Below are 72,089 nucleotides of genomic sequence, written 5' to 3'. Positions count from 1 at the left end.
CTATCGGACTGACCAACACAGCAGGGTAGACGATATTACTGACCTTCAAAGCAGATAGACTATAGGACTAACCTATGCAGCCGATAGACTATCTGTCTAACCTACACAGCAGATAAACTATAGGACTAACCTACACAGCAGATAAACTATAGGACGAACCTACACAGCAGATAGACTATAGGACCAACCTACACAGCAGATACACTATAGGACTAACCTACACAGCAGATAGACTATAGGACTAACCTACACAGCAGATACACTATAGGACTAACCTACACAGCAGATAGACTATAGGACTAACCTACACAGCAGAGAGACTATAGGACTAACCTACGCAGCAGATAGACTATAGGACCAACCTACACAGCAGATAGACTATAGGATCAACTTACACAGCAGAGAGACTATAGGACTATAGGACTAACCTACACAGCAAATAGACTATAGGACCAACCTACACAGCAGATAGACTATAGGACTAACCTACATAGCAGATAAACTATAGGACTTTAGGACTAACCGATACAGCAGATAGACTATAGGACCAACCTACACAGCAGATAGACTATAGGACCAACCTACACAGCAGATGGACTAAAGGACTAACCTACACAGCAGAAAGAATATAGGACTTTAGGACTAACCTACACAGCAGATAGACTATAGGACCAACCTACACAGCAGATAGACTATATCACCACCCTACACAGCAGATAGACTATAGGACTAACCTACACAGCAGATAGTATATAGGACTGACCAACACAGAAGATAGACTATAGGACTAACCTACACAGCAGATAGACTATAGGACTAACCTACACAGCAGATAGAATATAGGACTAACCTACACAGCAGAAGGACTATAGGACTAACCTAAACAGCAGACATGCTATCGGACTGACCTACACAGCAGGGTAGACGATATTACTGACCATCAAAGCAGATACACTCTAGGACTAACCTATGCAGCAGATAGACTGTAGGACCTACCTACACAGCAGAAAAACTATCAGACTGACCTACACAATAGATAGACTATAGTACTAACCTAAACAGCAGACATACTATCGGACTGACCTACACAGCAGGGTAGACTATAGGACTAACCTACACAGCAGATGGACTATAGGACTAACCTACACAGCAGATAGACTATAGGACTATATGACTAACCCACACAGCAGATAGACTATAGGACTAACTTACACAGCAGATAGACTATAGGATCAACCTACACAGCAGATAGACTATAGGACGAACCTACACAGCAGATAGACTATAGGACCAACCTACACAGCAGATACACTATAGGACTAACCTACAAAGCAGATAGACTATAGGACTAACCTACACAGCAGAGAGACTATAGGACTAACCTACACAGCAGATAGACTATAGGACCAACCTACACAGCAGATAGACTATAGGATCAACTTACACAGCAGAGAGACTATAGGACTATAGGACTAACCTACACAGCAAATAGACTATAGGACCAACCTACACAGCAGATAGAATCTAGGACTAACCCACACAGCAGATAGACGATAGGACCAACATACACAGCATATAGACTATAGGACTAATCTACACTGCAGATAGACTATAGGACTAACATACACAGCAGATATACTATAGGACTAACCTACACAGCAGATGGACGATAGGACCAATATACACAGCAGATAGACTATAGGACTAACCTACACAGCAGATAAACTATAGGACTTTAGGACTAACCGATACAGCAGATAGACTATAGGACCAACCTCCACAGCAGATAGACTATAGGATCAACCTACACAGCAGATAGACTATAGGACCAACCTCCACAGGAGATAGACTATAGGATCAACCTACACAGCAGATAGACTGTAGGACTAACCTACACAGCAGATAGACTATAGGACTAACCTACACAGCAGATGGACTAAAGGACTAAACTACAGAGCAGAGAGACTATATGACCAACCTACACAGCAGATAGACTATAGGACTAACCTACATAGCAGATAAACTATAGGACTTTAGGACTAACCGATACAGCAGATAGACTATAGGACCAACCTACACAGCAGATAGACTATAGGATCAACCTACACAGTAGATAGACTATAGGACTAACCTACACAGCAGACAGACTATAGGACCAACCTACACAGCAGATGGACTAAAGGACTAACCTACACAGCAGAAAGAATATAGGACTTTAGGACTAACCTACACAGCAGATAGACTATAGGACCAACCTACACAGCAGATAGACTATAGGACCACCCTACACAGCAGATAGACTATAGGACTAACCTACACAGCAGATAGTATATAGGACTGACCAACACAGAAGATAGAATATAGGACTAACCTACAAAGCAGATTGACTCGGACTAACATACAGAGCAGAAAGACTATAGGACAAACCTACACAGCAGATAGACTATTGGACTGACCTACACAGCAGATAGACTATAGGAAAACCTACACAGCAGATAGACTATAGGACTAACCCACACAGCAGATAGACTATAGGACCAACCGACACAGCTGATAGACTATAGGACTAACCTATACAGCAGATAGAATATAGGACTAACCTACACAGCAGATAGACTATAGGACTAACCTAAACAGCAGACATGCTATCGGACTGACCAACACAGCAGGGTAGACGATATTACTGACCTTCAAAGCAGATAGACTATAGGACTAACCTATGCAGCCGATAGACTATCTGTCTAACCTACACAGCAGATAAACTATAGGACTAACCTACACAGCAGATAAACTATAGGACGAACCTACACAGCAGATAGACTATAGGACCAACCTACACAGCAGATACACTATAGGACTAACCTACACAGCAGATAGACTATAGGACTAACCTACACAGCAGATACACTATAGGACTAACCTACACAGCAGATAGACTATAGGACTAACCTACACAGCAGAGAGACTATAGGTCTAACCTACACAGCAGATAGACTATAGGACTAACCTACACAGCAGAGAGACTATAGGACTAACCTACGCAGCAGATAGACTATAGGACCAACCTACACAGCAGATAGACTATAGGATCAACTTACACAGCAGAGAGACTATAGGACTATAGGACTAACCTACACAGCAAATAGACTATAGGACCAACCTACACAGCAGATAGACTATAGGACTAACCTACATAGCAGATAAACTATAGGACTTTAGGACTAACCGATACAGCAGATAGACTATAGGACCAACCTACACAGCAGATAGACTATAGGACCAACCTACACAGCAGATGGACTAAAGGACTAACCTACACAGCAGAAAGAATATAGGACTTTAGGACTAACCTACACAGCAGATAGACTATAGGACCAACCTACACAGCAGATAGACTATATCACCACCCTACACAGCAGATAGACTATAGGACTAACCTACACAGCAGATAGTATATAGGACTGACCAACACAGAAGATAGACTATAGGACTAACCTACACAGCAGATAGACTATAGGACTAACCTACACAGCAGATAGAATATAGGACTAACCTACACAGCAGAAGGACTATAGGACTAACCTAAACAGCAGACATGCTATCGGACTGACCTACACAGCAGGGTAGACGATATTACTGACCATCAAAGCAGATACACTCTAGGACTAACCTATGCAGCAGATAGACTGTAGGACCTACCTACACAGCAGAAAAACTATCAGACTGACCTACACAATAGATAGACTATAGTACTAACCTAAACAGCAGACATACTATCGGACTGACCTACACAGCAGGGTAGACTATAGGACTAACCTACACAGCAGATGGACTATAGGACTAACCTACACAGCAGATAGACTATAGGACTATATGACTAACCCACACAGCAGATAGACTATAGGACTAACTTACACAGCAGATAGACTATAGGACCAACCTACACAGCAGATAGACTATAGGACTAACCCACACAGCAGATAGACTATAGGACCAACCGACACAGCAGAGAGACTATAGGACTATAGGACTAACCTACACAGCAGATAGACTGTAGGACCAACCTATACAGCAGATAGACTATAGGACTATAGGACTAACCCACACAGCAGATAGAATATAGGACTAACCTACAAAGCAGATTTACTCGGACTATCATACAGATCAGAAAGACTATTGGACAAACCTACAAAGCAGATAGACTATAGGACTGACCTACACAACAGATAGACTATAGGACTAACCTACTCAGCAGATAGACTACAGGACTAACCTACATAGCAGATAGACTATAGGACCAACCTACACAGCAGATAGACTTTAGGACTAACCAACACAGCAGATAGACTATAGGACCAACCGACACAGCTGATAGACTATAGGACTAACCTACACAGCAGATAGAATATAGGACTAACCTACACAGCAGATAGACTATAGGACGAACCGACATAGCAGATAGACTATAGGACCAACCCACACAGCAGATAGACTATAGGACCAACCGACACAGCTGATAGACTATAGGACTAACCTACACAGCAGATAGACTATAGGACTAACCTACACAGCAGATGGACTAAAGGACTAAACTACAGAGCAGAGAGACTATATGACCAACCTACACAGCAGATAGACTATAGGACTAACCTACATAGCAGATAAACTATAGGACTTTAGGACTAACCGATACAGCAGATAGACTATAGGACCAACCTACACAGCAGATAGACTATAGGATCAACCTACACAGTAGATAGACTATAGGACTAACCTACACAGCAGATAGACTATAGGACCAACCTACACAGCAGATGGACTAAAGGACTAACCTACACAGCAGAAAGAATATAGGACTTTAGGACTAACCTACACAGCAGATAGACTATAGGACCAACCTACACAGCAGATAGACTATAGGACCACCCTACACAGCAGATAGACTATAGGACTAACCTACACAGCAGATAGTATATAGGACTGACCAACACAGAAGATAGAATATAGGACTAACCTACAAAGCAGATTGACTCGGACTAACATACAGAGCAGAAAGACTATAGGACAAACCTACACAGCAGATAGACTATTGGACTGACCTACACAGCAGATAGACTATAGGACTAACCTACTCAGCAGATAGACTACAGGACTAACCTACATAGCAGATAGTGTTATGAACTTGAGTGAAGACCCAAACGCGGTTTTAACAGAAAACAGAGTTCTTTAATAAAAAACAGGAATGGCATAAATCCTCCTCCAACGTAGTTAATGGAACAAAAGAACGTAGTATAATGCAGGTTGCACCTGCCATGCAGACACCGACAGGACAGGACAAGGTTGAAGCAAACGAGACGACAGCTTGCTTCTGGCATCAAAAAACACAAACAAGAATCAGACACTGAAAGTAGCAGGAACAGAGAAAGAAATAGAGACCTAATCAGAGGGGGAAGAGAGAACAGGTGGGGAAAGAGAGAATGAGCTAGTTAGGAGAAATGTAGAACAGCTGAGGGATGAGAGACAGAGAAGGTAACCTAAAAAGACCAGCAGAGAGAGAGAATGAAGAGAAAGGACAGGAACAGACATAACAAGACATGACAGTACCCCCCCACTCACCGAGCGCCTCCTGGCGCACTCGAGGAGGAAACCTGGCGGCAACGGAGGAAATCATCGATCAGCGAACGGTCCAGCACGTCCCGAGAGGGAACCCAACTCCTCTCCTCAGGACCGTCCCCCTCCCTGATGCGCACGAGATGGTAGGCGTTACGAAGGTCCAATTTGGTGAAAAACCTGGCTCCCTGCAGGATCTCGAAGGCTGAAGACATAAGAGGAAGCGGATAACGATTCTTAACTGTTATGTCATTCAGCCCTCGATAATCCACGCATGGGCGCAGGGACCCGTCCTTCTTCTGAACAAAAAGAACCCCGCGCCGGCGGGGAGGAGGAGGAGACTATGGTACCGGCGTCGAGCGAAACCGACAAATAATCCTCGAGAGCCTTACGTTCGGGAGCCGACAGAGAGTATAATCTACCCCGGGGGGGAGTAGTTCCCGGAAGGAGATCAATACTACAGTCATACGACCGGTGTGGAGGGAGAGAAGTGGCCTTGGAACGACTGAACACCGTGCGCAGATCGTGATACTCCTCCGGCACCCCTGTCAAATCCCAGGCTCCTCCTGTGAAGAAGAGACAGAGGAAACAGGAGGGATAGCAGACATTAAACAGGTTACATGACAAGAAACATTCCAGGATAGGATAGTATTACTAGACCAATTAATAGAAGGGTTATGGCGCACTAGCCAGGGATGACCCAAAACAACAGGTGTAAAAGGTGAACGAAAAATTAAAAAAGAAATGGTTTCGCTATGATTACCAGAGACAGTGAGGGTTAAAGGCAGCGTCTCACGCTGAATCTTGGGGAGAGAACTACCATCTAAAGCGAACAAGGCCCTGGGCTCCCCTAACTGTCTGAGAGGAATGTCATGTTCCCGAGCCCAGGTCTCGTCCATAAAACAGCCCTCCGCCCCAGAGTCTATCAAGGCACTGCAGGAAGCAGATGAACCGGGCCAGCGGAGATGGACCGGAAAGGTAGTGCGTGATCCAGAAGGAGAGGCCTGAGTAGTTGCGCTCACCAGTAGCCCTCCTCTTACTGATGAGCTCTGGCCCTTTACTGGACATGAGGTGACAAAATGACCAGCGGAGCCGCAGTAGAGACAGAGGCGATTGGTGATTCTCCGTTCCCCTCTCCTTGGCCGAGATGCGAATACCCCCCCGCTGCATAGGCTCAGCATCCGAGCCGGCGGGGGAGGGTGGCAGTGATGCGGCAGGTGGCAGTGATGTGGAGAGGGAAGCAACGGAGAACGTGAGCTCCTTTCCACGAGCTCGGCGACGAAGATCACACCGTCGGCTCTATGCGAATAGCGAGAGCTATTAAGGAGTCCAGACTGGAAGGAACCTCCCGGGAGAGGATCTCATCCTTAACCTCGACGTGGAGACCCTCCAGAAAACGAGCGAGCAAAGCCGGCTCGTTCCAGTCACTAGAGGCAGCGAGAGTGCGAAACTCAATAGAATAATCCGTTATGGATCTATTCCCCTGACATAGGGAAGACAGGGCCCTGGAAGCCTCCTCGCCAAAAACAGAACGGTCAAAAACCCGTATCATCTCCTCCTTAAAGTCCTGATACTGGTTAATACACTCAGCCCTCGCCTCCCAGACTGCCGTGCCCCACTCACGCGCCCGTCCGGCAAGGAGAGAAATGACGTAGGCGATGCGGGCTGCGCTCCTGGAGTAAGTGTTGGGCTGGAGAGAGAACACCACATCACACTGAGTGAGGAATGAGCGGCACTCAGTGGGCTCCCCAGAGTAACACGGCGGGTTGTTGATCCTGGGCTCCGGAGACTCGGAAACCCTGGAAGTGGGCGGTGGATCGAGGTGGAGTTGGTGAACCCGTCTTGTGAGGTCGGAGACTTGGACGGCCAGGGTCTCAACGGCATGTTGAGCAGCAGACAATTCCTCCTCGTGTCTGCCTAGCATCGCTCCCTGGATCTTGACGGCGGAGTGAAAAGGGTCCGGAGCCGCTGGGTCCATTCTTGGTCTGATTCTTCTGTTATGAACTTGAGTGAAGACCCAAACGCGGTTTTAACAGAAAACAGAGTTCTTTAATAAAAACAGGAATGGCATAAATCCTCCTCCAACGTAGTTAATGGAACAAAAGAACGTAGTATAATGCAGGTTGCACCTGCCATGCAGACACCGACAGGACAGGACAAGGTTGAAGCAAACGAGACGACAGCTTGCTTCTGGCATCAAAAAACACAAACAAGAATCAGACACTGAAAGTAGCAGGAACAGAGAAAGAAATAGAGACCTAATCAGAGGGGGAAGAGAGAACAGGTGGGGAAAGAGAGAATGAGCTAGTTAGGAGAAATGTAGAACAGCTGAGGGATGAGAGACAGAGAAGGTAACCTAAAAAGACCAGCAGAGAGAGAGAATGAAGAGAAAGGACAGGAACAGACATAACAAGACATGACAGATAGACTATAGGACCAACCTTCACAGCAGATAGACTATAGGACTAACCCACACAGCAGATAGACTATAGGACCAACCGACACAGCTGATAGACTATAGGACTAACCTATACAGCAGATAGAATATAGGACTAACCTACACAGCAGATAGACTATAGGACTAACCTAAACAGCAGACATGCTATCGGACTGACCAACACAGCAGGGTAGACGATATTACTGACCTTCAAAGCAGATAGACTATAGGACTAACCTATGCAGCCGATAGACTATCTGTCTAACCTACACAGCAGATAAACTATAGGACTAACCTACACAGCAGATCAACTATAGGACGAACCTACACAGCAGATAGACTATAGGACCAACCTACACAGCAGATACACTATAGGACTAACCTACACAGCAGATAGACTATAGGACTAACCTACACAGCAGATACACTATAGGACTAACCTACACAGCAGATAGACTATAGGACTAACCTACACAGCAGAGAGACTATAGGTCTAACCTACACAGCAGATAGACTATAGGACTAACCTACACAGCAGAGAGACTATAGGACTAACCTACGCAGCAGATAGACTATAGGACCAACCTACACAGCAGATAGACTATAGGATCAACTTACACAGCAGAGAGACTATAGGACTATAGGACTAACCTACACAGCAAATAGACTATAGGACCAACCTACACAGCAGATAGACTATAGGACTAACCTACATAGCAGATAAACTATAGGACTTTAGGACTAACCGATACAGCAGATAGACTATAGGACCAACCTACACAGCAGATAGACTATAGGACCAACCTACACAGCAGATGGACTAAAGGACTAACCTACACAGCAGAAAGAATATAGGACTTTAGGACTAACCTACACAGCAGATAGACTATAGGACCAACCTACACAGCAGATAGACTATAGGACCACCTACACAGCAGATAGACTATAGGACTAACCTACACAGCAGATAGTATATAGGACTGACCAACACAGAAGATAGAATATAGGACTAACCTACAAAGCAGATTGACTCGGACTAACATACAGAGCAGAAAGACTATAGGACAAACCTACACAGCAGATAGACTATTGGACTGACCTACACAGCAGATAGACTATAGGACTAACCTACTCAGCAGATAGACTACAGGACTAACCTACATAGCAGATAGACTATAGGACCAACCTTCACAGCAGATAGACTATAGGACTAACCCACACAGCAGATAGACTATAGGACCAACCGACACAGCTGATAGACTATAGGACTAACCTATACAGCAGATAGAATATAGGACTAACCTACACAGCAGATAGACTATAGGACTAACCTAAACAGCAGACATGCTATCGGACTGACCAACACAGCAGGGTAGACGATATTACTGACCTTCAAAGCAGATAGACTATAGGACTAACCTATGCAGCCGATAGACTATCTGTCTAACCTACACAGCAGATAAACTATAGGACTAACCTACACAGCAGATAAACTATAGGACGAACCTACACAGCAGATAGACTATAGGACCAACCTACACAGCAGATACACTATAGGACTAACCTACACAGCAGATAGACTATAGGACTAACCTACACAGCAGATACACTATAGGACTAACCTACACAGCAGATAGACTATAGGACTAACCTACACAGCAGAGAGACTATAGGTCTAACCTACACAGCAGATAGACTATAGGACTAACCTACACAGCAGAGAGACTATAGGACTAACCTACGCAGCAGATAGACTATAGGACCAACCTACACAGCAGATAGACTATAGGATCAACTTACACAGCAGAGAGACTATAGGACTATAGGACTAACCTACACAGCAAATAGACTATAGGACCAACCTACACAGCAGATAGACTATAGGACTAACCTACATAGCAGATAAACTATAGGACTTTAGGACTAACCGATACAGCAGATAGACTATAGGACCAACCTACACAGCAGATAGACTATAGGACCAACCTACACAGCAGATGGACTAAAGGACTAACCTACACAGCAGAAAGAATATAGGACTTTAGGACTAACCTACACAGCAGATAGACTATAGGACCAACCTACACAGCAGATAGACTATATCACCACCCTACACAGCAGATAGACTATAGGACTAACCTACACAGCAGATAGTATATAGGACTGACCAACACAGAAGATAGACTATAGGACTAACCTACACAGCAGATAGACTATAGGACTAACCTACACAGCAGATAGAATATAGGACTAACCTACACAGCAGAAGGACTATAGGACTAACCTAAACAGCAGACATGCTATCGGACTGACCTACACAGCAGGGTAGACGATATTACTGACCATCAAAGCAGATAGACTCTAGGACTAACCTATGCAGCAGATAGACTGTAGGACCTACCTACACAGCAGAAAAACTATCAGACTGACCTACACAATAGATAGACTATAGTACTAACCTAAACAGCAGACATACTATCGGACTGACCTACACAGCAGGGTAGACTATAGGACTAACCTACACAGCAGATGGACTATAGGACTATCGGACTAACCCACACAGCAGATAGACTATAGGACTAACCTACACAGCAGATAGACTATAGGACCAACCTACACAGCAGATAGACTATAGGACTAACCCACACAGCAGATAGACTATAGGACCAACCGACACAGCAGAGAGACTATAGGACTATAGGACTAACCTACACAGCAGATAGACTGTAGGACCAACCTATACAGCAGATAGACTATAGGACTATAGGACTAACCCACACAGCAGATAGAATATAGGACTAACCTACAAAGCAGATTTACTCGGACTATCATACAGATCAGAAAGACTATTGGACAAACCTACAAAGCAGATAGACTATAGGACTGACCTACACAACAGATAGAATATAGGACTAACCTACACAGCAGATAGACTATAGGACTAACCGACATAGCAGATAGACTATAGGACCAACCCACACAGCAGATACACTATAGGACCTACCTACACAGCAGATAGACTATAGGACTAACCTACACAGCAGATAGACTACAAGACCAACCTACACAGCAGATAGACTATATGACTAACCTACACAGCAGATAGTATATAGGACTGACCTTCACAGACGATAGACTATAGGACCAACCTACACAGCAGATAGACTATAGGATCAACGTACACAGAAGAGAGACTATAGGACTGTAGGACTATCCTACACAGCAGATAGACTATAGGACCAACCTACACAGCAGATAGAATCTAGGACTAACCCACACAGCAGATAGACGATAGGACCAACATACACAGCATATAGACTATAGGACTAATCTACACCGCAGATAGACTATAGGACTAAAATACACAGCAGATAGACTATAGGACTAACCTACACAGCAGATAAACTATAGGACTAACCTACACAGCAGATAGACTATAGGACCACCCTACACAGCAAATAGACTATAGGACCACCCTACACAGCAGATAGACTATATGACTAACCTACACAGCAGATAGACTATAGGACCAACCTACACAGCAGATAGACTATAGGACCAACCTACACAGCAGATGGACTAAAGGACTAACCTACACAGCAGAAAGAATATAGGACTTTAGGACTAACCTACACAGCAGATAGACTATAGGACCAACCTACACAGCAGATAGACTATATCACCACCCTACACAGCAGATAGACTATAGGACTAACCTACACAGCAGATAGTATATAGGACTGACCAACACAGAAGATAGACTATAGGACTAACCTACACAGCAGATAGACTATAGGACTAACCTACACAGCAGATAGAATATAGGACTAACCTACACAGCAGAAGGACTATAGGACTAACCTAAACAGCAGACATGCTATCGGACTGACCTACACAGCAGGGTAGACGATATTACTGACCATCAAAGCAGATAGACTCTAGGACTAACCTATGCAGCAGATAGACTGTAGGACCTACCTACACAGCAGAAAAACTATCAGACTGACCTACACAATAGATAGACTATAGTACTAACCTAAACAGCAGACATACTATCGGACTGACCTACACAGCAGGGTAGACTATAGGACTAATCTACACAGCAGATCGACTGTAGGACTATCGGACTAACCCACACAGCAGATAGACTATAGGACTAACCTACACAGCAGATAGACTATAGGACTATATGACTAACCCACACAGCAGATAGACTATAGGACTAACTTACACAGCAGATAGACTATAGGACCAACCTACACAGCAGATAGACTATAGGACTAACCCACACAGCAGATAGACTATAGGACCAACCGACACAGCAGAGAGACTATAGGACTATAGGACTAACCTACACAGCAGATAGACTGTAGGACCAACCTATACAGCAGATAGACTATAGGACTATAGGACTAACCCACACAGCAGATAGAATATAGGACTAACCTACAAAGCAGATTTACTCGGACTATCATACAGATCAGAAAGACTATTGGACAAACCTACAAAGCAGATAGACTATAGGACTAACCTACACAGCAGATAGACTACAAGACCAACCTACACAGCAGATAGACTATATGACTAACCTACACAGCAGATAGTATATAGGACTGACCTTCACAGACGATAGACTATAGGACCAACCTACACAGCAGATAGACTATAGGATCAACGTACACAGAAGAGAGACTATAGGACTGTAGGACTATCCTACACAGCAGATAGACTATAGGACCAACCTACACAGCAGATAGAATCTAGGACTAACCCACACAGCAGATAGACGATAGGACCAACATACACAGCATATAGACTATAGGACTAATCTACACCGCAGATAGACTATAGGACTAAAATACACAGCAGATAGACTATAGGACTAACCTACACAGCAGATAAACTATAGGACTAACCTACACAGCAGATAGACTATAGGACCACCCTACACAGCAAATAGACTATAGGACCACCCTACACAGCAGATAGACTATATGACTAACCTACACAGCAGATAGACTATAGGACCAACCTACACAGCAGATAGACTATAGGACCAACCTACACAGCAGATGGACTAAAGGACTAACCTACACAGCAGAAAGAATATAGGACTTTAGGACTAACCTACACAGCAGATAGACTATAGGACCAACCTACACAGCAGATAGACTATATCACCACCCTACACAGCAGATAGACTATAGGACTAACCTACACAGCAGATAGTATATAGGACTGACCAACACAGAAGATAGACTATAGGACTAACCTACACAGCAGATAGACTATAGGACTAACCTACACAGCAGATAGAATATAGGACTAACCTACACAGCAGAAGGACTATAGGACTAACCTAAACAGCAGACATGCTATCGGACTGACCTACACAGCAGGGTAGACGATATTACTGACCATCAAAGCAGATAGACTCTAGGACTAACCTATGCAGCAGATAGACTGTAGGACCTACCTACACAGCAGAAAAACTATCAGACTGACCTACACAATAGATAGACTATAGTACTAACCTAAACAGCAGACATACTATCGGACTGACCTACACAGCAGGGTAGACTATAGGACTAATCTACACAGCAGATCGACTGTAGGACTATCGGACTAACCCACACAGCAGATAGACTATAGGACTAACCTACACAGCAGATAGACTATAGGACTATATGACTAACCCACACAGCAGATAGACTATAGGACTAACTTACACAGCAGATAGACTATAGGACCAACCTACACAGCAGATAGACTATAGGACTAACCCACACAGCAGATAGACTATAGGACCAACCTACACAGCAGAGAGACTATAGGACTATAGGACTAACCTACACAGCAGATAGACTGTAGGACCAACCTATACAGCAGATAGACTATAGGACTATAGGACTAACCCACACAGCAGATAGAATATAGGACTAACCTACAAAGCAGATTTACTCGGACTATCATACAGATCAGAAAGACTATTGGACAAACCTACAAAGCAGATAGACTATAGGACTGACCTACACAACAGATAGACTATAGGACTAACCTACTCAGCAGATAGACTACAGGACTAACCTACATAGCAGATAGACTATAGGACCAACCTACACAGCAGATAGACTTTAGGACTAACCAACACAGCAGATAGACTATAGGACCAACCGACACAGCTGATAGACTATAGGACTAACCTACACAGCAGATAGAATATAGGACTAACCTACACAGCAGATAGACTATAGGACGAACCGACATAGCAGATAGACTATAGGACCAACCCACACAGCAGATACACTATAGGACCTACCTACACAGCAGATAGACTATAGGACTAACCTACACAGCAGATAGACTACAAGACCAACCTACACAGCAGATAGACTATATGACTAACCTACACAGCAGATAGTATATAGGACTGACCTTCACAGACGATAGACTATAGGACCAACCTACACAGCAGATAGACTATAGGATCAACGTACACAGCAGAGAGACTATAGGACTGTAGGACTATCCTACACAGCAGATAGACTATAGGACCAACCTACACAGCAGATAGAATCTAGGACTAACCCACACAGCAGATAGACGATAGGACCAACATACACAGCATATAGACTATAGGACTAATCTTCACCGCAGATAGACTATAGGACTAAAATACACAGCAGATAGACTATAGGACTAACCTACACAGCAGATAAACTATAGGACTAACCTACACAGCAGATAGACTATAGGACCACCCTACACAGCAAATAGACTATAGGACCACCCTACACAGCAGATAGACTATATGACTAACCTACACAGCAGATAGTATATAGGGCTGACCTACACAGAAGATAGACTATAGGACCAACCTACACAGCAGATAGACTTTAGGACCAACCTAAACAGCAGATAGAATCTAGGACTAACCCACAGCGCAGATAGACGATAGGAACAACCTACACAGCAGATAGACTTTCGGAATGAAATACACAGCAGATAGACTATAGGACTGACCTACACAGCAGATAGACTATAGGACTATCCTCCACAGCAGATAGACTATAGGACTGACCTACACAGCAGAGAGACTATAGGACTATCCTACACAGCAGATAGACTGTAGGACTAACCTATGCAGCAGATAGACTATCGGACTGACCTACACAGCAGATAGACTCTAGGACTAACCTAAACAGCAGACATGCTATCGGACTGACCTACACAGCAGGGTAGACTATATTACTGACCTTCAAAGCAGATAGACTATAGGACTAACCTATGCAGCCGATAGACTGTAGGACCTACCTACACAGCAGAAAAACTATCAGACTGACCTACAAAATAGATACACTATAGGACTAACCCACACAGCAGATAGACTATAGGACCAACCGACACAGTAGATAGACTATAGGACTAACCTACACAGCAGATAGACTATAGGACGAACCTACACAGCAGAGAGACTGTAGGACTAACCTACACAGCAGATAGACTCTAGGACTAACCTAAACAGCAGACATACTATCGGACTGACCTACACAGCAGGGTAGACAATAGGACTAACCTACACAGCAGATGGCCTATAGGACTATCGGACTAACCCACACAGCAGATAGACTATAGGACTAACCCACACAGCAGATAGACTATAGGACTGACCTACACAGCAGATAGACTATAGGACTAACCTGAACAGCAGATAGACTATAGGACTAACATACACAGCAGATAGACTATAGGACCAAACAACACAGCAGATAGACTATAGGACTATAGGACCAACCTACACAGCAGATAGACTATAGGACTAACCCACACAGCAGATAGACTATAGGACCAATCTACACAGCAGATAGACTATAGGACGAACCTACACAGCAGATAGACTATAGGACCAACCTACACAGTAGATAGACTATAGGACTAACCTACACAGCAGATAGACTATAGGACGAACCTACACAGCAGAGAGACTGTAGGACTAACCTACACAGCAGATGACGAACCTACACAGCAGATAGACTATAGGACCAACCTACACAGTAGATAGACTATAGGACTAACCTACACAGCAGATAGACTATAGGACGAACCTACACAGCAGAGAGACTGTAGGACTAACCTACACAGCAGATAGTATATAGGACTGACCTTCACAGAAGATAGACTATAGGATCAACGTACACAGCAGAGAGACTATAGGACTATAGGACTAACCTACACAGCAGATAGACTATAGGACCAACCTACACAGCAGATAGAATCTAGGACTAACCCACACAGCAGATAGACTATAGGATCAACCTACACAGCAGATAGACTATAGGACTAACCTACACAGCAGATAGACTATAGAACCAACCTACACAGCAGATAGACTATAGGACTAACCTACACAGCAGATAGACTACAGGACTAACCGACACAGCAGATAGACCATAGGACTATAGGACTAACCGACACAGCAGATAGACCATAGGACTATTGGACTAACTGACACAGCAGAGACTACAGGACTATCCTACACAGCAGAGATACAGAAATACAGAGATACAGAAATACAGAGATACAGACAGAGAGACAGACAGACAGACAGACAGACAGACAGACAGACAGACAGACAGACAGACAGATAGACAGACAGACAGACAGACAGACAGATAGATAGATAGATAGATAGATAGATAGATAGATAGATAGATAGATAGATAGATAGATAGATAGATCTGTAATTTTTATCATAGGTACACTTCACCTGTGAGAGACGGAATTTAAAACAAAAATCCAGAAAATCACATTGTGTCACGTTCTGACCTTAGTTCATTTATTATGTCTTTGTTTTAGTATGGTCAGGTAGCGTGAGTTGGGTGGGTTGTCTATGTTCCTTTTTTATAATTTGGAATTTTCTGTGTTAGCCTGGTTGGTTCTCAATCAGAGGCAGTTGTCAATCGTTGTCCCTGATTGAGAATCATACTTAGGTAGCCTGGTTGTCTCTGATTGAGAATCATACTTAGGTAGCCTGGTTGTCCCTGATTGAGAATCATACTTAGGTAGCCTGGTTGTCCCTGATTGAGAATCATACTTAGGTAGCCTGGTTGTCCCTGATTGAGAATCATACTTAGGTAGCCTGGTTGTCCCTGATTGAGAATCATACTTAGGAAGCCTGGTTGTCCCTGATTGAGAATCATACTTAGGTAGCCTGGTTGTCCCTGATTGAGAATCATACTTAGGAAGCCTGGTTGTCCCTGATTGAGAATCATACTTAGGAAGCCTGGTTGTCCCTGATTGAGAATCATACTTAGGTAGCCTGGTTGTCCCTGATTGAGAATCATACTTAGGTAGTCTGGTTTCACCCTTTGAGTTGTGGGTGTTTATTTTCCGTGTTAGTGTTGGTGCCACACAGGACTGTTTCGGTTTGATTTACTTCACGTTTATTGCTTTGTTCAGTGTTCATTACTTTATTAAAAACCATGAACACTTCACACGCTGTGCTTTGGTCCTCACCTTCTTCCACCACTGACGACAGCTGTTACACTTTGTATGATTTTTAAGTAATTAATTTGCATTTTATTGCATGACATAAGTATTTGATCACCTACCAACCAGTAAGAATTCCAGCTCTCACAGACCTGTTAGTTTTTCTTTAAGAAGCCCTCCTGTTCTCCACTCATTACCTGTATTAACTGCACCTGTTTGAACTCTTTACCTGTATAAAAGACACCTTTCCATACACTCAATCAAACAAACAGACTCCAACCTCTCCACAATGGCCAAGACTAGAGAGCTGTGTAAGGACATCAGGGATAAAATTGTAGACCTGCACAAGGCTGGGATGGGCTACAGGACAATAGGCAAGCAGCTTGGTGTGAAGGCAACAACTGTTGGAGCAATTATTAGAAAATGGAAGAAGTTCAAGATGACAGTCAATCACCCTCGGTCTGGGGCTCCATGCAAGATCTCACTTCGTGGGGCATCAATGATCATGAGGAAGGTGAGGGATCTGCCCAGAACTACACGGCAGGACCTGGTCAATGACCTGAAGTGAGCTGGGACCACAGTCTCAAAGAAAATCATTAGTAACACACTACGCCATCATGGATTAAAATCCTGCAGCGCACACAAGTTCCCTCTGCTCAAGCCAGCACATGTCCGGGCCCGTCTGAAGTTTGCCAATGACGATCTGGATGATCCAGAGGAAGAATGGGAGAAGGTCATGTGGTCTGATGAGACAAAAATTGAGCTTTTTGGTCTAAACTCCACTCGCCGTGTTTGGAGGAAGAAGAAGGATGAGTACAACCCCAAGAACACTATCCCAACCGTGAAGCATGGAGGTGGAAACATCATTCTTTGGGCATGCTTTTCTGCAAAGGGGACAGGACGACTGCACCGTATTGAGGGGAGGATGGATGGGGCCATGTATCGCGAGGTCTCGGCCAACAACCTCCTTCCTTCCTCCTTCCCTCAGTAAGAGCATTGAATATGGGTCGTGACTGGGTCTTCCAGCATGACAACGACCCGAAACACACAGCCAGGGCAGCTAAGGAGTGGCTCCGTAAGAAGCATCTCAAGGTCCTGGAGTGGCCTAGCCAGTCTCCAGACCTGAACCCAATAGAAAATCTTTGGATGGAGCTGAAAGTCCGTATTGCCCAGCGATAGCCCCAAAACCTGAAGGATCTGGAGGTCTGTATGGAGGAGTGGGCCAAAATCCCTGCAGCAGTGTGTGCAAACCTGGTCAAGAACTATAAGAAACGTATGATCTCTCACAGTTGAAGTGTACCTATGATAAAAAATTAGAGACCTCTACATGCTTTGTAAGTAGGAAGACCTGCAAAATCGGCAGTGTATCAAACACTTGTTCTACTCACTGTTTATATTTACAGTGCCTTGCGAAAGTATTCGGCCCCCTTGAACTTTGCGACCTTTTGCCACATTTCAGGCTTCAAACATAAAGATATAAAACTGTATTATTTTGTGAAGAATCAACAACAAGTGGGACACAATCTTGAAGCCTTTTGGACCTCATAACCTTTTTCAGGGAAAAGTATAATCAGTGCATTCGGAAAGTATTCAGACCTCTTGAAATTTTCCGCATTTTGTTATGTTACAGCCTTATTTTAAAATGTAAATAGTTTTTTCCCCTCATAAATCTACACACAATACCCCATAATGACAAAGCAAAAACTGGTGTTTATAATTTTTTTTGCAGATTAATAACATTTTTTGTTGTTGAAATATCACATTTACATAATTATTCTGACCCTTTACTCAGTACTTAGTTGAAGCACCTTTGGCAGAGATTACAGCCTGGAGTCCTCTTGGGTATGACGCTACAAGCTTGGCACACCTGTATTTGGGGAGTTTCTCTCATTCTTCTCTGCAGATCCCCTCAAGCTGTGTCAGGTTGGATGGGGAGCGTCTGTCACATCTGCTCCTGCTACGCCCTCTGGTGTTGCTCCTGCTACGCCCTCTGGTGTTCATCCGGTGTCATCTTAACCTGCAGTTCTCCCCCTGTATTCTCTCTCCCTCTCTCTCTCTCTCTCTCTCTCTCTGTCTCTCTCTCTCTTTCTTTTTTTCTCTCTCTGTCTCTGTCTCTGTCTCTCTCTCTCTCTCCTCTCTCTCTCTCTCTCTCTCTCTCTCTCTCCCTCTCTCTCTCTCTCTCTCTCTCTCTCTCTCTCTCTCTCTCTCTCTCTGTGTGATTGTGTGGTAGGAGACAGGTGTGCTGGAGTCAGAGCAGATCCCTATCAGCTGCAACTCATTACAGCAGATAGACTTCTTCCTATAGGTAACAGACAGGAATGTGTGTGTGAGAGAGAGAGACTGTGTTTTACCCTCTGTCCTCTCTGAAGGGGTTTAGTTAGTGAGGGCTCTAGCAACCTGGTCTCCAGCAGCTCAGTGTCCTGCCTCAGCCTGGTCTCCAGCAGCTACAGGACTTTCCGGTACCTCATCCGGAGATTGAGATCATCAGGCAAGGACAAATCTCCATCCGACCCATTGGCCTGTTGATAGGCTAACAAGCTATCATCTTGTTATCCATTTTAAGTGTCCGATACCACCCGATATATTGAAAAAAATAAGTAGTTCAATTCTATATGGTCCAAATCAGATTTTTTTTTTTTTCACCTTTATTTAACCAGGTAGGCTAGTTGAGAACAAGTTCTCATTTACAACTGCGACCTGGCCAAGATAAAGCATAGCAGTGTGAACAGACAACACAGAGTTACACATGGAGTAAACAATTAACAAGTCAATAACACAGTAGAAAAAAAGGGGAGTCTATATACAATGTGTGCAAAAGGCATGAGGAGGTAGGCGAATAATTACAATATTGCAGATTAACACTGGATTGATAAATGATGTACAGGTAGAGATATTGGTGTGCAAAAGAGCAGAAAAGTAAATAAATAAAAACTGTGGGGATGAGGTAAGTGAAAATGGGTGGGCTATTTACCAATATTTATACCAATTGATTGAACTTAGAGGCAACAAATGATCAAATCATTATGGTGGAAGACTATAAAACACCGAGCAGGACACCGAGCTGCTGGAGACCAGGCTGATCCAGGACACCGAGCTAATGGAGACCAGGCTGAGCCAGTACCCTAACTTCACTAGGGTAGGGGGCAGCATTGGGAATTTTGGATGAAAATAATGCCCAAATTAAACTGCTACTCAGGGGTGGCAGGGTAGCCTAGTGGTTAGAGCATTGGACTAGTAACCGAAAGGCTGCAAGTTCAAACCCCGAGCTGACAAGGTACAAATCTGTCGTTCTGCCCCTAAACAGGCAGTTAACCCACTGTTCCTAGGGTCATTGTTAACTGACTTGCCTAGTTAAATAAATGTAAAAAAATAAAAGCTAGAATAAGCATATAATTAGTAGATTTGGATAGAAAACACTCTGAAGTTTCTAAAACTGTTTGAATGATGTCGATGAGTATAACAGAACTCCTATGGCAGGCAAAAACCTGAGAAAAAAATCCAACCAGGATGTGGGAAATCTGAGGTTTGTAGTTTTTCAACTCATTGCCTATCAAATTTACAGTGTCTATGTCATATTGCACTTCCTAAGGCTTCAACTAGATGTCAACAGTCTTTAGAACCTTGTTTGAGGCTTCTACTGTGGAATGAGAGTGGTTTGAGTAAGGTCTCTCCCAGAGTGCCATGAGCTGACCACGCACGTTCACGTGAGAGGAAGCTTGCGTTCCATTGCAATTCTAAAGACAAAGGAATTCTCCGGTTGGAACATTATCGAAGATTTATGTTAAAAACATCCTAAAGATTGATTCTATACATCGTTTGACATGTTTCTACGGACTGTAATGGAACGTTTTGACATTTCGTCTGCACCTAGTGATCGCGCCTCATGAATTTCTATTTCTGGGCTAAACGTGCGAACAAAAGGAGGTATTTGGACATAAATGATGGACTTTATCGAACAAATCAAACATTTATTGTGGGAACTGGGATTCCTGGGAGTGCATTCTGATGAAGATCATCAAAGGGAAGTGAATATTTATAATGCTACTTCTGACTTATGTTGACAAGATCCTGCAACCACGGAGATGTAAATACCTGTCTATTTATGGAAAAAGTACACTGATTAACTGATGGTATTTTTTGGGGGGGGGATGAAAATAATGCCCAAATTAAACTGCTACTCAGGGGTGGCATGGTGGTTAGAGCGGGGGTTCTTGGATGGTTGAGGTGCAGCTGTTGGGGAACTGTGGGGTGATCTTTGAGGGTTGAGGGGCAGCTGTTGGGGAACTGTGGGGGGTTCTTTGAGTGTTGAGGAGCAGCTGTTGGGGAACTGTGGGGAGATCTTGGAGGGTTGAGGGGTAGCTGTTGGGGAACTGTGGGGGGATTTTGGAGGGTGGAGGGACAGCTGTTGGGGAACTGTGGGGGGATCTTGGAGGGTTGAGGGGCAGCTGTTGGGGAACTGTGGGGGGATCTTGGAGTGTTGAGGGGCAGCTGTTGTGGAACTGTGAGGGGATCTTGGATGGCTGGTGGTCTGGCGGTTGGGAGCTTGGGCTGGTGGCTGATAGGTTGTTGGTTCAGCTTGGGCTGGTGACTGATAGGTTGTTGGTTCAGCTTGGGCTGGTGGCTGATAGGTTGTTGGTTCAGCTTGGGCTGGTGGCTGATAGGTTGTTGGTCCAGCTTGGGCTGGTGGCTGATAGGTTGTTGGTTTTGGGCTGGTGACTGATTTGTTGGTTCAGCTTGGGCTGGTGGCTGATAGGTCTGTTGGTCCAGCTTGGGCTGGTGGCTTAGGTTGTTGGTTTGGGTCCTCATTTTGACTTGTTGGGAGATCTGTTGACCCTAGGGCGTTGACCCTAGTTGCTTCTGTGTCTCTGGATGGGAGTCTGCTAGATTACAAATGTAATGTAAATGTTGAGCGGCAGGTAGATTGTATATTTTAACATTTGATAATAAAAATACATTTGAAAATATAATAATGTCAGGTGAGATATCAACACCCCCTGTGGTTTACTGTGGTATTACAGCTACAGAGGACAGGAACAAGATAGTGTCGTGAACAACGTTGTATTGGTGTCTCTCTGGTTCTCCATGGTATTTCAGCTACAGAGGACAGGAACAAGATAGTGTAGTGAACAACATTGTATTGTACCACACTGGTTCTCCATGGTATTACAGCTACAGATCAGGCTACTAACTAGTAAGATGTCAACAAGGCAAAGCTGCACAAACTGAACAGAAGAGGGAGACATTTAGCAGAGTTGTGTCTAATGAAGAAAAGCACCATGGTCCAACCCTTAGCCTCTACTCCCTAGACCCTACTCCCTGGACCCTACTCCCTGGACTCTACTCCCTGGACCCTACTCCCTAGAACCTACTCCCTAGCCCCTACTCCCTAGCCCCCACTCCCTAGACCCTACTCCCTGGACCTTACTCCCGAGATTCTACTCTCAAGTCTTTAGCTCCTCCTCCCTATAATAGTGGCTGATAGTAGGGGTTAGGGGATCAATCCTCCTCAGATCTACAGTAGTGACTGATCTACAGTAGTGACTGATAGTTAGAGGTCAGTCCTCTCAGATCTACAGTAGTAACTGATAGTAGGGGTTAGAGGTCAGTCCTCCCAGATCTACAGTGGTGTCTGATAGTAGGGGTTAGAGGTCAATCCTCTCAGATCTACAGTAGTGTCTGATAGTAGGGGTTAGAGGTCAACCCTCTCAGATCTACAGTAGTGTCTGATAGTAGGGGTTAGAGGTCAACCCTCTCAGATCTACAGTAGTGACTGATAGTAGGGGTTAGAGGTCAGTCCTCTCAGATCTACAGTAGTAACTGATAGTAGGGGTTAGAGGTCAACCCTCTCAGATCTACAGTAGTAACTGATAGTAGGGGTTAGATGTCAGTCCTCCCAGATCTACAGTAGTGTCTAATAGTAGGGGTTAGAGGTCAACCCTCTCAGATCTACAGTAGTAACTGATAGTAGGGGTTAGAGGTCAGTCCTCCCAGATCTACAGTAGTGTCTGATAGTAGGGGTTAGAGGTCAACCCTCTCAGATCTACAGTAGTGTCTGATAGTAGGGGTTAGAGGTCACTCGTCTCAGAATAACACACATGGGAATGGTTGCCTTTAACGGACGTGACCCTAGTCCAGGGGTGGGAGGAGTGGCAATGAAGAAATATGCAGTGGTAGAGGAAGTATAGACAAGATAAACTACTCTCTTCCTCTGTTTCACCACGTCGTCAGCAGGGTCTTGTGTGGTCAAAACAGGAAAGAGGCGTACTGTCTATAAGTCTAAAACTGGAGTTCAGTCTCACTCAGCATCAAAACATGAGAGAACTGACACCACTCTGCTGGCAGCTCTGTAAGTACTCTCTCTCTCTCTCTTTCTCTCTCTCTCTCTCTCTCTCTCTCTGTCTGTGTCTCTCTCTCTCTGTCTGTGTCTCTCTCTGTGTCTCTGTCTCTCTCTCTCTCTCTCTCTGTGTCTCTGTCTTTGTGTCTCTCTCTCTCTCTCTCTCTGTCTCTGTCTGTCTGTCTGTCTGTCTGTCTGTCTGTCTGTCTGTCTGTCTGTCTCTATCTATCTCTGTCTCTCTCTCTCTCTCTCTCGGGCTCGCTCTCTCTCTCTCTCTCTGTGTGTGTCGCGGCAGGTGAGACGGAGCACTTGTGTCTTATACTCTGTGATTATCTGGTTTAATATCTGTGTGGCTTAATATCTGTGTGGCTTAATCCACTGAATGTCCAAAATATTAGCAACACATTCAGACACATTAAAATACATAAAACACAAAGGAAAACACAATCATCGAAAATAGGCACAACTATTGTAGATTTCACATCAAGGCACAAGGAAGCCAAAGGACACTAAAGGATTCTCCACCTAAATCTCTGGACACTAAAGGAGTCTCCACCTAAAGACACTCTCTAGACACTAAAGGAGTCTCCACCTAACTCTCTAGATACGAAAGGAGTCTCTACCTAACTCTCTAGACACTAAAGGAGTCTCCACCTAACTCTCTAGACACAAAAGGAGTCTCCACCTAACTCTCTAGATACGAAAGGAGTCTCTACCTAACTCTCTAGACACTAAAGGAGTCTCCACCTAACTCTCTAGACACTAAAGGAGTCTCCACCTAACTCTCTAGACACAAAAGGCATCTCCATAGTTAACCAACCCTGTGAACGGGATTAATAATTTGATAACTGCAATGTTAGGTCATTTGGAACTTTGTGGAGCAGGGCTATATAAACAGAAACAGCGTGATGATGTGATGTACATGACTTCAAATGTCCAGTCCACCAATGATGAGTAGTAAAACTGTGTCCTGTAACAAAATTAAGTGCTTTATGAAAAACAGCTTCTAGGGATTTAACATTAGAGGCATCCAAGCTTTGATAAATAGTATCACCATAACAACAACAGGTAGAAAGGTTGAGGAATAGTACCACCATAACAACAGGTAGAAAAGTTGATAAATAGTATCACCATAACAACAGGTAGACAGGTTGATAAATAATATCACCATAACAACAACAACAGGTAGAAAGGTTGATAAATAGTACCACCACAACAACAGGTAGAAAGGTTGATAAATAGTTTCACCATAACAACAGGTAGAAAGTTTGATGAATAATATCACCATAACAACAGGTAGAAAGGTTGATAAATAGTATCACAGTAACAACAAGTAGAAAGGTTGATACATATCACCATAACAACAGGTAGAAAGGTTGATAAATAGTATCACCATAACAACAGGTAGAAAGGTTGATGAATAGTATCACCATAATAACAGGTAGAAAGGTTGATGAATAGTATCACCATAACACCATAGGTTGAAATGTTGATAAATAGTATCACCATAACAACAGGTAGAAAGGTTGATGAATAGTATCACCATAACAACAGGTAGAAAGGTTGATGAATAGTATCACCATAACAACAGGTAGAAAGGTTGATGAATAGTATCACCATAACAACAGGTAGAAAGGTTGATCAATAGTATCACTATAGCAACAGGTAGACAGGTTGATAAATAGTATCACCATAACAACAGGTAGAAAGGTTGATACATAGTATCAAAATAACAACAACAGGTAGAACGGTTTCTCTAAAAAAGCCCTCTTCGAATCTTAGTTCCTTAACGAACTCAATTGTTTTTTGAACGATAAATACTTGTAAATTCAAACACCAAGGAATGCAGAAATGTGTTTGATTATAGACCCATTTGATGAGTGAAGATTTAATCCATCTGGGAACATATTGGCACTGTACGAAACATATACACAATGGACAATACCACTCAATTGGACTGCAGATCATTCGAAGCTTATGGCAAATGTCTGATGGCAAATGCCAAGTGTCATACAGCAAAAAAATATTATAGGGTGAGCTTGTCATATAATATTGTCATATTTTACTTGTTTTTTTTACTTTTTTACTTAATTTTTTACTTGTACATGAGGCACATGTTTTGTCCATTTGCAATATGATATCATAGGAAGTCAAAAGTCAAAGTCAAAAATCAGTGAACCATTGCCAAATGCCTTAAGAAATGTCCAAATGCAGTATGTAAGTATTGAAAGTGCCAAATCAGGATGTTATGTCCATTTGCCATATATGATCATAAGAAGGCGGTTTCAAAACCCAAAAGTCAGTGATCCATGTCAAAATGGCATTTATACTTCCCAAATGATATATAGCCCTATGTTAAGCCCTGAATCAACCTAGAAGGTCTATTTGTCATGCATGGTGAGGGAGAAGTGGGACTCTGGCGTTTTTTTACGTCCAAAATTACCAGGGGCGCCCCCTATTGGAAGGGCACGGGTGGGGGGTGCTCCCTACCCAGCCGTAGACCCCTTACAACCTCCTAAAGGCATTCAAAACCTTTTGTGAAATGGGCTCCATTTGGTAATGTTTTTTCACTGTTGAATCGTATTGCAAATGTATAAAAGTCAGCCAGCAAGTCAGCATCCATCAGTTAATAAGATATCATTCACCAAACTGACACAAAACCCACTTTGTTAAACTCAGTTAAAAGCCAACTATCACATATTTCAGAGAAGGCCCATAGTTCACAGCGCCTTCAGTTTAAAACATAATAAAAACGTAATGTGAGGCGACCCCTAATCCCGAGTTATGGCTCGACAGGTCATTAGGAGCTAGAACATTTCTGTGATTTTCTATGATTTTCTGAAATAACACACACTCACAAAACCCTCCGTAAATATCTAAGTTCTTAACGTAAAGACTTAAAACTCAGGATTCTGTAAAGGCATACCCCAATCAGGATATGAGTTTATTTAGAGCTTCCTGTGCCAACCGGAAGTGCCTTTCTTTGGGTCACACTGTCTGTTTTGAAGGGTTAAAAAAGTCACATCTATTTAAAACTTCATATGTGTGACTACGTAACCCTCCTGAACTGTAAATCAGTCATGTCTCCCAACAGATGTCAAAGAAAAGCTCTCACACACACACAGCAAGGATGGAGTGAAAAACTGCGGTGCCTAAAGACACAGAGAGCAGGCAATGGCATAAACATAATCTCTAGGCCGTGCCGAGTTCAACGAGATATCCCACTTGACCGTAGCTCACTCGGTCTGAGCGCGGCGACCATGAGAAAAGTAGACCCAAAATGAAGCCTGCCCCACAACATCATTTGCTTTTGGGTGACAGCGGAACCGTTAGGTTTAGAGGGACAATTCAACCACAGGGATGTTCCTAAGGTTCTCCCGATCTGTGCAACTTTGACCATTTGACCATTAACCCTTAACAGTAAAACAGGGTTTTTTGATCTCACAGATTACAATGACATCTCTACTCATACAAATACATTGCTTGCACCCCTAAATTCAACCTGAAGCCTATATGGGTTATGAATGCCATATGAACCTGTCTTCGGTAACAGTCCATCAGGCCACTCTGAGGTCTACCTGTGTTGATTCTAAGCTTCCTAGGCCAACCGGAAGTGGTTAAAATCGCCATAAAAATGTATATCCATACCCTGCCTGCAGTTTGATAGACATAGTGCAATCAACCCTGTGTAAATCAGTCAATTCTTAACGTAAAGACTTAAAACTCAGGATTCTGTAACAGCATACCCCAATGAGGATATGTGTTGACTTATAGTTTCCTGTGCTACCCGGAAGTGCCATAATTGGTGTCTCAGGGGCTGTTTCGAAGGGTTAAAAAAATCAGATCTGTCCAAAAATTCATATGTGTGATTAGGCAACCCCCATGAACTGTAAATCAGTCATTTTTCACATAAAATTTCAAAGGAAAACTAAATCACACACACACACAGCTTGGAAGGAGGGACGTATTGGGGTGCGTAGAGACAGACAGTGCCTGCAATAGTTAGCTTTGTTCGAGCTAAAAAAGAACCGTCAGACCTAGAGTTCCGAAACTTTAGAAACCTGTTCTAGACCTCAGGTCGATAGTGCGTGTTGAGTTAGGTGGCTCTAGAAGGTTCTCGGACCGAGAAACAGCCTCGTACATTTGCAATGACTTCAATTAATTTTGACCCTTACAAAAATGGCGACATTTAGAAAAGTCTCAGAGACACAAGACTAGGTGCATTGAAACCGGCTCGGCCCATAGAGACGGACCCCAACGTTTCTGTCCGATAGCTCATTCAAGGACCCCATAGCAAGTCATGGAAAAAATTGGATTTTCAGCACCAATTAGGGTTTTACTCGGGCACCGAAGGACCTATCGAGCCGAAACTCGGGATTCGGGATCGCCTCAGCTAGGCCTACACATAACATAAGAAATGGACCAGCTAGAACGTAACTACGTGTTTTATGTTTTTTTATGGTTTGAAGCGAAGGCGTTGTGAATTTGGGCCAACTCTGAAGTATGTGATAGTTGGCTACTAAAAGAGTTGGAAAAAGTGGATTTGGTGTCAGTTTGTATCAGTTTGGTGTCAGAATGATATCTAATTGACTGATGGACGGTGACTTGCTGGTGACTCTTGTCCATTTGCAATATGTTTAAACAGTGAGGTACCATCACCAAAGTGACATTCTGAAATCAACCCTAACGAGCGATTGAGATGAACCAGAATCACTGCCCAGCCATCCCGAGTTCATCGGGCCAGTCAATTTCGCATTCCTGCAGGATTTTTATAGCATGACAAATTCGTGATGGTAAATGCCCATTGAACCATATTGCAAATGCATGTGCACTTGCAATATGATTCAACAGTGAAAAAACGTCACCAAATGGACATGATGAAATCAACACAACGAATGATGGAAAGGAACAACTATCACTGCCAGGCCATCCTGTGTTCCGATAGCGGGCATTAATATCAGAATGACCGGTAAATGCATTGACAACCATATTTTTATTTTTGAGTTACCAGGTGCCTATTTTCAATCAGCAGTTGCACAACAATGCGTATCCATCATAGTATTTTAAACAGTCCATAAAGCACTAAGGATGGCCCCCATGGATAGAGGGCCGTAGTAGGGTACTCCCATAGCAGGCATGGACAAGAGGAGTCCCGGTAAATGCATTTACAACCATATTTTTATTTTTGGCTTACCAGGTGCCTATTTTCAATCACCAGTTGCACAACAATGCACGTGCATTTGAATATGATTCTATAGTGAAAAAAAATCACCAAATGGACATGATGAAATCAACACAACGAGTGATGGAAAGGAACAACAATCACTGCCCGGCCATCCCGAGTTCATCAGGCCAGTCAATTTTGCATTTCTGCAGGATTTTTGAGCATGTCAAATTTCTTATGACATTTGGCCCCCACAAAACATATGCCTTATGCACAAGTAAAAAAAATAAAACATAATGATAATAAAATACAACTAAAGTATGTTACAGTTCTTAAACATGTGTAATTGACACAAAAATCGAAAGAATTTTGAAAAACGGTCCAGAAAACACATTTTTAGGGGTGTGTGAAGTTTTTTATAAAATTTAGCAATTTTTGACTTTTGACTTTTGACTTCCTATGAAATCGTATTGCAAATGGACAAAACATGTGCCTTAAGCGCAAGTAATAAAAAAAATGATGATAATAAAATTGGACAAAAGTATATTCATACAGTTCTTGCACATGTGTAATTGACAAAAAAATCAAAAGAATTTTGAAAAACGGTCCAGAAAGCACTTTTTTAAGGGGTGATCATTTTTTCAAAATTTTGCTTTTGGATGTTGACTTGGGTTACATTTCCAATATGAAAAACCAAGGTGGAGCGCACGCGCCACCTGTTGGATTTTTAAAGTGTTACAACTGGCATTTGCCATATGGCATCTGCAATACACTTTGCATGAATCAACGCCGAATTGGGTGGTATTGGACACCGTGTATATGGTTTGTCCAATGTTTTCCCATTCATTTTTGTCCATTTCAGGGGGTATTCCCTTACATCTAATATACAGTATTATACAGTATTATACAGAGTCATGAACTCCCTTCCATACCTTAAGGGAACATTTCGACAATCACCGTATAGTTAGTGAGAAAGTCCCTATTGGAACTGTACGGTCCCTTACTAGACGTCCGAAAACATTTTAGAAATTCGGGGACGGCGTCGGGCCGAGCGGTAGGGCCAGACCTACCGGGAAGTCATCAAATGAACTTTGTCGGACATTCGGTTTTCGTTTAATAAAATAAACAAATTTTAGCCCATTTTTGCGCAATGCCGAAATATCCCACAAGAGGGCATAAGCAATCATATTGCTATTGGACAAAACATCACGAATCACGACGTGCCATATCTCGGAAACCGAAAATATTTCGAAGCCGAAACTTGGTGAGCGTAGGTTTGGCATTATGGGAAGATGGCCCCGAACAAGATGGCGTCTAGGCCTCAACGGTTTTTGAGTTATGGCCATATTTCTGGGATTAAAGGTCCAAAATGAAAATAGAGAAAAGATTTTTTCACTTCACGTCAAAGTCAAGGAGCCTCCGGTGTCAATAAAAAAAACGGCCATTTATCTATCGTCATTTACGAGAAATCGTACGTTGACCAGATCGTGATGTTCAGATATAGGTGTTTTTTTTTTCAACGGTTACAGATCCAGTTGCAGGGTGTTCATACGAGTATTTTTAAAATGTGCTGCGGAGCTCTGCGACATTTCTGTGATTTTCTATGATTTTCTGAAATAACACACACTCACTAAACCCTCCGTAAATAACTCAGTTCTTAACGTAAAGACTTAAAACTCAGGATTCTGTAAAGGCATACCCCAATGAGGATATGAGTTTATTTATAGCTTCCTGTGCCAACCGGAAGTGCCATAATTGGTGTCTCAGGGGCTGTTTGGAAGGGTTAAAAAATCAGATCTGTCCAAAACTTCATATGTGTGATTAGACAACACCCATGAACTGTAAATCAGTCATTTTTCCCAACAGATGTCAAAGAAAAGCTCTCACACACACACACAGCAAGGATGGAGTGACAAAGCGTGGTGTTTAAAGACACAGAGAGCAGGCAATGGCATAAACATAATCCCAAGGCCGTGCCGAGTCCAACGAGGTGCCCCGCTTGACCGTAGCTCACTCGGTCTGAGCGCAGCGACCATGAGAAAAATAGGCCCACAATGAAGCCTGCACCACAATGTCATTTGATTTTGGGTGACAGCGGCGGAACCGTTAGGTTTAGAAGGACAATTCAAACACAGGACTGTTCCTAAGGTCCTCCCGATCTGTGCAAGCCTAACCTTGACTGTGTGGCATTAACCTTTCACAGTTAAAAGAAGGTGTTTACAAAAAAACAGTGTGCATTGACTTCTCTCCCCATAGGAATACATTGCCTGCTCCCCTAAATACAACCTGGGGTCTTTATGGGTTATGAATGCTGTATGAACCTGTCTTCTATGACATTCCATCAGACCACTATGAGGTCTACCTGTGTCGATTCTAAGCTTCCTGGAGCAACCGGAAGTGGTTAGATTGACCCAAAAGGTATTTGGATGTACATCACCTCCGAAAGGTGCCGAGGCCTCTGCATTATTCAACCCTGTGTAGATCAGTCAATTCTCAACTTAAAGACTTAAAACTCAGGATTCCCTAGGTTTCTATGTCAGTCAAGACATGTGTGTATTTATAGCTTCCTGTGCCAACCGGAAGTGCCATAATTGGTGACTCAGGGGCTGTTTGGAAGGGTTAAAAAAATCAGATCTGTCCAAAACTTCATATGTGTGATTAGACAACCCCCATGAACTGTAAATCAGTCATTTTTCCCAACAGATGTCAAAGAAAAGCTCTCACACACACACACAGCAAGGATGGAGTGACAAAGCGTGGTGTTTAAAGACACAGAGAGCAGGCAATGGCATAAACATAATCCCAAGGCCGTGCCGAGTCCAACGAGGTGCCCCTCTTGACCGTAGCTCGCTCGGTCTGAGCGCAGCGACCATGAGAAAAATAGGCCCACAATGATGCCTGCACCACAATGTCATTGGATTTTGGGTGACAGCGGCGGAACCGTTAGGTTTAGAAGGACAATTCAAACACAGGACTGTTCCTAAGGTCCTCCCGATCTGTGCAAGCCTAACCTTGACTGTGTGGCATTAACCTTTCACAGTTAAAAGAAGGTGTTTACAAAAAACAGTGTGCATTGACTTCTCTCCCCATAGGAATACATTGCCTGCTCCCCTAAATACAACCTGGGGTCTTTATGGGTTATGAATGCTGTATGAACCTGTCTTCTATGACATTCCATCAGACCACTATGAGGTCTACCTGTGTCGATTCTAAGCTTCCTGGAGCAACCGGAAGTGGTTAAATTGACCCAAAAGGTATTTGGATGTACATCACCTCGAAAGGTGCCGAGGCCTCTGCATTATTCAACCCTGTGTAGATCAGTCAATTCTCAACTTAAAGACTTAAAACTCAGGATTCCCTAGGTTTCTATGTCAGTCAAGACATGTGTGTATTTATAGCTTCCTGTGCCAACCGGAAGTGCCATAATTGGTGACTCAGGGGCTGTTTGGAAGGGTTAAAAAAATCAGATCTGTCCAAAACTTCATATGTGTGATTAGACAACCCCCATGAACTGTAAATCAGTCATTTTTCCCAACAGATGTCAAAGAAAAGCTCTCACACACACACACAGCAAGGATGGAGTGACAAAGCGTGGTGTTTAAAGACACAGAGAGCAGGCAATGGCATAAACATAATCCCAAGGCCGTGCCGAGTCCAACGAGGTGCCCCTCTTGACCGTAGCTCGCTCGGTCTGAGCGCAGCGACCATGAGAAAAATAGGCCCACAATGATGCCTGCACCACAATGTCATTGGATTTTGGGTGACAGCGGCGGAACCGTTAGGTTTAGAAGGACAATTCAAACACAGGACTGTTCCTAAGGTCCTCCCGATCTGTGCAAGCCTAACCTTGACTGTGTGGCATTAACCTTTCACAGTTAAAAGAAGGTGTTTACAAAAAAACAGTGTGCATTGACTTCTCTCCCCATAGGAATACATTGCCTGCTCCCCTAAATACAACCTGGGGTCTTTATGGGTTATGAATGCTGTATGAACCTGTCTTCTATGACATTCCATCAGACCACTATGAGGTCTACCTGTGTCGATTCTAAGCTTCCTGGAGCAACCGGAAGTGGTTAGATTGACCCAAAAGGTATTTGGATGTACATCACCTCGAAAGGTGCCGAGGCCTCTGCATTATTCAACCCTGTGTAGATCAGTCAATTCTCAACTTAAAGACTTAAAACTCAGGATTCCCTAGGTTTCTATGTCAGTCAAGACATGTGTGTATTTATAGCTTCCTGTGCCAACCGGAAGTGCCATAATTGGTGTCTCAGGGGCTGTTTGGAAGGGTTAAAAAAATCAGATCTGTCCAAAACTTCATATGTGTGATTAGACAACCCCCATGAACTGTAAATCAGTCATTTTTCCCATAAAAATTCAAAGGAAAAATAAATCACACAGATACACAACTTGGATGGAGGGACGTATTGGGGTGTGTAGAGACTGACAGTGCCTCCAATAGTTAGCTTTGTTCGAGCTAAAAAGAACCGTCAGACCTAGAGTTCCGAAACTTTAGAATCCTGTTCTAGACCTCAGGTAGATAGTGCGTGGTGAGTTACGGCGCTCTAGGAGGTTCTCGGACCGAGAAACAGCGTCGAACATTTGCAATGACTTCAATTCATTTTGACCATTACGAAAATGGCGACATTTAGAAATGTCCCAGAGACACAAGACTAGGTGCATTGTGACCGTCTCGGCCCATAGAGACAGAACCCAACATCTCGGTCCGATAGCTCATTCAAGGACCCCGTAGCAAGGCATGGAAAAAAGTGGATTTTCAGCACCAATTAGGCTTTTACTCGGACACCAAATGACCTATCGAGCCGAAACTCGGGATTCGGGGTCGCCTCACATAGGACTACACATAATGTCCGAACTGGCCCCGCAGCTAGAAAGTAACTATGTGTTTTATGGTTTTTTAATGTTTTGTACCGAAGGCCTTGTGAATTTTGGGCCAGCTCTGAAGTATGTTATACTTGGCTCCTAAATGAGTTGGGAAAAGTGGGTTTGGTGTCAGTTTGTATCAGTTTGGTGTCAGAATGATATCAAATTGACTGATGGACGGTGACTTGCAGGTGACTCTTGTCCATTAGCAATATGTTTAAGCGGTGAGGTACCATCACCAAAAGCGACATTTTGAAATCAACCCAAACGAGCGATGGAGAGGTACCAGTATCACTGCCCAGACATCCCTATGTCATCGGGCCAGTCAATTTGGCATTCCTGCATGATTTTTATGGCATGACAAATTGGTGATGGTGACTGCCCAGTTAACCATATGGCAAATGCACAGTGACTTTGCAAAAGTGAGAAAACATGACCAAATGGACATTCTGAAATCAACCCTAACGAGTGATGGAGAGGTACCAGAATCACTGCCAAGCCATCCCGAGTTCATCGGGCCAGTCAATTTGGCATTCCTGCACAAATTTTCAGTGACTTTGCAAAAGTAAGGAACATTTGCAATATGTTTTAACAGTGAGGTACCATCACCAAAAGCGACATTCTGAAATCAACCCAAACGAGCCATGGAGAGGTACCAGTATCACTGCCCAGCCATCCCGAGGTCATCGGGCCAGTCAATTTGGCATTCCTGCAAAAATTTTCAGTGACTTTGCAAAAGTAAGGAACATTTGCAATATGTTTTAACAGTGAGGTACCATCACCAAAAGCGACATTCTGAAATCAACCCAAACGAGCCATGGAGAGGTACCAGTATCACTGCCCAGCCATCCTGAGGTCATCTGGCCAGTCAATTTGGCATTCCTGCAAAAATTTTCAGTGACTTTGCAAAAGTAAGGAACATTTGCAATATGTTTTAACAGTGAGGTACCATCACCAAAAGCGACATTCTGAAATCAACCCAAACGAGCCATGGAGAGGTACCAGTATCACTGCCCAGCCATCCTGAGGTCATCGGGCCAGTCAATTTGGCATTCCTGCACAAATTTTCAGTGACTTTGCAAAAGTAAGGAACATTTGCAATATGTTTTAACAGTGAGGTACCATCACCAAAAGCGACATTCTGAAATCAACCCAAACGAGCGATGGAGAGGTACCAGTATCACTGCCCAGCCATCCTGAGGTCATCGGGCCAGTCAATTTGGCATTCCTGCATGATTTTTATAGCATGACAAATTGGTGATGGTGACTGCCCAGTTAACCATATGGCAAATGCACAGTGACTTTGAAAGAGTGAGAAAATCACCAAATGGACATTCTGAAATCAGCCCAAACGAGCGATGGAGAGGTACCAGTATCACTGCCCAGCCATCCCGAGGTCATCGGGCCAGTCAATTTGGCATTCCTGCAAGAATTTTTTGTGACTTTGCAAAAGTAAGGAACATTTGCAATATGTTTAAGCGGTGAGGTACCATCACCAAAAGCGACATTCTGAAATCAACCCAAACGAGCGATGGAGAGGTACCAAAATCACTGCCCAGCCATCCCTATGTCATCGGGCCAGTCATTTTGGCATTCCTGCATGATTTTTATGGCATGACAAATTGGTGATGGTGACTGCCCAGTTAACCATATGGCAAATGCACAGTGACTTTGCAAAAGTGAGAAAACATGACCAAATGGACATTCTGAAATCAACACAAACAATGGCATCACCATAGAGTCCAGACTGTGCCGAGTCCAACGAGGCGCCCGCTTGACCGTAGCTCGCTCGGTCTGAGCGCGGCGACCATGAGAAAAATAGGCCCAATATTAAGCCTTCACCAGTACGTCATTTGATTTTGGGTGACAGCGGCGGAACCGTTAGGTTTAGAAAGACAATTCAACCACAGGACTGTTCCTAAGGTCCTCCTGATCTGTCCAAGCCTATCCTTGACCGTGTGACATTAACCCTTCACAGTCAAAAGAAGGTGTTTACATAAAAACAGTGTTCATTGACTTCTCTCCCCATAGGAATATATTGGCTGCTCCACTAAATACAACCTGGAGTCTATATGGGTTATGAATGTTGTATGAACCTGTCTTTGGTACCAGTCCATCAGACCACTATAAGGTCTACCTGTGTCGATTCTAAGCTTCCTGGACCAACCGGAAGTGGTTCAAATCGCCCTAAAAGTGTATACCCATACACTGCCTGCAATTTGATGGACATATTGCATTGAACCCTGTGTAAATCAGTCAGTTTTCATGGTAAAGACTTAAAACTCAGGATTCTCTAATGGAATAGCCCAATGAGGATGTATGTTGAGTTACAGCTTCCTGTGCCAACCGGAAGTGCCATAATTGGTGACTCAGGGGCTGTTTGGAAGGGTTAAAAAAATCAGATCTGTCCAAAACTTCATATGTGTGATTAGACAACCCCCATGAACTGTAAATCAGTCATTTTTCCCAACAGATGTCAAAGAAAAGCTCTCACACACACACAGCAAGGATGGAGTGACAAAGCGTGGTGTTTAAAGACACAGAGAGCAGGCAATGGCATAAACATAATCCCAAGGCCGTGCCGAGTCCAACGAGGTGCCCCTCTTGACCGTAGCTCGCTCGGTCTGAGCGCAGCGACCATGAGAAAAATAGGCCCACAATGATGCCTGCACCACAATGTCATTGGATTTTGGGTGACAGCGGCGGAACCGTTAGGTTTAGAAGGACAATTCAAACACAGGACTGTTCCTAAGGTCCTCCCGATCTGTGCAAGCCTAACCTTGACTGTGTGGCATTAACCTTTCACAGTTAAAAGAAGGTGTTTACAAAAAACAGTGTGCATTGACTCCTCTCCCCATAGGAATACATTGCCTGCTCCCCTAAATACAACCTGGGGTCTTTATGGGTTATGAATGCTGTATGAACCTGTCTTCTATGACATTCCATCAGACCACTATGAGGTCTACCTGTGTCGATTCTAAGCTTCCTGGAGCAACCGGAAGTGGTTAGATTGACCCAAAAGGTATTTGGATGTACATCACCTCGAAAGGTGCCGAGGCCTCTGCATTATTCAACCCTGTGTAGATCAGTCAATTCTCAACTTAAAGACTTAAAACTCAGGATTCCCTAGGTTTCTATGTCAGTCAAGACATGTGTGTATTTATAGCTTCCTGTGCCAACCGGAAGTGCCATAATTGGTGTCTCAGGGGCTGTTTGGAAGGGTTAAAAAAATCAGATCTGTCCAAAACTTCATATGTGTGATTAGACAACCCCCATGAACTGTAAATCAGTCATTTTTCCCATAAAAATTCAAAGGAAAAATAAATCACACAGATACACAACTTGGATGGAGGGACGTATTGGGGTGTGTAGAGACTGACAGTGCCTCCAATAGTTAGCTTTGTTCGAGCTAAAAAAGAACCGTCAGACCTAGAGTTCCGAAACTTTAGAATCCTGTTCTAGACCTCAGGTAGATAGTGCGTGGTGAGTTACGGCGCTCTAGAATGTTCTCGGACCGAGAAACAGCGTCGAACATTTGCAATGACTTCAATTTTATTTTGACCATTACGAAAATGGCGACATTTAGAAATGTCCCAGAGACACAAGACTAGGTGCATTGTGACCGTCTTGGCCCATAGAGACAGAACCCAACATCTCGGTCCGATAGCTCATTCAAGGACCCCGTAGCAAGGCATTGAAAAAAGTGGATTTTCAGCACCAATTAGGCTTTTACTCGGACACCAAATGACCTATCGGGCCGAAACTCGGGATTCGGGGTCGCCTCACATAGGACTACACATAATGTCCGAACTGGCCCCGCAGCTAGAAAGTAACTATGTGTTTTATGGTTTTTTAATGTTTTGTACCGAAGGCCTTGTGAATTTTGGGCCAGCTCTGAAGTATGTTATACTTGGCTCCTAAATGAGTTGGGAAAAGTGGGTTTGGTGTCAGTTTGTATCAGTTTGGTGTCAGAATGATATCAAATTGACTGATGGACGGTGACTTGCAGGTGACTCTTGTCCATTAGCAATATGTTTAAGCGGTGAGGTACCATCACCAAAAGCGACATTCTGAAATCAACCCAAACGAGCGATGGAGAGGTACCAGTATCACTGCCCAGACATCCCTATGTCATCGGGCCAGTCAATTTGGCATTCCTGCATGATTTTTATGGCATGACAAATTGGTGATGGTGACTGCCCAGTTAACCATATGGCAAATGCACAGTGACTTTGCAAAAGTGAGAAAACATGACCAAATGGACATTCTGAAATCAACCCTAACGAGTGATGGAGAGGTACCAGAATCACTGCCAAGCCATCCCGAGTTCATCGGGCCAGTCAATTTGGCATTCCTGCACAAATTTTCAGTGACTTTGCAAAAGTAAGGAACATTTGCAATATGTTTTAACAGTGAGGTACCATCACCAAAAGCGACATTCTGAAATCAACCCAAACGAGCGATGGAGAGGTACCAGTATCACTGCCCAGCCATCCCGAGGTCATCGGGCCAGTCAATTTGGCATTCCTGCAAGAATTTTCAGTGACTTTGCAAAAGTAAGGAACATTTGCAATATGTTTTAACAGTGAGGTACCATCACCAAAAGCGACATTCTGAAATCAACCCAAACGAGCGATGGAGAGGTACCAGAATCACTGCCCAGCCATCCTGAGGTCATCGGGCCAGTCAATTTGGCATTCCTGCATGATTTTTATAGCATGACAAATTGGTGATGGTGACTGCCCAGTTAACCATATGGCAAATGCACAGTGACTTTGAAAGAGTGAGAAAAATCACCAAATGGACATTCTGAAATCAGCCCAAACGAGCGATGGAGAGGTACCAGTATCACTGCCCAGCCATCCCGAGGTCATCGGGCCAGTCAATTTGGCATTCCTGCAAAATTTTCAGTGACTTTGCAAAAGTAAGGAACATTTGCAATATGTTTTAACAGTGAGGTACCATCACCAAAAGCGACATTTGGAAATCAACCCAAACGAGCCATGGAGAGGTACCAGTATCACTGCCCAGCCATCCCGAGGTCATCGGGCCAGTCAATTTGGCATTCCTGCAAAAATTTTCAGTGACTTTGCAAAAGTAAGGAACATTTGCAATATGTTTTAACAGTGAGGTACCATCACCAAAAGCGACATTCTGAAATCAACCCAAACGAGCCATGGAGAGGTACCAGTATCACTGCCCAGACATCCCTATGTCATCGGGCCAGTCAATTTGGCATTCCTGCATGATTTTTATGGCATGACAAATTGGTGATGGTGACTGCCCAGTTAACCATATGGCAAATGCACAGTGACTTTGAAAGAGTGAGAAAAATCACCAAATGGACATTCTGAAATCAACCCAAACGAGCCATGGAGAGGTACCAGTATCACTGCCCAGCCATCCCGAGGTCATCGGGCCAGTCAATTTGGCATTCCTGCAAAAATTTTCAGTGACTTTGCAAAAGTAAGGAACATTTGCAATATGTTTTAACAGTGAGGTACCATCACCAAAAGCGACATTTGGAAATCAACCCAAACGAGCCATGGAGAGGTACCAGTATCACTGCCCAGCCATCCTGAGGTCATCGGGCCAGTCAATTTGGCATTCCTGCATGATTTTTATGGCATGACAAATTGGTGATGGTGACTGCCCAGTTAACCATATGGCAAATGCACAGTGACTTTGCAAAAGTGAGAAAACATGACCAAATGGACATTCTGAAATCAACCCAAACGAGTGATGGAGAGGTACCAGAATCACTGCCAAGCCATCCCGACTTCATCGGGCCAGTCAATTTGGCATTCCTGCAAAATTTTCAGTGACTTTGCAAAAGTAAGGAACATTTGCAATATGTTTTAACAGTGAGGTACCATCACCAAAAGCGACATTCTGAAATCAACCCAAACAAGCCATGGAGAGGTACCAGTATCACTGCCCAGCCATCCCGAGGTCATCGGGCCAGTCAATTTGGCATTCCTGCATGATTTTTATAGCATGACAAATTGGTGATGGTGACTGCCCAGTTAACCATATGGCAACTGCACAGTGACTTTGAAAGAGTGAGAAAAATCACCAAATGGACATTCTGGAATCAACCCTAACGAGCGATGGAGAGGTACCAGAATCACTGCCAAGCCATCCCGACTTCATCGGGCCAGTCAATTTGGCATTCCTGCAAAAATTTTCAGTGACTTTGCAAAAGTAAGGAACATTTGCAATATGTTTTAACAGTGAGGTACCATCACCAAAAGCGACATTCTGAAATCAACCCAAACGAGCGATGGAGAGGTACCAGAATCACTGCCCAGCCATCCCGAGTTCATCGGGCCAGTCAATTTGGCATTCCTGCATGATTTTTATGGCATGACAAATTGGTGATGGTGAATGCCCAGTTAACCATATGGCAAATGCACAGTGACTTTGCAAAAGTGAGAAAACATAAACAAATGGACATGATGAAATCAACACCACGAGTGATTGAAAGGAACAACAATCACTGCCCGGCCATCCCGAGTTCATCAGGCCAGTCAATTTTGCATTTCTGAAGGATTTTTGAGCATGTCAAATTTCTTATGACATTTGGCCCCCACAAAACATATGCCTTATGCACAAGCAAAAAAAAACAAAAACATTATAATAATAAAATATGACTAAAGTATGTTGATACAGTTCTTATACGTGTGTAACTGACACAAAATGCGAAAAAATTTCAAAAAACGGTCCAGAAAGCACTTTTTTAGGGGTGTGTGAAGTTTTTTATGAAATTTAATAATTTTTGACTTTTGACTTCTGACTTCCTATGAAATCATATTGCAGATGGACAAAACACATGCAATATGCGCAAGTAAAAAAAAAAAAAAAAAAAAATTATGATAATAAAATATGACTAAAGTATGTTGATACAGTTCTTATACGTGTGTAACTGACACAAAATGCGAAAAATTTCGAAAAACGGTCCAGAAAGCACTTTTTTAGGGGTGTGTGAAGTTTTTTATGAAATTTAAGAATTTTTGACTTTTGACTTCTGACTTCCTATGAAATCATATTGCAAATGGACAAAACATATGCAATATGCGCAAGTAAAAAAATTAAAAAAATTATGTTAATAAAATTGGACAAAAGTATTTTCATACAGTTCTTATACATGTGTAATTGTCAAAAAAAGCGAAAGAATTTCGAAAAACGGTCCAGAAAGCACTTTTTTAAGGGGTGATACGTTTTTTTCAAAAAATTCGTTTTTTCAAAATTTGGCTTTTGGATGTTGACTTGGAGTCCAATACCAATATGAAAAACCATGGTGGAGTGCAATCGCCACCTGTTGGATTTTTGAAGTGTTACAACTGGCAATACCCATATGGCAATAGCAGTAAACTTTGCATGAATCAACGCCGCTTTGGGTGGTATTGGCCAATGTGTGCATGGTTTGGCCTATGCCAATAACTTGCCATTCATTTTTGTCCACTACGGGGTGAAATCCCTTACATCTAATATACAGTATTATACAGAGTCATGAGGACATGGCATTCCCATCGTTTTAGCGCAAGTGAACAGCAAACCTGTTTTTAAGTTTGTCAATTTTAAAGTCTTCTGTCTGTAATGTTATTTTAATTTTACATCGACCCCAGTTATACTAGCTGTCTCTATGGTATCAGACCCCAGTTAGACTAGCTGTCTCCATGGTATCAGACCCCAGTTAGACTAGCTGTCTCCATGGTATCAGACCCCAGTTAGACTAGCTGTCTCCATGGTTTCAGACCCCAGTTAGACTAGCTGTCTCCATGGTATCAGACCCCAGTTAGACTAGCTGTCTCCATGGTTTCAGACCCCAGTTAGACTAGCTGTCTCCATGGTATCAGACCCCAGTTAGACTAGCTGTCTCCATGGTATCAGACCCCAGTTAGACTAGCTGTCTCCATGGTATCAGACCCCAGTTAGACTAGCTGTCTCCATGGTTTCAGACCCCAGTTAGACTAGCTGTCTCCATGGTATCAGACCCCAGTTAGACTAGCTGTCTCCATGGTATCAGACCCCAGTTAGACTAGCTGTCTCCATGGTTTCAGACCCCAGTTAGACTAGCTGTCTCTATGGTATCAGACCCCAGTTAGACTAGCTGTCTCCATGGTATCAGACCCCAGTTAGACTAGCTGTCTCCATGGTATCAGACCCCAGTTAGACTAGCTGTCTCCATGGTATCAGACCCCAGTTAGACTAGCTGTCTCCATGGTATCAGACCCCAGTTAGACTAGCTGTCTCCATGGTATCAGACCCCAGTTAGACTAGCTGTCTCCATGGTATCAGACCCCAGTTAGACTAGCTGTCTCCATGGTATCAGACCCCAGTTATACTATCTATCTCCATGGTATCAGACCCCAGTTATACTAGCTATCTCCATGGTATCAGACCCCAGTTATACTAGCTGTCTCCATGGTATCAGACCCCAGTTAGACTAGCTATCTCCATGGTATCAGACCCCAGTTAGACTAGCTGTCTCTATGGTATCAGACCCCAGTTATACTAGCTGTCTCCATGGAATTACACCCCAGTTATACTAGCTGTCTCCATGGTATCAGACCCCAGTTAGACTAGCAGTCTCCATGGTATCAGACCCCAGTTAGACTAGCTGTCTCCATGGTATCAGACCCCAGTTAGACTAGCTGTCTCCATGGTATCAGACCCCAGTTAGACTAGCTGTCTCCATGGTATCAGACCCCAGTTAGACTAGCTGTCTCCATGGTATCAGACCCCAGTTAGACTAGCTGTCTCCATGGTATCAGACCCCAGTTAGACTAGCTGTCTCCATGGTATCAGACCCCAGTTAGACTAGCTGTCTCCATGGTATCAGACCCCAGTTAGACTAGCTGTCTCCATGGTATCAGACCCCAGTTAGACTAGCTGTCTCCATGGTATCAGACCCCAGTTAGACTAGCTGTCTCCATTGTATCAAACCCCAGTTAGACTAGCTGTCTCCATGGTATCAGACCCCAGTTAGACTAGCTGTCTCTATGGTATCAGACCCCAGTTAGACTAGCTGTCTCCATGGTATCAGACCCCAGTTAGACTAGCTGTCTCCATGGTATCAGACCCCAGTTAGACTAGCTGTCTCCATGGTATCAGACCCCAGTTAGACTAGCTGTCTCCATGGTATCAGACCCCAGTTAGACTAGCTGTCTCCATGGTATCAGACCCCAGTTAGACTAGCTGTCTCCATGGTATCAGACCCCAGTTAGACTAGCTGTCTCCATGGTATCAGACCCCAGTTAGACTAGCTGTCTCCATGGTATCAGACCCCAGTTAGACTAGCTGTCTCCATGGTATCAGACCCCAGTTAGACTAGCTGTCTCCATGGTATCAGACCCCAGTTAGACTAGCTGCCTCCATGGTATCAGACACCAGTTATACTAGCTGTCTCTATGGTATCAGACCCCAGTTAGACAAGCTGTCTCTATGGTATCAGACCCCAGTTAGACTGGCTGTCTCCATGGTATCAGACCCCAGTTAGACTAGCTGTCTCCATGGTATCAGACCCCAGTTAGACTAGCTGTCTCCATGGTATCAGACCCCAGTTAGACTAGCTGTCTCTATGGTATCAGACCCCAGTTAGACTAGCTGTCTCCATGGTATCAGACCCCAGTTAGACTAGCTGTCTCCATGGTATCAGACCCCAGTTAGACTAGCTGTCTCCATGGTATCAGACCCCAGTTAGACTAGCTGTCTCCATGGTATCAGACCCCAGTTAGACTAGCTGTCTCCATGGTATCAGACCCCAGTTAGACTAGCTGTCTCTATGGTATCAGACCCCAGTTATACTAGCTATCTCCATGGTATCAGACCCCAGTTAGACTAGCTGTCTCCATGGTATCAGACCCCAGTTAGACTAGCTGTCTCCATGGTATCAGACCCCAATTAGACGAGTTGTCTCTATGGTATCAGACCCCAGTTAGACTAGCTGTCTCTATGGTATCAGACCCCAGTTAGACTAGCTGTCTCCATGGTATCAGACCCCAGTTAGACTAGCTGTCTCTATGGTATCAGACCCCAGTTAGACTAGCTGTCTCTCTGGTATCAGACCCCAGTTAGACTAGCTGTCTCCATGGTATCAGACCCCAGTTAGACTAGCTGTCTCCATGGTATCAGACCCCAGTTAGACTAGCTGTCTCTATGGTATCAGACCCCAGTTAGACTAGCTGTCTCTATGGTATCAGACCCCAGTTAGACTAGCTGTCTCCATGGTATCAGACCCCAGTTAGACTAGCTGTCTCCATGGTATCAGACCCCAGTTAGACTAGCTGTCTCCATGGTATCAGACCCCAGTTAGACTAGCTGTCTCCATGGTATCAGACCCCAGTTAGACTAGCTGTCTCCATGGTATCAGAACCCAGTTAGACTAGCTGTCTCCATGGTATCAGACCCCAGTTAGACTAGCTGTCTCCATGGTATCAGACCCCAGTTAGACTAGCTGCCTCCATGGTATCAGACCCCAGTTATACTAGCTGTCTCTATGGTATCAGACCCCAGTTAGACAAGCTGTCTCTATGGTATCAGACCCCAGTTAGACTGGCTGTCTCCATGGTATCAGACCCCAGTTAGACTAGCTGTCTCCATGGTATCAGACCCCAGTTAGACTAGCTGTCTCCATGGTATCAGACCCCAGTTAGACTAGCTGTCTCTATGGTATCAGACCCCAGTTAGACTAACTGTCTCCATGGTATCAGACCCCAGTTAGACTAGCTGTCTCTCTGGTATCAGACCCCAGTTAGACTAGCTGTCTCCATGGTATCAGACCCCAGTTAGACTAGCTGTCTCCATGGTATCAGACCCCAGTTAGACTAGCTGTCTCTATGGTATCAGACCCCAGTTAGACTAGCTGTCTCCATGGTATCAGACCCCAGTTAGACTAGCTGTCTCCATGGTATCAGACCCCAGTTAGACTAGCTGTCTCTATGGTATCAGACCCCAGTTAGACTAGCTGTCTCCATGGTATCAGACCCCAGTTAGACTAGCTGTCTACATGGTATCAGACCCCAGTTAGACTAGCTGTCTCCATGGTATCAGACCCCAGTTAGACTAGCTGTCTACATGGTATCAGACCCCAGTTAGACTAGCTGTCTCCATGGTATCAGACCCCAGTTAGACTAGCTGTCTCCATGGTATCAGACCCCAGTTAGACTAGCTGTCTCCATGGTATCAAACCCCAGTTAGACTAGCTGTCTCCATGGTATCAGACCCCAGTTAGACTAGCTGTCTCCATGGTATCAGACCCCAGTTAGACTAGCTGTCTCTATGGTATCAGACCCCAGTTAGACTAGCTGTCTCCATGGAATTACACCCCAGTTATACTAGCTGTCTCCATGGTATCAGACCCCAGTTAGACTAGCTGTCTCCATGGTATCAGACCCCAGTTAGACTAGCTGTCTCTATGGTATCAGACCCCAGTTAGACTAGCTGTCTCCATGGTATCAGACCCCAGTTAGACTAGTTGTCTCCATGGTATCAGACCCCAGTTAGACTAGCTGTCTCCATGGTATCAGACCCCAGTTAGACTAGCTGTCTCTATGGTATCAGACCCCAGTTAGACTAGCTGTCTCCATGGTATCAGACCCCAGTTAGACTAGCTGTCTCCATGGTATCAGACCCCAGTTAGACTAGCTGTCTACATGGTATCAGACCCCAGTTAGACTAGCTGTCTCCATGGTATCAGACCCCAGTTAGACTATAGACTAGCTGTCTCCATGGTATCAGACCCCAGTTAGACTAGCTGTCTCCATGGTATCAGACCCCAGTTAGACTAGCTGTCTCTATGGTATCAAACCCCAGTTAGACTAGCTGTCTCTATGGTATCAGACCCCAGTTAGACTAGCTGTCTCCATGTTATCAAACCCCAGTTAGACTAGCTGTCTCTATGGTATCAGACCCCAGTTAGACTAGCTGTCTCCATGGAATTACACCCCAGTTATACTAGCTGTCTCCATGGTATCAGACCCCAGTTAGACTAGCTGTCTCCATGGTATTGCACAAATCTGGCCTTTATGGAAGAGTGGCAAGAAAGCCATTTCTTAAAGATATCCATAAAAAGTGTAGTTTAAAGTTCAGTCTCTCGATGTGCAAAACTGATAGAGACATACCCCAAGCGATTTACAGCTGTAATCGCAGCAAAAGGTGGCGCTATAAAGTATTAACTTAATTGAGCTGAATAATTTTGTCCGCCCAATTTTTCAGTTTTTGATTTGTTAAAAAAGTTTGAAATATCCAATAAATGTCGTTCCACTTCATGATTGTGTCCCACTTGTTGTTGATTCTTCACAAAAACGTACAGTTTTATATCTTTATGTTTGAAACCTGAAATGTGGCAAAAGGTCGCAAAGTTCAAGGGGGCCGAATACTTTCGCAAGGCACTGTATATCTCCATACTACCATTCACTTGTATGGGTTACCTTCAGCCGAGTCTTGTGACACTTTTGGGGATCGTAGAGCAAAACACACCTTCCAAGGTCGATGTGGAAGGCCAATAAAGGGAATGTGTTGAATTAAAAGCAAAAAAACAGATACGTCTTAAACTGAATGATTTTGTTGGATGTTTGTATTATGTTAATTAGACTGACTCACAAATGTGTCACTATTGACATTATCTGTGGTAAAGCTCAGTGTTTCCATTATGTACCATAGTGATAGTTCTCTCTGTCTATTTCAGTGTTTCCATCATGTACCATAGTGATAGTTCTCTCTGTGTGTTTCAGTGTTTCCATCATGTACCATAGTGATAGTTCTCTCTGTGTGTTTCAGTGCTGTTGAGTACACTGGTATGCTGTAGCCTCGGACAAGGTGGAGGTGAGTACATTAATTTAAATTCATCATCTGTTCTATAATAGTAACATTTCTCTATATTAATTTATTCATAACCCTCCCTACCCCACATTACCGTACCTACACTAATCTTACCTACCATACACAAACCCTACCTGCCCTTACCTACCCCACACAACCCCTACACTAAACCCACCTACACCACAGTACCGCTACAGTAACCCGACCTACCCTACACTAACCCTACCTATCATACCTACCCCACACTAACCCACACTAACCCTACCTATCCCACACTACCCCACACTAAACCTACCTACCCCACACTAACCCCACACTAACCCTACCCCACACTACCCCACACTAATCCACACTAACCCTACCTAACCCACACTACCTAACCCACACTAACCCTACCTAAACCACACTACCCCCACACTAACACTACCTACCCCACACTAATCCACACTAACCCTACCTATCCCACACTAACCCTACCTATCCCACACTAACCCTACCTACCCCACACTACCCCCACAATAACCCTCCCTACCCCACACTAATCCACACTAACCCTACCTACCCCACACTACCCCCACACTAACCCTACCTACCCGACACTAACCCCACACTAACCCTACCTACCCCACACTACCCCCACACTAATCCACACGAACCCTACCTACCCCACACTACCCCCACACTAACCCTACCTACCCTACACTAACCCTACCTATCCTACCTACCACACACTACCCCCATACTAACACTAACCACCGCACACTACCCCTACCTACCCCACACTAACCCACACTAACCCTACCTACCCCACACTACTCCACACTAACCCTACCTACCCCACACTAACCAACACTAACCCTACCTACCCCACACTAACCCCACACTAATCCACACTAATCCTACCTACCCCACACTACCCACCCCACACTAACCCTACCTACAATACACTAACCCTACCTACCCCATACACTAACCCTACCTACCCTGTACTAACCCTACCTACCCCACACTACCCCCACACTAACCCTACCTACCCCACAGTTCCTTTACAGTAACCTACCTACCCCACACTACCCCCACACTAACCCTACCTACCCCACACTAACCCTCCCTACCCTACACTAACCCTACCTATCCTACCTACCCCCACACTAACCCTACCTACCCCACACTAATCCACACTAACCCTACCTATCCCACACTACCCCACACTAACCCTCCTTAACCCTACCTATGCCTACAATAACCCTACCTACCATACACTAACCCTACCTACACCACACTAACCCTACCTACCCCACACTACCCCCACACTAACCCTACCTATCCCACACTACCCCACACTAACCCTCCTTAACCCTACCTATGCCTACAGTAACCCTACCTACCATACACTAACCCTACCTACCCCACACTAAACCTAACTACCCCACACTACCCCCACACTAACCCTACCTATCCTACCTACCCCCACACTACCCCACACTAACCCTACCTACCCCCACACTAACCCTACCTACCCCACACTAATCCACACTAACCCTACCTACCCCACACTACCCCCACACTAACCCTACATATCCTACCTACCCCCACACTAATCCACACTAACCCTACCTACCCCACACTAACCCTACCTACCCCACACTAACCAACACTAATCCACACTAACCCTACCTATCCCACACGACCCCACACTAACCCACACTAACCCTACCTACCCCACACTATCCCCACAATAACCCTCCCTACCCCACACTAACCCTACCTACCCCACACAACCCCACACTAACCCACACTAACCCTACTTACCCCACACTAACCCACACTAACCCTACTTACCCCACACTATCCCACACTAACCCTACCTACCCCACACTACCCCCACAATAACCCTACCTATCCCACACTATCCCACACTAACCCTACCTACCCCACACTAATCCACACTAACCTACACATTGAGTGATTAGTCCAAGATGGTGTAGCAGTCGAACGTCTTGTCGTGTCCCTTCTATATATCGTTTTTTTAAATAATTTTTTAACATATTTTTCTTCCCATATCTTTTATTAAAACATTTTGTTAAACCTCAACTTCTAAATACTCTCCTGCAACCCGCCTCACCCAATGTAGCTATTTTCTTCTAAAGTATATCTACTTTGGATCCGGAACCCCTCAACTGAAGCTACCAGCTAGCTACCAGCTATCAGTCAGCAAACCATTGCTAGCGGTCAACCGGTCATCAGGTAACCTTTTAGCGCGGAAAGCTCTCGCCAGTTCAAACAACGCGACTCTAACCAGAGCATAACGGACCTATTTATTTTTTATCCCCGGATTCCCACCGGATTCCCACCGCAAACGGAACATTTTCAGCTGGATTCCTCACAACTAGCTATCTAGCTAACCGCAACACCGGATGATTACTCCTGGCTAGCGTTTCCACCCACTTAGCTTGAAGCTAGCCCGGCCAGAGCTCCTGTGCTACCACCAAAGCATACTCCTGGGCTACAATATCCGGACCCACGACCGGTCTATCGATGTCACCGCATGAAGAGGAATAAACAGACTCACCCCATCGCGACGTCCCCAAAAGGCTAACTTTCTAGCCCTTGCTATCTCCTTGCTTGCTAACTGCTAGCTTGTTTTGCCCCGGTCCGCTAACTGCTACCCTGTTTAGCCCTGGCCTACTAACTGTTAGCTTGTTAGCACAGGCCTGCTAACCGTCTGAATCGCCGCGTCCCAAACACTCACTGGACCCATATTTACTTTCAATCTCTTTTCGATTTGTAATTTGTTTATACCTTCCGGTAACCTGCCTCACCCAATGTGATACGGAATCGCTATTATTTTTAATTTTTAGAACACACTTAAGAACCTCCAGAAGCTAACAAGCTAACTAGCTACAAGCTATTTAGTCATTGTTAGCCACTGCTAACTGTTTTTTAACCTGGATAACACTCGCCAGTCCAGCTTCCCTGCCCCATCCACCGCTGCCCCCTGGACACTGATCACTTGGCTACATAGCTGATGCATGCTAGACTGTCCATTAATCACGGTACTCCATTCTGCTTGTTTATGTTTTATCTGTCGGCCCTAGCCGCACTCAGGCTCTGTGTGTAGTTAATACGACCCTCCCTGCCTAGCCAACGCCATTTTACCTGCTGTTGTTGTGCTAGCTGATTAGCTGTTGTCTCACCTACTGTTTTAGCTACTGTTTTAGCTAGCTCTCCCAATTCAACACCTGTGATTACTGTATGTCTCTCTCAAATGTCAATATGCCTTGTATACTGTTGTTCAGGTTAGTTATCATTGTTTTAGTTTACAATGGAGCACCTAGTTCCACTCTTCATACCCCTGATACCTCCTTTGTCCCACCTCCCACACATGCGGTGACCTCACCCATTACAACCAGCATGTCCAGAGATACAACCTCTCTCATCACCCAGTGCCTGGGCTTACCTCCGCTGTACCCGCACCCCACCATACCCCTGTCTGCGCATTATATCTGAATATATTCTACCATGCCCAGAAATCTGCTCCTTTCATTCTCTGTCCCCAACGCCGAGGCGACCAGTTTTGATAGCCTTTAGCCGCACCCTCATACTACTCCTCCTCTGTTCCGCGGGTGATGTGGAGGTAAACCCAGGCCCTGCATGTCCCCAGGCACCCTCATTTGTTGACTTCTGTGATCGAAAAGCCTTGGTTCCATGCATGTCAACATCAGAAGCCTCCTCCCTAAGTTTCTTTTACTCACTGCTTTAGCACACTCTGCTAACCCTGATGTCCTTGCCGTGTCTGAATCCTGGCTCAGGAAGTCCACCCAAAATTCTGAGATTTCCATACCCAACTATAACATCTTCCGTCAAGATAGAACTGCCAAAGGGGGAGGAGTTAGCCTGCAAAGTAATGTCATACTTTCCAGGTCCATACCCAAATAGTTCGAACTACTAATTTTGAAAATTACTCTCTCCATAAATAAGTCTCTCACTGTTGCCGCCTGCTACCGACCCCCCTCAGCACCCAGCTGTGCCCTGGACACCATTTGTGAATTGATTGCCCCCCATCTAGCTTCAGAGTTTGTTCTGTTAGGTGACCTAAACTGGGATATGCTTAACACCCCGGCAGTCCTACAATCTAAGCTAGATGCCCTCAATCTCACACAAATCATCAAGGAACCCACCAGGTACAACCCTAAATCTGTAAACAAGGGCACCCTCATAGACGTCATCCTGACCAACTGGCCCTCCAAATACACCTTCGCTGTCTTCAACCAGGATCTCAGTGATCACTGCCTCATTGCCTGTATCCGCTACGGAGCCGCAGTCAAAAGACCACCCCTCATCACTGTCAAACGCTCCCTAAAACACTTCTGTGAGCAGGCCTTTCTAATCGACCTGGCCCGGGTATCCTGGAAGGACATTGACCTCATCCCGTCAGTTGAGGATGCCTGGTCATTCTTTAAAAGTAACTTCCTCACCATTTTAGATTAGCATGCTCCGTTCAAAAATGCAGAACTAAGAACAGATATAGCCCTTGGTTCACTCCAGATCTGACTGCCCTCGACCAGCACAAAAACATCCTGTGGCGGACTGCAATAGCATCGAACAGTCCCCGCGATATGCAACTGTTCAGGGAAGTCAGGAACCAATACACGCAGTCAGTCAGGAAAGCTAAGGCCAGCTTCTTCAGGCAGAAGTTTGCATCCTGTTGCTCCAACTCCAAAAAGTTCTGGGACACTGTGAAGTCCATGGAGAACAAGAGCACCTCCTCCCAGCTGCCCACTGCACTGAGGCTAGGTAACACGGTCACCACCAATAAATCCATGATTATCGAAAACTTCAACAAGCATTTCTCAACGGCTGGCCATGCCTTCCGCCTGGCTACTCCAACCTCGGCCAACAGCTCCGGCCCCCTGCAGCTACTCGCCCAAGCCTCTCCAGGTTCTCCTTTACCCAAATCCAGATAGCAGATGTTCTGAAAGAGCTGCAAAACCTGGACCCGTACAAATCAGTTGGGCTTGATAATCTGGACCCTCTATTTCTGAAACTATCCGTCGCCATTGTCGCAACCCCTATTACCAGCCTGTTCAACCTCTCTTTCATATCGTCTGAGATCCCCAAGGACTGGAAAGCTGCCGCAGTCATCCCCCTCTTCAAAGGGGGAGACACCCTGGACCCAAACTGTTACAGATCAATATCCATCCTAACATGCCTATCTAAGGTCTTCGAAAGCCAAGTCAACAAACAGGTCACTGTCCATCTTGAATCCAACCGTACCTTCTCCGCTGTGCAATCTGGTTTCCGAGCCGGTCACGGGTGCACCTCAGCCAGGCTCAAGGTACTAAACGATATCATAACCGCCATCGATAAAATACAGTACTGTGCAGCCGTCTTCATCGACCTTGCCAAGGCTTTCGACTCGGTCAATCACCATATTCTTATCGGCAGACTCAGTAGCCTCGGTTTTTCGGATGACTGCCTTGCCTGGTTCACCAATTACTTTGCAGACAGAGTTCAGTGTGTCAAATCGGAGGGCATGCTGTCCGGTCCTCTGGAAGTCTCTATGGGGGTGCCACAGGGTTCAATCCTCGGGCCGACTCTTTTTTTCTGTATATATCAATGATGTTGCTCTTGCTGCGGGCGATTCCCTGATCCACCTCTACGCAGACGACACCATTCTATATACTTCCGGCCCGTCCTTGGACACTGTGCTATCTAACCTCCAAACGAGCTTCAATGCCATACAACACTCCTTCCGTGGCCTCCAACTGCTCTTAAACGCTAGTAAAACCAAATGCATGCTTTTCAACCGTTCGCTGCCTGCACCCGCACGCCTGACCAGCATCACCACCCTGGATGGTTCCAACCTTGAATATGTGGACATCTATAAGTACCTAGGTGTCTGGCTAGACTGTAAACTCTCCTTCCAGACTCATATCACATTTACATTTACATTACATTTAAGTCATTTAGCAGACGCTCTTATCCAGAGCGACTTACAAATTGGTGAATTCACCTTCTGACATCCAGTGGAACAGCCACTTTACAATAGTGCATCTAAATCATTAAGGGGGGGTGGTGAGAAGGATTACTTATCCTATCCTAGGTATTCCTTGAAGAGGTGGGGTTTCAGGTGTCTCCGGAAGGTGGTGATTGACTCCGCTGTCCTGGCGTCGTGAGGGAGTTTGTTCCACCATTGGGGGGCCAGAGCAGCGAACAGTTTTGACTGGGCTGAGCGGGAACTGTACTTCCTCAATGGTAGGGAGGCGAGCAGGCCAGAGGTGGATGAACGCAGTGCCCTTGCTTGGGTGTAGGGCCTGATCAGAGCCTGGAGGTACTGCGGTGCCGTTCCCCTCACAGCTCCGTAGGCAAGCACCATGGTCTTGTAGCGGATGCGAGCTTCAACTGGAAGCCAGTGGAGAGAGCGGAGGAGCGGGGTGACGTGAGAGAACTTGGGAAGGTTGAACACCAGACGGGCTGCGGCGTTCTGGATGAGTTGTAGGGGTTTAATGGCACAGGCAGGGAGCCCAGCCAACAGCGAGTTGCAGTAATCCAGACGGGAGATGACAAGTGCCTGGATTAGGACCTGCGCCGCTTCCTGTGTGAGGCAGGGTCGTACTCTGCGGATGTTGTAGAGCATGAACCTACAGGAACGGGCCACCGCCATGATGTTGGTTGAGAACGACAGGGTGTTGTCCAGGATCACGCCAAGGTTCTTAGCGCTCTGGGAGGAGGACACAATGGAGTTGTCAACCGTGATGGCGAGATCATGGAACGGGCAGTCCTTCCCCGGGAGGAAGAGCAGCTCCGTCTTGCCGAGGTTCAGCTTGAGGTGGTGATCCGTCATCCACACTGATATGTCTGCCAGACATGCAGAGATGCGATTCGCCACCTGGTCATCAGAAGGGGGAAAGGAGAAGATTAATTGTGTGTCGTCTGCATAGCAATGATAGGAGAGACCATGTGAGGTTATGACAGAGCCAAGTGACTTGGTGTATAGCGAGAATAGGAGAGGGCCTAGAACAGAGCCCTGGGGGACACCAGTGGTGAGAGCGCGTGGCGAGGAGACAGATTCTCGCCACGCCACCTGGTAGGAGCGACCTGTCAGGTAGGACGCAATCCAAGCGTGGGCCGCGCCGGAGATGCCCAACTCGGAGAGGGTGGAGAGGAGGATCTGATGGTTCACAGTATCGAAGGCAGCCGATAGGTCTAGAAGGATGAGAGCAGAGGAGAGAGAGTTAGCTTTAGCAGTGCGGAGCGCCTCCGTGATGCAGAGAAGAGCAGTCTCAGTTGAATGACTAGTCTTGAAACCTGACTGATTTGGATCAAGAAGGTCATTCTGAGAGAGATAGCGGGAGAGCTGGCCAAGGACGGCACGTTCAAGAGTTTTGGAGAGAAAAGAAAGAAGGGATACTGGTCTGTAGTTGTTGACATCGGAGGGATCGAGTGTAGGTTTTTTCAGAAGGGGTGCAACTCTCGCTCTCTTGAAGACGGAAGGGACGTAGCCAGCGGTCAGGGATGAGTTGATGAGCGAGGTGAGGTAAGGGAGAAGGTCCCCGGAAATGGTCTGGAGGAGAGAGGAGGGGATAGGGTCGAGCGGGCAGGTTGTTGGGCGGCCGGCCGTCACAAGAAGCGAGATTTCATCTGGAGAGAGAGGGGAGAAAGAGGTCAGAGCACAGGGTAGGGCAGTGTGAGCAGAACCAGCGGTGTCGTTTGACTTAGCAAACGAGGATCGGATGTCGTCGACCTTCTTTTCAAAATGGTTGACGAAGTCATCTGCAGAGAGGGAGGAGGGGGGGAGGGGGAGGAGGATTCAGGAGGGAGGAGAAGGTGGCAAAGAGCTTCCTAGGGTTAGAGGCAGATGCTTGGAATTTAGAGTGGTAGAAAGTGGCTTTAGCAGCAGAGACAGAGGAGGAAAATGTAGAGAGGAGGGAGTGAAAGGATGCCAGGTCCGCAGGGAGGCAGGTTTTCCTCCATTTCCGCTCGGCTGCCCGGAGCTCTGTTCTGTGAGCTCGCAATGAGTCATCGAGCCACGGAGCGGGGAGGGGAGGACCGAGCCGGCCTGGAGGATAGGGGACATAGAGAGTCAAAGGATGCAGAAAGGGAAGAGAGGAGGGTTGAGGAGGCAGAGTCAGGAGAAAGGTTGGAGAAGGTATGAGCAGAGGGAAGAGATGATAGGATGGAAGAGGAAAGAGTAGCGGGGGAGAGAGAGCGAAGGTTGGGACGGCGCGATACCATCCGAGTAGGGGCAGTGTGGGAAGTGTTGGATGAGAGCGAGAGGGAAAAGGATACAAGGTAGTGGTCGGAGACTTGGAGGGGAGTTGCAGTGAGGTTAGTGGAAGAACAGCATCTAGTAAAGATGAGGTCGAGCGTATTGCCTGCCTTGTGAGTAGGGGGGAAGGTGAGAGGGTGAGGTCAAAAGAGGAGAGGAGTGGAAAGAAGGAGGCAGAGAGGAATGAGTCAAAGGTAGACGTGGGGAGGTTAAAGTCGCCCAGGACTGTGAGAGGTGAGCCGTCCTCAGGAAAGGAGCTTATCAAGGCATCAAGCTCATTGATGAACTCTCCGAGGGAACCTGGAGGGCGATAAATGATAAGAATGTTAAGCTTGAAAGGGCTGGTAACTGTGACAGCATGGAATTCAAAGGAGGCGATAGATAGATGGGTAAGGGGAGAGAGAGAGAATGACCACTTGGGAGAGATGAGGATCCCGGAGCCACCACCCCGCTGACCAGAAGCTCTCGGGTGTGCGAGAACACGTGGGCGGACGAAGAGAGAGCAGTAGGAGTAGCAGTGTTATCTGTGGTGATCCATGTTTCCGTCAGTGCCAGGAAGTCGAGGGACTGGAGGGAGGCATAGGCTGAGATGAACTCTGCCTTGTTGGCCGCAGATCGGCAGTTCCAGAGGCTACCGGAGACCAGGAACTCCACGTGGGTCGTGCGCGCTGGGACCACCAGATTAGGGTGGCCGCGGCCACGCGGTGTGGAGCGTTTGTATGGTCTGTGCAGAGAGGAGAGAACAGGGATAGATAGACACATAGTTAACAGGGTACAGAAGAGGCTACGCTAATGCAAAGGAGATTGGAATGACAAGTGGACTACACGTCTCGAATGTTCAGAAAGTTAAGCTTACGTAGCAAGAATCTTATTGACTAAAATGATTGAAATGATACAGTACTGCTGGAGTAGGCTAGCTGGTAGTGGCTGCGATGTTGACACTACACTAATCAAGTCGTTCCGTCGAGTGTAATAGTTTCTACAGTGCTGCTATTCGGGGGCTAGCTGGCTAGCTAGCAAGGTTGATTGCGTTCCGTTACTTTAAAAGAACGACAATAGCTGGCTGGCTAACCTAGAAAATCGCTCTAGGCTACACAATTGTCTTAGATACAAAGACGGCTATGTAGCTAGCTAGCTACGATCAAACAAAACAAACCGTTGTACTGTAATAGTTACTACAGTGCTGTTATTCGGGGGCTAGCTGGCTAGCTACGTTAGAAGAACGACAATAGCTGGCCAGCTAACCTAGAAAATCGCTCTAGGCTACACAATTGTCTTAGATACAAAGACGACTATGTAGCTAGCTAGCTACGATCAAACAAAACAAACCGTTGTACTGTAATAGTTACTACAGTGCTGCTATTCGGGGCTAGCTGGCTAGCTACGTTAGAAGAACGACAATAGCTGGCCAGCTAACCTAGAAAATCGCTCTAGACTACACAATTGTCTTAGATACAAAGACGGCTATGTAGCTGGCTAGCTACGATCAAACAAATCAAACCGTTGTACTGTAATGAAGTGAAATGAAAATGTGATACTACCTGTGGAGCGACGCGGAATGTTGACCGGGTAGTTGGAGTTCAATTCGGTAGAGGTTGGCTAGCTGTTGGCTAGCTAGCTAGCAGCATTTCCTACGTTAAGGACGACAAATAGCTGGCTAGCTAACCTCGGTAAATTAAGATAATCACTCTAAGTCTACACACTCTAAACTGCACAATTATCTTGGATACGAAGACAACTATGTAGCTAGCTGACACTACACTAATCGAGTCGTTCAGTTGAGTGTAATAGTTTCTACAGTGCTAGTGGACAGTGGATGTTAGCTAGCTGCTTAGCTAGCTGCTGGGCAGATACGTTAGGACGACGAAATACGATAATTATGCAATTGTCGTTGATACAAAGACGGCTATGTAGCTGGCTAAGAAGAAATTGCTAAGATTAGACAAATCAAACCGTTGTACTATAACGAAATGTAATGAAAAGTTATACTACCTGCGGACCGAAGTGTAGATGCGACCGCATCTACACTTCGGTCCAATCGAAAATCAAATCAAGAGGCAGCTTTCTATTCCGCAACAAAGCCTCCTTCACTCACGCCGCCAAACTTACCCTAGTAAAACTGACTATCCTACCGATCCTCGACTTCGGCGACGTCATCTACAAAATTACTTCCAACACTCTACTCAGCAAACTGGATGCAGTTTATCACAATGCCATCCGTTTTGTCACTAAAGCACCTTATACCACCCACCACTGCGACTTGTACGCTCTAGTCGGCTGGCCCTCGCTACATATTCGTCGCCAGACCCACTGGCTCCAGGTCATCTACAAGTCCATGCTAGGTAAAGCTCCGCCTTATCTCAGTTCACTGGTCACGACGGCAACACCCATCCATAGCACGCACTCCAGCAGGTGTATCTCAAAGATCATCCCTAAAGCCAACACCTCATTTGGCCGCCTTTCGTTCCAGTTGTCCAGTTTAGCTGCCTGCAAAATTGTAATTATTCGCCTACCTCATGCCTTTTGCACACAATGTATATAGACTCCCCTTTTTTTTTTTTTTTTCTACTGTGTTATTGACTTGTTAATTGTTTACTCCATGTGTAACTCTGTTGTCTGCTCACACTGCTATGCTTTATCTTGGCCAGGTCGCAGTAGCAAATGAGAACTTGTAGCAAATGAGAAATTGTTCTCAACTAGCCTACCTGGTTAAATAAAGGTGAAAAAAATAAAAATAAATAAACACTACTCCACACTAATCCACACTAACCCACACTACCACACACTACCCCCACAATAACCCTACCTACCCCACACTAATCCACACTAACCCACACTAACCCTACCTACTCCACCCTACCCCCACACTAACCCTACCTACCCCCACACTAACCCTACCTACGCCTACACTAACCTTAACAACCCTACGCTAACCTAACCTACCCCTACACTAACCCTACCTACCCCTACACTAACCCTTCCTACCCCTACATTAACCCTACCTACCCCTACACTAACCCTACCTACCCTACACTAAGCCTACCTACCCTACACTAACCCTACCTACCCTACACTAACCTTACCTACCCCTACACTAACCTTACCTACCCCTACACTAACCCTACCTACACTACCTACACTAACCCTACCTACCCTACACTAACCCTACTGACCCCTACCTACCCCATACTACCCCAACACTAACCCTACCTACCCCACAGTACCTCTACAGTAACCCTACCTACCCCCACACTAACCCTACCTAACCCACACTAACCCTACCTACCCCACAGTACCTCTACAGTAACCCTACCTACCCCCACACTAACCCTACCTAACCCACACTAACCCTACCTACTCCACAGTACCTCTACAGTAACCCTACCTACCCCACGCTAAACCTAACTACCCCACACTAACCCTACCTACCCTACCTATCCCACACTAACCCACACTAACCCTAACTACTGCACAGTACCTCTACACTAACCCTACCTACCCTACATACCCCCACACTAACCCTACCTACCCTACCTATCCCCACACTAAACCTACCTACACTAACCCTACCTACCCCACACTACCCCCACACTAGCCCTACCTACCCCACACTAGCCCTACCTAACCAACACTAGCCCTACCTACCCCACACTAGCCCTACCAACCCCACACTAGCCCTACCTAACCCACACTAACCCTACCACCCCCACACGACCCCCACTCTAACTCTACCTAACCCACACGACCCCCACTCTAACTCTACCTAACCCACACTACCCCCACACTATCTCTACCTAACCCACACGACCCCCACTCTAACTCTACCTAACCCACACTACCCCCACTCTAACTCTACCTAACCCACACGACCCCCACTCTAACTCTACCTAACCCACACTACCCCCACACTAACTCTACCTACCCCTACTCCGTCCCAGTAATTACAGAGGGGCGGCAGGTAGCCTAGTGGTTAGGCAGGATAGTATCCTACCCTTATTACCAGGTTAAACAGCTAGAGAATAGCCTCTCTGCTGTGTTTCAGCATCTCTGTTAGAATATAAAGCCTTGTCTCAGGATAGTATCCTACCCTCATCACCAGGTTAAACAGCTAGAGAATAGCCTCTCTGCTGTGTTTCAGCATCTCTGTTAGAATATAAAGCCTTGTCTCAGGATAGTATCCTACCCTCATCACCAGGTTAAACAGCTAGAGAATAGCCTCTCTGCTGTGTTTCAGCATCTCTGTTAGAATATAAAGCCTTGTCTCAGGATAGTATCCTACCCTCATCACCAGGTTAAACAGCTAGAGAATAGCCTCTCTGCTGTGATTCAGCATCTCTGTTAGAATATAAAGCCTTGTCTCAGGATAGGATCCTACCCTCATCACCAGGTTAAACAGCTAGAGAATAGCCTCTCTGCTGTGTTTCAGCATCTCTGTTAGAATATAAAGCCTTGTCTCAGGATAGTATCCTACCCTCATCACCAGGTTAAACAGCTAGAGAATAGCCTCTCTGCTGTGTTTCAGCATCTCTGTTAGAATATAAAGCCTTGTCTCAGGATAGTATCCTACCCTCATCACCAGGTTAAACAGCTAGAGAATAGCCTCTCTGCTGTGTTTCATCATCTCTGTTAGAATATAAAGCCTTGTCTCAGGATAGTATCCTACCCTCATCACCAGGTTAAACAGCTAGAGAATAGCCTCTCTGCTGTGATTCAGCATCTCTGTTAGAATATAAAGCCTTGTCTCAGGATAGTATCCTACCCTCATCACCAGGTTAAACAGCTAGAGAATAGCCTCTCTGCTGTGTTTCAGCATCTCTGTTAGAATATATATATAATAATATGACTTTAGACCGCTCTCGCTCTCTCTCTCCCTCGAGAATAGCCTCTCTGCTGTGATTCAGTATCTTTGTTCCAAGACAGGTTTACTGCTCTTGAGGGCCTATATTTTTAATAATTTACTCTCTCTCCGTCTCTCTCTCTCCTTCTCTCTCTTTCTCTCTCTCTCTCTCTCTCTCTCTCTGCCTCCCTCTCTCTCTCCCTCTCTCTCTCTTCCAGCCTCTCTGAGTGTCAGTCCTGACAGACCTCAGTTCTTTGAATATGAGTCTGTCTCTCTGAGCTGTGAGGTTCAGGGGAACTCTGCTGGGTGGAGAGTGATGAGGAACACATCGAGAGGAAACCTTTCAGAGTGTAGTACTGACTGGGGGAACCAACAAGGGTCTTCATGCATCATGTCACTAATACCATCAGACAGTGGAGTGTACTGGTGTGAGTCTGGGTCTGGAGAACACAGCAATGCTGTCAACATCACAGTACATGGTATGTCCACAAACACCATCTACTGACATTATAGTGTTTAGTGGTTCATCTTATTTCAGATAGCTGATGTTATGTTTATATATGATGTTTATATATTATATACAGCTGGAGCTGTGATCCTGGAGAGACCTGTTTATATATGATGTTTATATATTATATACAGCTAGAGCTGTGATCCTGGAGAGACCTGTTTATATATGATGTTTATATATTATATACAGCTGGAGCTGTGATCCTGGAGAGACCTGTTTATATATGATGTTTATATATTATATACAGCTGGAGCTGTGATCCTGGAGAGACCTGTTTATATATGATGTTTATATATTATATACAGCTGGAGCTGTGATCCTGGAGAGACCTGTTTATATATGATGTTTATATATTATATACAGCTGGAGCTGTGATCCTGGAGAGACCTGTTTATATATGATGTTTATATATTATATACAGCTGGAGCTGTGATCCTGGAGAGACCTGTTTATATATGATGTTTATATATTATATACAGCTGGAGCTGTGATCCTGGAGAGCCCTGTTTATATATGATGTTTATATATTATATACAGTTGGAGCTGTGATCCTGGAGAGCCCTGTTTATATATGATGTTTATATATTATATACAGTTGGTGCTGTGATCCTGGAGAGCCCTGTTTATATATGATGTTTATATATTATATACAGCTGGAGCTGTGATCCTGAGAGCCCTGTTTATATATGATGTTTATATATTATATACAGTTGGTGCTGTGATCCTGGAGAGCCCTGTTTATATATGATGTTTATATATTATATACAGTTGGTGCTGTGATCCTGGAGAGACCTGTTTATATATGATGTTTATATATTATATACAGCTGGAGCTGTGATCCTGGAGAGCCCTGTTTATATATGATGTTTATATATTATATACAGTTGGTGCTGTGATCCTGGAGAGCCCTGTTTATATATGATGTTTATATATTATATACAGCTGGAGCTGTGATCCTGGAGAGCCCTGCCCTTCCTGTGACTGAGGGAGATTCTGTGACTCTGCGCTGCAGACATCAGGTAACTCCCTCTGACCTCACAGCTGTTTTCTACAAAGATGGATCCTTCATCAGGACTGAGACTACAGGAGAGATGACCATCCCTGCATTATCCAAGTCAGATGAAGGACTCTACAAGTGTTCCAGCTCGAAAGGAGAATCACCAGAGAGCCGGATGACTGTGACAGGTGAGAATATGAGAAACCTTGACATTCAGATTATCTGGTTCTTCTTTACACTGTTAAGAGGTGCTGAAACCTGCATTATAAACTGGGTGGTTCTTCTTTACACTGTTAAGAGGCGCTGAAACCTGCGTTATAAACTGGGTGGTTCTTCTTTACACTGTTAAGAGGTGCTGAAACCTGCATTATAAACTGGGTGGTTCTTCTTTACACTGTTAAGAGGTGCTGAAACCTGCATTATAAACTGGGTGGTTTTCTTTACACTGTTAAGAGATGCTGAAACCTGCATTATAAACTGGGTGGTTCTTCTCTACACTGTTAAGAGGTGCTGAAACCTGCATTATAAACTGGGTGGTTCTTCTTTACACTGTTAAGAGGTGCTGAAACCTGCATTATAAACTGGGTGGTTCTTCTTTACACTGTTAAGAGGTGCTGAAACCTGCATTATAAACTGGGGGTTCCAGTCCTGAAAGCTGATTGGCTGGAAGCCGTGGTATATCACAAGTATGACAAAGCATGTATTTTTAATTAAAATAAATTAAAATAAAATGTTATTAGTCACATGATGCTGCCACCACTATGCTTCAAGACAAATCAAATTGTATTTTTCAAATGCTACGAATACAACAGGTGTAGTAGACCTTACAGTGAAATGCTGAATACAACAGGTGTAGTAGACCTCACAGTGAAGTGCTGAATACAACAGGTGTAGTAGACCTCACAGTGAAGTGCTGAATACAACAGGTGTAGTAGACCTTACAGTGAAGTGCTGAATACAACAGGTGTAGTAGACGTCACAGTGAAATGCTGAATACAACAGGTGTAGTAGACCTCACAGTGAAATGCTGAATACAACAGGTGTAGTAGACCTTACAGTGAAATGCTGAATACAACAGGTGTAGTAGACCTCACAGTGAAGTGCTGAATACAACAGGTGTAGTAGACGTCACAGTGAAATGCTGAATACAACAGGTGTAGTAGACCTTACAGTGAAATGCTGAATACAATAGGTGTAGTAGACCTTACAGTGAAATGCTGAATACAATAGGTGTAGACCTCACAGTGAAATGCTGACTGACCAGCCCTTAACCAACAGGTGTAGACCTCACAGTGAAATGTTGACTGACCAGCCCTTAACCAACAATGCATTTAAATAAATTACTAAAAATAATAAGAAACAAAAGGAACAATTAAAGAGCAGCAGTAAAATAACTGACGGGACTATATACAGGTTATTACAGTATAGAGTCAATGTGGAGGCTATATACAGGGTATTACGGTACAGAGTCAATGTGGAGGCAATATACAGGGAGTACCTATATATAGAGGGGGTACCGGTACAGAGTCAATGTGGAGGCTATATACAGGGTGTTACAGTACAGAGTTAATGTGAAGGCTATATACAAGGGTACCGGTACAGAGTCAATGTGGAGGCTATATACAGGGGTTACCGGTACAGAGTTAATGTGGAGGCTATATACAGGGGGTACCGGTACAGAGTCAATGTGGAGGCTATATACAAGGGTACCGGTACAGAGTCAATGTGGAGGCTATGTACAGGGGGTACCAGTACAGAGTCAATGCGGAGGCTATATACAGGGGGTACCAGTACAGAGTCAATGCGGAGGCTATATACAGGGGGTACCGGTACAGAGTCAATGCGGAGGCTATATACAGGTGGGTACCGGTACAGAGTCAATGTGGAGGCTATATACAGAGGGTACCTGTACAGAGTCAATGTGGAGGCTATATACAGGGGGTACCAGTACAGAGTCAATGTAGAGGCTATATACAGGGGGCACCGGTACAGAGTCAATGTGGAGGCTATATACAGGGGGTACCAGTACAGAGTCAATGTGGAGGCTATATACAGGGTGTTACAGTACAGAGTTAATGTGAAGGCTATATACAAGGGTACCGGTACAGAGTCAATGTGGAGGCTATATACAGGGGTTACCGGTACAGAGTCAATGTGGAGGCTATATACAGGGGGTACTGGTACAGAGTCAATGTGGAGGCTATATACAAGGGTACCGGTACAGAGTCAATGTGGAGGCTATGTACAGGGGGTACCAGACGGCATCCCCAGCCGCGCCCTCAGAGCATGCGCAGACCAGCTGGCTGGTGTGTTTACGCACATATTCAACATGCTTCAAGAGGGCCACCATTGTTCCTGTTCCCAAGAAAGCTAAGGTAACTGAGCTAAACGACTACCGCCCTGTAGCACTCACTTCCGTCATCATGAAGTGCTTTGAGAGACTAGTCAAGGACCATATCACCTCCACCCTACCTGACACCCTTGACCCACTCCAATTTGCTTACCGCCCAAATAGGTCCACAGACGACGCAATCTCAACCACACTGCACACTGCACTAACCCATCTGGACAAGAGGAATACCTATGTGAGAATGCTGTTCATCGACTACAGCTCGGCATTTTACACCATAGTACCCTACAAGCTCGTCATCAAGCTCGAGACCCTGGGTCTCGACCCCGCCCTGTGCAACTGGGTACTGGACTTCCTGACGGGCCGCCCCCAGGTGGTGAGGGTAGGCAACAACATCTCCACCCCGCTGATCCTCAACACTGGGGCCCCACAAGGGTGCGTTCTGAGCCCTCTCCTGTACTCCCTGTTCACCCACGACTGCGCGGCAACGCACGCCTCCGACTCAATCATCAAGTTTGCTGACGACACAACAGTGGTAGGCTTGATTACCAACAACGACGAGACGGCCTACAGGGAGGAGGTGAGGGCCCTCGGAGTGTGGTGTCAGGACAATAACCTCACACTCAACGTCAACAAAACTAAGGAGATGATTATGGACTTCAGGAAACAGCAGAGGGAACAACCCCCCCCCCATCCACATCGATGGAACAGTAGTGGAGAGGGTAGTAAGTTTTAAGTTCCTCGGCATACACATCACAGACAAACTAAATTGGTCCACTCACACAGACAGCATCGTGAAGAAGGCGCAGCAGCGCCTCTTCAACCTCAGGAGGCTGAAGAAATTCGGCTTGTCACCAAAAACACTCACAAACTTCTACAGATGCACAATTGAGAGCATCCTGGCGGGCTGTATCACCGCCTGGTATGGCAACTGCTCTGCCCACAACCGCAAGGCTCTCCAGAGGGTAGCGAGGTCTGCACAACGTATCACCGGGGGCAAACTACCTGCCCTCCAGGACACCTACACCACCCGATGTTACAGGAAGGCCATAAAGATCATTAAGGACAACACCCACCCGAGCCACTGCCTGTTCACCCCGCTATCATCCAGAAGGCGAGGTCAGTACAGGTGCATCAAAGCTGGGACCGAGAGACTGAAACAGCTTCTATCTCAAGGCCATCAGACTGTTAAACAGCAACCACTAATATTGAGTGGCTGCTGCCAACACACTGACTCAACTCCAGCCACTTCAATAATGGGAATTGATGGGAAAGGATGTAAAATATATCACTAGCCACTTTAAACAATGCTACCTAATATAATGTTTACATACCCCACATTATTCATCTCATATGTATACGTATATACTGTACTCTATCATCTACTGCATCCTTATGTAATACATGTATCACTAGCCACTTTAACTATGCCACTTTGTTTACATACTCATCTCATATGTATATACTGTACTCGATACCATCTACTGTATCTTGCCTATGCTGCTCTGCACCATCAATCATTCATATCTTTATGTACATATTCATTATCCCCTTACACTGTGTATAAGATATTAGTTTTGGAATTGTTAGTTAGATTACTTGTTGGTTATTACTGCATTGTCGGAACTGCAAGCACAAGCATTTCGCTACACTCGCATTAACATCTGCTAACCATGTGTATGTGACAAATAAAATTTGATTTGATACAGGTTGGTACCGGTACACAGTCAATGTGGAGGCTGTATTCAGGGGGTACCGTCACAGAGTCAATATGGAGGCTATATACAGGGGGTACCGGTACAGAGTCAATGTGGAGGCTATATACATGTTATTATGGTACAGAGTCAATATGGAGGCTATATCACGGGGGTACCGGTACAGAGTCAAAGTGCATGGGCACCGGTTAGTCGAGGTAATTGAGGTAATATGTACATCTGGTAGAGTTATTAAAGTATCTACATTATGCATAGATAATAACAGAGCCTAGCAGCAGCGTAGAAGATGGGTGGGGGGCAATGCAAATAGTCTGGGTAGCCATTTTATTAGATGTTCAGTAGTCTTATGGCTTGGGGGTAGAAGCTGTTTTTAAGCCTCTTGGACCTAGTCTTGGCATTCCGGTATCACTTGCGGTAGCAGAGAGAATGCTCTATGCCTATTGTGGCTGGAGTCTTTGATTATTTTTAGGGCCTTCCTCTGACACCGCCTGGTACAGAGGTCCTGGATGGCAGGAAGCTCGGCCCTGGGCCTTACCCACTACCCCTTGTAGTGCCTTACGGTCAGATGGCGAGCAGTTGCCGTACCAGGCAGTGATGCAACCATGCTCTCGATGGTGAAGCTGTAGAACCTTTTTAGGATCTGAGGACCCATGCCAAATCTTTTCAGTCACCTGAGTGGGAATAGGTTTCGTCGTGCCCTCTTCATGACTGTCTTGGTGTGCTTGGACAATTCTAGTTTGTTGGTGATGTGTACCCCCTGTATATAGCCTCCACATTGACTCTGTACCGTAATACCCTGTATATAGCCTCCACATTGACTCTGTACCGTAATACCCTGTATATAGCCTCCACATTGACTCTGTACCGTAATAACCTGTATAGAGCCTCCACATTGACTCTGTACCGTAATAACCTGTATAGAGCCTCCACATTGACTCTGTACCGTTATACCCTGTATATAGCCTCCACATTGACTCTGTACCGTAATACCCTGTATATAGCCTCCACATTGACTCTGTACTGTAATAACCTGTATATAGCCTCCACATTGACTCTGTACCGTAATAACCTGTATATAGCCTCCACATTGACTCTGTACTGTTATTTTGTTTGTTATGTTGACACTTGAAGCTCTCGACCTGCTCCACTACATCCCTTTCGATGAGAATGAGGGCGTGCTCGGTCCTCTTTTCCTGTAGTCCACAATCATCTCCTTTGTCTTGTTCACGTTGAGGGAGAGGTTGTTGTCCTGGCACCACATGGCCAGGTCTCTGACCTCCTCCCTATAGGATGTCTCGTCGGTGATCAGGCCTACCACTGTTGTGTCATCGGCAAACTTAATGTTGGTGTTGAAGTCGTGCCTGGCCATGCAGTCATGAGTGAACAGGGAGTACAGGAGGGGACTGAGCATGCACCCCTGAGAGGCCCCTGTGTTGAGGATCAGCGTGGAAAATGTGTTGTTACCTACCCTTACCACCTGGGGGCTGCCCGTCAGGAAGTCCAGGATCCATTTGCAGAGGGAGGTGTTTAGTCCCAGGGTCCTTAGCTTATTGATGAGCTTTGAGGACACTATGGTGTTGAACGCGGAGCTGTAGTCAATGAATAGCATTCTCGCATAGGTGTTCCTTTTGTTCAGGTGGGAAAGGGCAGTGTGGAGTGCAAAAGAGATTACGTCATCTGTTGATCTGTTTGGGTGGTATGCAAATTGGAGTGGGTCTAGAATTTCTGGGATAATGGTGTTGATGTGAGCCACTAGCCTTTCAAAGCACTCCATGGCTACAGACGTGAGTGCTACGGGTCTGTAGTCATTTAGGCAGATTACATTAGTGATCTTGGGCACAGGGACTACGGTGGTCTGTTAAAACATGTTGGTATTACAGACTCGGACAGGGAGAGGTTGAAAATGTCAGTGAAGACACTTGCCAGTTGGTCAGCGCATGCTCGCAGTACACGTCCTGGTAATCTGTCTGGCCCTGCGGCTTTGTGAATGTTGACCTGTTTGAAGGTCTTACTCACATCGGCTAAGGAGAGTGTGATCACACAGTCATCTGGAACGGCTGGTGCTCTCATGTGTTTTTCAGTGCTATTTGCCTTGAAGTGAGCATAGAAGTGATTTATCTCGTCTGGTTGGCTCGTGTCACTGGGCAGCTCTCGGCAGTGCTGCCCTTTGTAGTCTGTAATGGTTATCAAGCCCTGCCACATCCTACGAGCGTAGGAGATGGTGTAGTACAGATTCGATCTTAGTCCTGTATTGATGATTTGCCTGTTTGATCGTTTGTCGGAGGGCATAGCGGGAATTCCTATAAGCTTCCGGGTTAGAGTCCCGCTCCTTGAAAGCGGCAGCTCTACCCTTTAGCTGAGTGCGAATGTTGCCTGTAATATATGGCTTCTGGTTGGGTTATGTATGTACAGTCACTGAGACGACGACGTCCTCGATGCACTTATTGATGAAGCCAATGACTGATGTGGTGTACTCCTCAATGTCATCGGAAGAATCCCGGAGAACATATTCCAGTCTGTGCTAGTAAAACAGTCCTGTAGTTTAGCATCTGCTTCATCTGACCACTTTTTTTATTGACCGTGTCACTGGTGCTTCCTGCTTTAATTTTTGCTTGTAAGCAGGAGTCAGGAGGATAGAATTATGGTCAGATTTGCCAAATGGAGGGCGAGGGAGAGATTTATACGTGTCTCTGTGTGTGGAGTAAAGGTGGTCTCTAGTTTTTTCCTCTCTGGTTGCACATTTAACATGCTGATAGAAATCAGGTAAAACAGATGTAAGTTTCCCTGCATTAAAGTCCCCGGCCACTAGGAGCGCCACCTCTGGATGAGCATATTCTTTGCTTATGGTGTAATACAAGTCATTGAGTGTGGTCTTAGTGCATCGGTCTGTGCTGGTATGTAGACCGATACAGATGTAAACTTTCTAGGTAGATAGTGTGGTCTACAGGTTATCATGAGATACTCTACCTCAGGCGAGCAAAACCTTGAGACTCCCTTAGATATTGTACACCAGCTGTTGTTTACAAATATACATAGTCCAACCCCTCCCCCCTTGTCTTACTCTGCTGTTCTATCCTGCTGATACAGCGTATAACCATCCCGCTGTATGTTGGTAATGTCGTCGTTCAGCCACGACTCAATGAAGCATAAGATATTACAGATTTAATGTCCCGTTGGTAGTTTCATCTTCCTCGTAGGTCGTCAATTGTATTTTCCATTGATTGCATGTTAGCTGATTGCACTGGGGGTTTATTCAATCTTCCTCCAACTGCAGTTCCAACTCCCATTCCATCTCCAGCAGTCCCACTGTTGTCCATGTCTCTACCCATCACCATCTCCATCTCCAGTGTTGTCCATGTCTCTACCAGCACCAGCTCCAGTGTTGTCCATGTCTCTACCCATCACCATCACCATCTCCAGTGTTGTCCATGTTTCCCCCAGCACCATCTCCAGTGTTGTCCATCTCTCTGCCCAGCACCATCCCAGTGTTGTCCATCTCTCTGTCCAGCACCATCTCCAGTGTTGTTTTAAATTGTTTTCTTTCTCCAACTGCAGTTTCAACTCCCATTCCATCTCCAGCAGCCCCAGTTTTGTCCATGTCTCCACCCATTCCATCTCCAGCAGTCCCAGTGTTGTCCATGTCTCTACCCAGGCTGCTGTGTAGTCTACTGGTGGGGTCTCCCTACCCATAAATGTGCTCATAATACAGGTCTCATTCTTTCTCCATGTGCAGGTCCAACTCCCATTCCACCTCCAGCAGTCCCAGTGTTGTCCATGTCTCTACCCAGGCTGCTGTGTAGTCTACTGGTGGGGTCTCCCTACCTGCTGGTGACCATCATACTGCTGGTGAAAGGCTGCAGGAGCAGGGCTCAAGGTGAGAACCTGAGTTTATACAGGATCGCCTCATTTGTAAATCAGAATTCTATTATTATGGCCATTGAAATGCTACCTATTAAAATTAGATCCGACAAGAACAACAAGGGAAATCCAAGTGTCAATGCATGTTGTTGCCTCTAGTCTGGATCCCTGCACAGTCTCAATGTATGTTGATGAGTCTAGTCCCCAATCTAGATCCCTGCACAGTCTCGTTAAAGATCTTGGTCACTTTTCTAGCCTCTCTGGACTAAAACCTAATGATGACAAGAATGTATTGTATTGGATCGTATTATGTATTGGATCATTAAAATACAGTGTTTACACCACCTTGTAGTTTACCAATGAAATGGGTGGATGGTGAAGTAGACATACTTGGTATTCACATCTACAAAATATAAATGAACTGACCACAATTCATTTCAATCAATAGTTTGCAAAATTAGATACAATTCTGCAACCATGGAGAGGTAAATACTTGTCTATTTATGGAAAAATCACATTGATTAACTCTTTGGTCCTATCAATGTTGACTGACCAATGGTCCTATCAATGTTGACTGACCAATGGTCCTATCAATGTTGACTGACCAATGGTCCTATCAATGTTGACTGACCAATGGTCCTATCAATGTTGACTGACCAATGGTCCTATCAATGTTGACTGACCAATGGTCCTATCAATGTTGACTGACCAATGGTCCTATCAATGTTGACTGACCAATGGTCCTATAACTGTTGACTGACCAATGGTCCTATCACTGTGGACTGACCAATGGTCCTATCACTGTGGACTGACCAATGGTCCTATCAATGTTGACTGACCAATGGTCCTATCAATGTTGACTGACCAATGGTCCTATCAATGTTGACTGACCAATGGTCCTATCACTGTGGACTGACCAATGGTCCTATCACTGTGGACTGACCAATGGTCCTATCACTGTGGACTGACCAATGGTCCTATCACTGTGGACTGACCAATGGTCCTATCACTGTGGACTGACCAATGGTCCTATCACTGTGGACTGGCTAATGGTCCTATCACTGTGGACTGACTGGCTAATGGTCCTATCACTGTGGACTGACTGGCTAATGGTCCTATCACTGTGGACTGACTGGCTAATGGTCCTATCATACCTGAAGGGAACAATTTGGCATTTGCTGTATGGGAGATGAGAATCTTCACGGTCATCGGTATGCAGGGTGGTATGCTGCTGGCTCTATCTTCTTGTCATACATGACAAATAAACCATCTAGGTTTATTCATGGCTTAACAGTGCAATATATCATTTGGGCAGTGTACATGTCATTTGGACATGGTTCACTGACCTCTGTAGATAACTGTAGCTCTGATTGAACCATGTTTAAAGGGTTGGTAACTGTAACTCTGAACCATGTTTAAAGGGTTGATAACTGTACTCCCTGGTATTGATAAATAGTTAATAGCCCTGGTATTGATAAATAGTAAATAGTCCTGGTATTCATAAATAGTAAATGCCCTGGTATTGATAATTAGTAAATTGCCCTGTTATTGGTAAGGGAGAACTGGACATAAGCAGGAGCCCCATTGGAAGAGATTTTGATCGGATTCTAAGTAGCACAGTATCGACTAGTAAACATCTGATATGATTTACATTTCTAAGTGGTTCTGTATTGGATAAGTAAATACATGGCCACACTGATGAACTACTTCTGTGTTGAACAGGTGATCGTGTTGAAGAGTGAGGCTGAGATCACCTGATCACCATAACAACCATCAGAATGGAACTCATGGAATTCTAATATAGAACTGTGAGTCACAATGCTGTATGTTGTTACATTGTAGCTCCACCTGCTGGAACAATAGTGGCATTTGATCTAATGTGATCTATTAACTGATACATGTATTATTCTGATTGGAATGTGTTTTAATATGTGTGTTGTATTATTCATTCAGCAGCTGTCCTTTAACATCAGTCATATACTGGTCATATACTGTGTAGCATTATGGTTGATACATTGTCAATGCCTTCACTTCTCATGTCTATACAGATCAACTGATAGGTGTTGTGGTTCAGGCATTATTGTCACAGGTTCAGTATAATGTTATACCGCTACATGTTACAGAGATAGAAAACATACAGGAGAGGAGAATTCAATTATTATAATTATTTTCTTTATTTTCCCATTTTGGTGTCATTATGTTATTTTGTTTAAACATGAAACTAATGTAGGCCTTTGTTTTATTGTGGTTTTGTGCAAAACCATTATTTTTCTATTAATCATCCTGGTAAGATATTGCTTTTGTCTTTGTAGCATATAGATTTAAATAAATGATTTTCCTCAATCATGTAGCCTGTTTTTTAATCAGTTCTGAATGACATCACAACCACTCTGTTTATAATTTCACTCACTTCCCTTTATTTATCTTCTAAATGCTCCATTCCAGGTTCCCCCTACAGCCCCAGGGGCCTTGAGTATCTTCTAAATGCTCCATTCCAGGTTCCCCCTACAGCCACCAGGGCCTTGAGTATCTTCTAAATGCTCCATTCCAGGTTCCCCCTACAGCCCCCAGGGCCTTGAGTATCTTCTAAATGCTCCATTCCAGGTTCCCCTACAGCCCCAGGGGCCTTGAGTATCTTCTAAATGCTCCATTCCAGGTTCCCCCTACAGCCCCCGGGGCCTTGAGTATCTTCTAAATGCTCCATTCCAGGTTCCCCCTACAGCCCCCAGGGCCTTGAGTATCTTCTAAATGCTCCATTCCAGGTTCCCCCTACAGCCCCCGGGGCCTTGAGTATCTTCTAAATGCT

At 44.9% G+C, this 72,089-nt stretch overlaps 1 protein-coding gene across 1 annotated transcript; it reads left to right on the top strand.

Moving 5' to 3' along the window:
- The first annotated feature begins 23,763 nt into the window (after nt 1-23,763).
- On the top strand, nt 23,764-71,626 carry LOC135510170 (low affinity immunoglobulin gamma Fc region receptor III-A-like). Its single transcript, XM_064930956.1, has 6 exons — nt 23,764-23,882; nt 46,702-46,746; nt 60,071-60,331; nt 61,306-61,548; nt 69,159-69,299; nt 71,006-71,626. Exons 1-6 carry the CDS (start codon nt 23,849-23,851, stop codon nt 71,023-71,025), a joined length of 744 nt encoding a protein of 247 aa, XP_064787028.1. The 5' UTR covers nt 23,764-23,848; the 3' UTR covers nt 71,026-71,626.
- Nucleotides 71,627-72,089: the final 463 nt, after the last annotated feature.

Source organism: Oncorhynchus masou, chromosome 23 (genome assembly GCF_036934945.1).
Source record: "Oncorhynchus masou masou isolate Uvic2021 chromosome 23, UVic_Omas_1.1, whole genome shotgun sequence".
Taxonomy (NCBI): Eukaryota; Metazoa; Chordata; class Actinopteri; order Salmoniformes; family Salmonidae; genus Oncorhynchus; species Oncorhynchus masou.
The sequence above is the reverse complement of the archived record's forward strand: the minus strand, read 5'-3'. Positions and strand labels throughout refer to the sequence as shown.

Bases quoted from the DNA above. Each gene is read 5' to 3' on its own strand.
- LOC135510170 (XM_064930956.1), top strand. From the start codon at position 23,849: ATGAGAGAACTGACACCACTCTGCTGGCAGCTCT. The intron at 46,747-60,070 runs GTGAGTACATTA...TCTCTCTTCCAG, and splicing joins TAGCCTCGGACAAGGTGGAG to CCTCTCTGAGTGTCAGTCCT. The intron at 60,332-61,305 runs GTATGTCCACAA...TATTATATACAG, and splicing joins TGTCAACATCACAGTACATG to CTGGAGCTGTGATCCTGGAG.